Below are 72,089 nucleotides of genomic sequence, written 5' to 3'. Positions count from 1 at the left end.
CGGTGCCCCGGGGGACACCTAGGACAGTCGGGATGCGAGGACCCCGTCGAGTCACTCGAGTCATATCTATATCCATGCTAGACTGGTGTCCCGTCGGACCACACAGTCCTCAATAGGTGGTGATCCCGAAGGACACCCATGCAGGTACGACTCTAACAGATTAAGCTAACAGGTACCCTAATTGCAGTATACATACACATGGCATCAGCATATAACATGTCACATAAATCATCTCTACACTCTCCGTCCCGACATTCGTCGTAGCCATAACAGCTCTTGCCACACATAACAGGCTATAGCCTAACTATATCGTCATTTGCATCATACTAACATTTATCTCAGACAACGTACTGTCTAATCCTTAACATGAAAAGTCGGGGCATACATGGTCTCATACTTCTAAACATGAAGCTAGTAGTAGAATCTCTTACCTGGAGATTTACTTGTCGAGTCCTAACCACGAGGCAGTACGCTTTCCAAGCGACGAAGTCCTAACTGTTTAATATGCCAAAATTCGTAATTAGGTCGCCAACGACTATCGATTCAAGACTCATTTGAAATAACTTACCCTAGAGAGGTTGCAGTGCTCGAGCCCCCCTGCTGAAGAATTCCCGCGCTGCAGCAATTACTTGGTCCAAGACGTCCCTTAAGGAAATAACTTAATTTTAGTCCCAAATTAATTTAATTAATGTCCGAAGCATGTAGTCTTACTGGGAAATGCCACAATAATTAATTAAATTACCAAAATTTAGGTGGATGGAGCCAATTTAGTCTTGGTGGCTCGGCTGGAAGAAGACAGGACCGGCTCGGCTTGGCGCAGGCGCGGCTCGGCTCGGTACAGGAAGCTACGCGTGCGGCTCGGCTTGCAACAGGGAGGAGATGCGGCTCGGCTACGCGGAAACGAGCGGCGCGGCTTCCCACGCGGACGCAGCTCACACGCGGAGAGGGCTGGACGCGGCGCGGCTTCAGTTTCGGCTTCGGGCGCGCGGACGTGGAGCGGCTACGGGTTCGTTCGTCGGCTAGAGGCACGCGCGGTGGATCAGCTTCGAGTGGCGGCTGCGGGAGACGGCTGTGCGCGGATCGAAGCGGCTCCCTTCGGCTCGATCGGAGCGGCGCGGCTGGCTGAACTTCTCCGATCGACGCGGCGCGGCGAGCTTCGGCTGCACGGATCGGCTTGATCGAAGCGACGCGACGCGGCTCGGCTATCCTCCTGATCGGAGCGGCGCGGCGTCGGCTATCCTCCTTAGGTCGTAGCGGCGAGTTCCGGCTCGGCTGGCGGCTGCGGATTCGGCTGCAGACGCGCGGAGGATGGTTCGGCTTCCACTCGGCTTGCAGACACGCGGTGGATCGGCTTCGGCGCTTGCTTGAAGCTGGCGGCGTGCGGCGGTGGCGTGCGGCGGCGGGCGGCGGCGGCGCGGAGAGTGGCGGCGGCTAGGGTTTTCTCTTTTTTTTTTTCTTCTTTGGGGAGATGAGGAGTCTCACGTCTCCCAATGCCTCTTTTTAAAAGAATTTCCAAAAATAATAAAAGAATTTAATAGCCCCCTTTTTCTCTCTCCACCCTTGACCCTTTCCAAGGCAATTAATTAATTTGCCACTCCATTAATTGACTAATTTACCCCTAACTTCAATAATTAATATAAAAAGAAAAAAACAACTTTAGTTTAATAAGAATAATATTAACCACACTTAATATTAATATTAATGGTCAAAACAACAAAAGAAAACCGAAATTGTTGGGCGTTACATTCCAAGTCTACTAGTGATAGAAACCTATCACCAATAGACCCTAAGCAACAACACATAAAAAATACATATTAAACTAAAGTATCTACTAGCATCCCATTGCAAGCAAGCTAAACATCCTCTAAGTCTAAGTGATAGAAATCAATCACCGAAAGACCTTTAAGCAACATCACATAAAAAATGCACATTAAACAAAAGTATCTACTAAACATCCCTAAACATATTCCAAATCTATCAATGATAGTTTTTAAGAAACATCGCAAAAATAAATGCACATAAACTATAAAACATTTACTAACACACCTTAGCGCAAACAAACTAAACATCCTCAAAATCTATCAGAAGTCTATCAGTAATAGAAACATATCACTGATAGATTCTAAGTAATAACATATAGAAAAATGCACATTAAACTAAAGCATCTACTAACATCCTAATGTAAACATGTTAAACATCTTCCAAATCTATCGGTGATAGAAACATATGAAAACATATGATCAATAGAACCTAAGCAACCTCACATAAAAAATGCACATTAAACTAAAGCCTCTACTAACATCCAAAATCAACAAGTTAAGCATCCTTAAAGTCTATCAAGATAGAAACAAGTTAAACATTCTAGCACAAACAAGTTAAACATCCTCCAAATCTATCAATCAGTGATAGAAACATATCACTCATAGACTTTAAACAACATCACAAAAAAAAAAAAAAAAAAAACACATTAAACTAGACTTCTACTAACTTCCCAAGTCAAACAAGCTAAACATCTTCTAAGTCTATCAAGGATTGAAACATATCATTGATAAACCATATCATTGATAGACCATATCACTAATAGAACATATCATCGATAGACTATATTACTGATAGACCATAAGCAATAACGGATAATAAATGCAGATTAAGCTAAAACATCTAATACCAAACCAACACAAACAAGTTAAACATCATTTTCAAGTTGATAGAAACATATCACTGATAGAACCTAAACGACAACACATAAAAATTTACATTAAACTAAATTATCTAATAACATTCCAATGCAAACAAACTAAACATCCTTCAAGTTTATCAATGATATTATATATCACTGATAGACCCTAAACCCTAAGTAACAACACATAAACTAAAAAACAAAGCAGAACCAAACATAAAATGAAGAAATCGATTTCAAACAAATAGAAAAAGAAATTTTTTTTATTTCAAACAGGTTACGACTAAACGGAAAACAAAGATACCTTATGAAAACAACTTATGATTTCAAAAGAAAAACAAACAACTTACAATTGAAGTGGAGAATAACGAAAAGCAGAGAAGTCTGTAGATGATGAAGTCGAGAACGTGAAGCGAAGCGAAAAACGAAGGCACCGGCAAGAGAAAACAAAATCGGAATACGAAGAAAGGAGAAGAAAGTGGAAGATGGAAGGAAAACGTGAAGACCGAAGAAATCGAAATACGAAGTGTACGAAGCGGCAGAAGCGTGAAGTGTATCTACTTACAGGGGCATTTTCGTCTTTTACTTGGGATTGTATTTAAAATTTGTCATATTTGTATTTTTTTTTTTAATTTTTGCTATATCCTTAATTAATTTAAACTCAAATGTTATATCCCCAGTCGCCCCTAATTTAAATTGCTATGTTATATTAATATAATATGTAAAAGTCTTAAAAGAACAAACATTTTTCCCAAAAATAACGGGTGGATTTATCTTATTACCCAAATTCCATTAATTTTGAATAATATTTTTTCTAATTATCAACAATTATATTTATTATATCAATTGTAACTTCTTTAATTATTAAATATATATTTGAATTTATTAATGTAATAATTTATTACCTTTAGAATGATTTAAATATAATATAAATTATTATGTTATATGACAATAATAATTTTAATTATCCTACCAAATAAATATTTTTAATTTTATGTTCAACTAAATGTTATTTTCTCACGATCATAAATTTTTGCATTGACATTCTTCTCCGACTTCTATTACAAAAAGAATAAAAAAATTGTTCTTTCTTCTTCCCTTTCGATTTGCTTCTTGTGATACAGTTAGTCTTTTTTTTTTCCGTATATTATTTATTCTTCCGTTTTGTAACATTTTTTCTTTCCTTCAAAAATTTGTTCTTTATTCTTTCATTTTGTAGCATATATTTTTTTCTTATAAAATTCGTTTTTTCTTCCTCCATTTCGTAACATATATTCTGGTAATGTTCCGTCTATTTTGATTTTTTACATATGCTGTTGAATAATACATTTATGTTTTGTGATTTGTTATATATATACTATTGCATATATTCAATAATACATATATACAAATTTTTTCTCATGTTCTGTAATTTTTTCTTACTCAATTTATACACTACTACATATATTCAATAATTACCGCATATTCCGATCATCTTATTCATGTTTTTGTTTAGTAAAGTTTTCGTGAACAATATATACATTTATATACCACTATTTAATCTACTTCTATTATGTGTTATCATATATATACATCTTATTCATATTTATGTTTTATGATTTGTTACACATATATTACTGCATACATTCAATAATACATAAAATGTAGTTGAATTTCATTATATATCACTACATACACAGATGATGTTATCAGTATATACATATGTATATATATAATAACAATTATTTAGTAACACATATAGTTCAGTTCTTTTTCCTTCATGTTTACTATTGTTTTCTTTATTTTTTTTCTTGATTCGATTAGTATTTTCTTCGATTTCGTACATATATACTATTGCATAATATGTTTATGCTATGTGATTTGTTACAAATATACTACTGCATATATTCAGTAATACAAAAATTGAAATTGTCATCCTCTCATCAAATGTAAAACGTTCAGTTGGTCGGCTAAAGAAGATTAGAATTTCTTCTAAAATAGAGTTGAAGACACGCGTTAAATGTGGCCGTTGTGGACGTGTTGGCCATAACCGAAAGAGATACAAGTTTTTCCTTCTTATTATTATAATTTTAGTATGTTATTTCATAATTTTATTTAAACTATTCATATTCCAGTTTTTAGTTCAATTATTTTATTTCCAAATTTTTTAATAAATTTTCAGCGTACTAATTAAATTTCCTCAATTTATTATATTTAATATACTACCTTCCATACATAATCACTATTGTTTCAAACATGACTTATTATTTTTTACATATAATATGAATATTTGAAATAAAATATATAAATCAATTTAACAAATTGAAAACAAACCTTTCGTTCCTAAAATATACAATGTATTATTTCATATATACTATTCATAAATCAATTTAACATATCCTATTTTTCGGCAAATGTAAGTCAATTTATATGTATTATTGTATATATGAAGGGGTATATATACACTAAATAATAGAATCGATATATCTTTTTTTAAAAAAAAAAAAACTGTATGTCAACATATATTTATATAAATTGTATATATCAAGTGGTATATGTCTAAATGCAATATTACGGAATCAAAGTTTAAAACGTTATAGGAAATCTACGATGTTATATATGAATTGTTATATATATGAAGTGGTATATGTCTAAAACAGTTCTTTGGGAATAAAACGTTAAACGTTCTAGGAATACTATGATTTAATGGAGTACAAAAAATATAACGAATTGAGAAAAACAACTAACCGGATGTATGAGGCGAACGAAAGGACGAAAAAAATTGAGATAATGTGCAGGCGGATGGATTTGGTGAAGAAATTCAATTGATTTGCGGCGGATGGAATTGGTGAAAATGTTGAGATAATGTGTAGGCGAACGAACGAAATAACGAAACTGGATAGAATTGGTGAAGAAATTCAATATTGATTTCTAGCGGAGAATGTAATGGAATTGGTGGAGAAATTGGATAATGTGCGGGTGGCGCATGCAGACGGTGGATGATGGAGATGAGAAATTAAGTGGAGATGATTTGATTAAGAAATATATTTTTGAAAACTATTTCCATATTAAAAGATATATTATAAAATAATTAAATATATGATTTGATTATAATTTAAAATCAATTATATAAGGTAACATTTTTTTTGGTGGAATAATAAATATTTTACATTAATTAAAAACATAATTAAGGAAGTTATATTTTAGACAATAATAATAAATATAATGTAAATAAGGTAAAAAATTACATATTAATTACAAATTACCTATATAATTAATGTTAATCATAAGGATAAAATTGTCCTAAAATTATGTGAATCTTAATTAAGTAAAAGAATGTTATTTTAGGATATTTGTGAAATTTTATAGTCAAATTAAGTATTACGTAGATTCAACTTAATATAGTGATTGAACTAATTAACTTTTGTTTTATTTTATCTAGAAAAATTAATAGAAAATTTTAGTTATTTAATTTATAATTAATAGCAAAGTTTTTAAGTGGAAAACAAATAGAGGGAAGAGTACTTAGAAATAAACCTCATGTATATATGGGTGTGACATTCTTGATTAACAACAAATGTATGAATATGCAACAAATTATAAGTCAAAACTAGTTATCAATGTAGTTAACATCTCTACTCCAGAGCTCAATTAGTCTCCTATTTATTTCTAGAGTCTAATATCTAGTTCCTTTTTTCAATTTAATACACGTTAAGAAACTTCTTCCAGTGTCTCTAATATTTATGGGAAGCCAAAAAGTTAAGATCCACAACTTCACTCTTGTGCAAGTTATTCTCCACTAGTCATATAACTTATGGTTAATCCAAATTTATTCTCCGAGCTAAAGTTGAAATAAAGTTGATCATTAACATTTTGGACCAAAATATCAAAAGCATTCTGAACACCATGCATTTGCAACATAGAAAATGACTATAAAAAAAATTATCATCCATACATAAACGTGTAAATATCTAAGCTAGTAGAGTTTACAAACTCGAATCACTAATAAAAACAACTTTATGGTAAATTAAGTAAGACAACTACCAATTTCATAAAGGAATGGGAAAACTCTCAAAGGATGTGTTTCACATTCATTAGTCATTCTTGACTTAATTCCAGGATTCTAAGTCTTGAATTCCTTGATTAACTCCCAATAATGCTCCATTGACCTCCAGAATTGATGAGAAAATTGAACAAATTAAACTTTTCCTTCACAAAATGGTCTTTTCAACAAAAAAGAGAAGTATATATAGAAAAACTCTTGACATCATCATTTCATTGTCCATAAAAAAGGAAAAGGAATAATGCCCATCTCCAAAAGGGTTAATAACCAAAATATGGTTATTTTTAAAACTTATTACCAAAATAAGTTTGTTTGAAAACTTATTATCAAAAAGATGTTGTTTACGTTTTTTTATTTATATTTTTAATTTTTTAGTAGGGCGAGTTTTGAAAACTCGCCATTGTTGATTTTTTTTAAAAAAGTTAGAACTAGGGCGAGTCCAGACTCGCCCTCATATATTTTACAAGAAAAAAAAAAAAAAACGGCGAGTCAAGACTCGCCTTTGTTGATTTAAAAAAAAAATTGAATTATGGGGAGTCTTCCCTTCTATATTTAAAAAAAAAGTGAAAAATCTCGGATCATAATATAATTATGTTTGTATTTTAGGGTTTTAGGATTTGTAATTTGTTAGAAGAAAAGTGGAGATGTATAAAAAGAATAATACGTGAGAATTGATGTATGTTGGAATTAATATTTGGAATATTGTAATGAATAGTTAGATAGCACTTTTATTTTGTCATTCAACAAGTGGGTTGTGCCTATTATTTAGCTCATCCAATTAAGTCAAAATTATAAATCATTATTAATTGAACCCTATATATGCATATATTCAATAGAAAAATATATATTTGTCGTTCAACATATGAATGAAAACCTTGAAGAATTAGAAATTAATCAAAACCTTGGAAATTTCTAATTCTTTTTTGGCTCGTTTTGGATTTCGTATTATAAACTTAGATAATCTGGTATACTCTGCATGCGTCTCTTCACCATACAAAAAATCAAAATATATTTGTCTATTAATTGGAGGCCGTAAATTTGTAGTAAGTGATTTTGATTGTAAAATAATTAAATATGAATCAAAATGTTTAATACAATAATTTAACAATTTTCATTCAAAGAAAAAAAAATCAATGTGTTCCACAACCTAGACGTCGACGATTTCTAGCTGGTTGTCGTCGTCGACTCTGAACTCTTTGTTGTTATATTTCCTCTTGATTCTTTTGTTGCTGTTGCTCATCTGATTGCTCGAGTACCGCTGCAGGCACTTCGTAGTACAAATATTCATTATGTTCTCCACGACCACGCCCATGACCATGCATGTATGAAGACGATGGATCACTCCCTAAATCATAGTATTGTTGCCCAAAGTCCGTTGATGATCGACCTGCCTCTGAATTGTAATATCCTCTTCCAAAGTCTGACGATTGACCGACTCCTGAATCATAATATGTTGTTCCAAATGTTGGCATCATCATTACTGGACTAACGTAACTATGATCGGTTTGTGTCAGTGTCAGTGTCACGGGAGGCACTTCTTCCACGTGTTGATCATTTTCTTCCAATTGATCAGGCTCTTGCACTAGAGGACGTCTCCTCTGAACTAGAGCAGGTACAATAGGGACATCGTACATATAGTGGATGTTCTCCATGTACTGCTCATTATCGTTGCATATATTTAGAACCTGTTGTGGATCATCTGCAACATTCTGAAGTCTAATATTGTTCGATCTTTGTAAAATATTAAAATGAATTAGAAATCATTAAAAAAAAAATTCACTAAAAACAACTATACAATATTTAAATGTATACCAGATGACTCATAGCAGCTCCCAGTTGGGTGATATAGAGCTTGGTAATGTTTTTGTACCAATGGATGTATTCTTGAGTTACATACATATCAAACTGCTCAATTGGAGGTTCCGTAGTAGTAAACCTTCTGCGATTATGCCATTGCATCACTAAATAAGCAACTCTATCTGACCAATCAGAAGACCTCAGGTCAATGTTATGCAACAGTGGTTCAGTATTACAGTCACGTGGAACAACTTGTTGAATACTGAACTGTCTAAGTACTCTATCAGGATGATGCCACTCACCAATGTAGAAACATATGAGAGGACTAATCGTCCGCCATATGTCGTGACCGTTTGTACAAAAATGTGGCAAGCTATCTATGACAGTTTTGTACGGCTCCCAGACAATCTGAAAAAAATTGTATAAAACGAATAACGTACCTATACTGAGAACTTAAAAAAAATATGGAACTTGAAATTCAAGTTCAGGATGACGTATCTGACTAGGTTTAAGATCAAATATGTACCTATATTGAGAGACTACATGTGTAGCCGATCTTGTCACACAAAATTGATCTCTCCATCTGTATTGTTGAACTAATAATTTAGATTTTAATTGAACTACATATAAAAAGTTATTGTTAATCTAAATTAAATTGAAATAGCATACCTTGAACCATAAGCTCGACCGTATAATTGATTAGCATTGACATGTAGGAGTTGCGGAGCCACTATTGGAAATCGTTTCCAAGCCCATATTTGTAACAGTATTAGTGGTCCAACTATTTCACGAATACCTTGTTTGGATGTCTTTTATAATTGTCTATACAACCATGCCAAACAGGCTCCACCCCAAGAATATAGCCCCGTGTGGTGCAGATTAGCTAAGAATGGTAGGAACATTAGGTGTACATAACGAGTTGATTTATCTGCAAAAATACTCCCACCCATCAACTGTAAAATATATGCCCGTGCATAACGTGTGATAGTTTCCTCATCGGCATCGTTAGCCAATTCATGAAACTCTGCCCCTAACCATGTTAAAATCAATCTTTGCCCCCTAATTTGTTCAAGAGGTGGGATCACACCAAGTAACTTTTGGCAAATATGCAACCAAACATCATGCATCTGATCGGTAACGGGCTCGCCATCGGCCAGTAATCCCACCAAAACTTTCACATCCTGCAACGTAATTGTGCACTCTCCAACCGACATGTGAAATGTATGCATCTCCGGTCTCCATCTCTCAAGAAGTGCAATGATTAGATGCCAGTCTAACTGGATGAACCCCAATCTGGCAAGCCCATAAAATCCTGAAGCACGTAGCAGTGGAAGTATGTTGCGGTGTAGTAGGATAGTATGATGGACAACTGCCTCACGTCGTCTACAGTTTATCTCAGGCATATTACGATCATCCCACACAGTTTCTGATCGGTGAATATTCTGATCATATAAAACGTTCCGATCAATTGGTCCTCAGTTTAATGTCATTATCTACACAAAAAAAGTTGAAATCAATGGCATTAAAGAAAGATGTCTAACTATCAGGTGTCTGTCTCCTTAACAAAGTACACCTCCGTCGGTTATGATCAAGTTGACTACAGAATGAACATCGTTGTTGAGCACTTTGTTCTGTCCAATCCATCTCGTTGTGATAACGTGAACTCTTTGGTTTACCTGATTTTCTGAACAGCGATGGATCTGGTAGTAAGACAAGCATACTTGTAGGTGAGATCCAATAATTTTCATGCGGTACAGGTTGAAACTGAGGCGCATAGCATGCAACATAAGTTGATATTTTATAATAGTCCTCAACAAAGTCTTCATAGTTCATGTTAAACCATGAACAAACCGCCATAAAATGCGAGCATGGAATACCAAAGGCTTGCCACTTGTTACACGAACAGTACCGTTCTGAAGCATTTAGCTTCAACATTTGGATATTTCCTCCTCTAGAATTTAATTCGTGATGTCCAGTTTTTACATGAAACATGCCTTCAGATCGATCATATGATTGTACTTCATGCTTACTGGATCTTGCAGACCATTTTAATATTTTCTCAAGTGCGTACCTGAAAATTGATGCAATTAGTATAACATGCACACCATAAGATCTATTACCAATTGTGAAGTTGAAAAGTCCATACCCGGTATATTTATCTCAATGTTCCAATGCAACTTTTATCTCCTCTCTCCTTTTTTCAAAGTAACTCACACATTTGAAGAATGTAATTTGAGCTATAGCATTTATCGACAACATTCGAGCTTCTTTGAAAACTCCGTTCATGCACTCCGATAGATTTGTCGTCATCCACCCGTACCAAAATCCTCCGTCATGTGCTTGAGTCCACTTCTCTACAGGAATGTCATAAAAAAAAACTCATGCATCTACTGTTTATTCTCATTAGATCCTAAATGGCTTTATCAAACTTTCGGATATGAAATTGACACCCGACACGGTAAGCATAATTCTTCAATGGTGTGAATTTATATCTTTTGTAGAAATTACTGACAACATGGCGTAAACAGAATCTATGATGACAATTTGCTCCTGTCCATCCATTATCCAGATTTTTAACCGCCGATATAATGCCAGCATGTCGATCGAAAACTAAGCATACCTCGTCGTGGGTCACAATTTGTTTTAGATGTCGTAAAAATCATCCCCATGAATCTGCAAACTCTTCTTCAACAACAACAAATGCTAATGGTAGAAGATGACCATTTGAATCAATAGATATAGCAATTAATAACTTTCTTTGATATTTGCCACACAGGTGAGTGCCGTCGATTTGAATAAGTGGCCTACATCTACTAAAGGCTTTTATACAGGGACCAAATGCCCAAAATACCGATGATAAGATGACATGACCTTCGATAGGTGTGGCCTATACCCTCCATTCAACAAGTTTTCCAGGATTGATATGCTTCACCATATATAACCGCCTAGGTAATAATTTGTACGACTCATCCCAATCGCCAAACACTTTGGCTACTGCTTTTTTTTTTTACCATCCAAAGCCCTACGGTAAGAAACATGGTAGCCAAACTTTTCCTTGATCATGTCTTGTAGTGACACAACACTTATTGATGGTTTTTCTCTGACAGATTCAAAAAACTCTCGTGCAAGCATTGAAGAATCCAATTGCACATGACTTTGACTAAGTTCTGAGTAAAAGCAAGTATGTTGGTCAGATAACTTTGTGATCTCAAATAAACCATGAGATTTTTTCATTATTGCACGAAGTCTCCATTTGCAACCTTCGTTCGACTTCTTACATCGGATGACCCACTTTGTTGGTGTAGACTCTACCACTTCATATGGTGCGTGACTCTTAATAGCAAAGCACTTAACCATATGTTGCAGCATTTCTTTATTTTCACAAATCATTCCCGTGTACAATTTGGTGTTGTCGGTCACCATCGAAACTATAATTGGATCGTCTTCTTGAATGCCATCTACTGTATCCATGTCTAAATCAGTGAATGTATTGGATGGAACTTCATATTCACAGCCATTGAAATCTATCTCTTCAAATTCGTCATCAGTTTCTGTTCTAAACTCTGTGTATTCGTTGGTAGCTACCATTTCTTCTTCATGGCACACTGGTGGTGCATCTAACTCCAGGTCAACATCAACATATTCTTCAACATATTTTGGTTCTGCATTTAAGTTTATGGTCAAATCTACCATACTCATAGTCACATACAGATGCACCATGTTTGGAAACGGCAATGCAATTGAAAACATGGTGTTCATTTATTGTTCGTTTGAAATAGGGAATGGCATAAACCTTACTGTTCCGGATGCAGTTAAATTAGGGTGTCTATATATTATCTCTATCTGGCTTAAACTCATATCTACACAAAGTGATAATCCTACCATTTGGAGGAATTGTTCGAACACAATTCTACTATTCGAATTTATGCTAAAATTTCCACATGGAGGTTGATCGTAATCAACCCCATCAACACCGTCAATCATATGGCCATTTGTAAACAACAAAAATGACATATTTTTTTGTCGTTTTCTATATAGAAAAAAAGACAAACAATAAAAATAATTAATTATTATAAAAAAATACTAGAATCAATAATAGAAAAGGCAATTATATACAATATCATAATATAAATTAAACCTAAACATAATATACATATGATAATTAGAAAAAAAAAACAGTTATATACAATGTCATGATACAAATTAAACCTAAACATAATATACATATGATAATTAAAAAAAATAGTTATATACAATATCATAATATAAATTAAACCTAAACATTCATATTAAATAAATTCGACAATAACACAAAATCTGATAATATAATACAATAATATATGCAAATAAAAGTTACATTTACAAATAAATTTCATACCTAGATTTGTGGAAGAGGAAGATAATAAAGGATATGATGGAGAATGAAATATATTGATAAGATGAGTTTTTTGTAGAATACCCGAGAAGAGGTTGAGAGGAGAAGAAGAGAGGAGAAATTTTTTTTGAAGGAAGAATGGAGGCTACGTGAAGGAGAAGGAAGAAAAATCAGATATTTAAAAGGGTTCAAAAATGATCTCCACCGTTAGATCTTCTGGCGCACTATCCATATCCACCGTTGTTTTATCAGCGTGATGCTGCGCGCTATTTTTTTTCTTTTAAAATATATGAGGGCGAGGACTCGCCCTAGTAAAAAATAAAAAATAAAAAATAAAAAATAAAAAAAACGTAAACAACATCATTTTGGTAATAAGTTTTCAAACAAACTTATTTTGGTAATAAGTTTTAAAATAACCATATTTTGGTAATTACTCCCTCTCCGTATATGATTGAGATTCAATTTCCTTAGGTTTGATAGCTTGTTAGTGTATTGTCACGACACTATATTCTTGCTCTTTTTGGCTTATTTGTGTCTACATCGTTATAATAAGTGTTCCACTTATCTCGAAAACCAATAGCTCATGTTGTGTGCTATTCGGTTATCTCATGTATTGTATTGCATGAAGACATACTAAATTTAAAGTTATGCTCCACCGAATTACCACTCAAGCACCTTTCATTTTACATATTTCCATGCAATTTGTTTGCTCTTTATCTAACTCAAAGGGAGGCCAGGAAGAATACTATTTTTGTGGTTGTACTTAAACTCAACAATATGACTCTATCTTATTTGCATCTACTAAAACTAACGAAACTAAGTCGATTCCAACTGAATACAGAAAACAAAAAAAAAAAAAAAAATCTTTCTCTAAAGTCATTTTTATTTAAATGCTTGGATAAAAAATTGTTTAAAATATACATTAAAAGGGTTTCTAAAACTATTTTAAAAGATTATATAAAAAATACTTTCTTTTTTTTCTTCGAAATGGCTTAGTATCATCTATAAATTCTTGAAAATTTAAACCAAAAATTATGTTTTAGATTGAGATTTTTTTGGTTATGAATATTAAATTATAAATTAAGATGTTAATACAGAATAGAAACACTTCTAATCACTTTTGGAAGGTTGTATAGGGATATAACCTGCCATTAACTTATTTATTCTTCCACTTTGTCATTCCCAAAAGAAGGGTGAAATTGAAGTTATCAAAATATAGAACTATGCTTTACCATGCATTAATTCTTAGTGTTGTTTATCAACGAAAAGTAATTGAAATATATATATATATATATATATATTGTTTACCCTTATTAATCACTCCTTTGAAATTTTATTCATAAATTTCTAATAATGAACGCAATGAAAAGAATAAAACAAAAGTAGTGCGTGTAAAAGCTATATTATAGTTTACAATTATCAAATATGGTTTGCAAGATGCTATAAAAAGTTCAAAGTATTTCATAGTGTGTTAATAAATGCTTCACATTTTATAATATTTTAGATTCATCGTAAAGAAAACTCATAATTTTTAGTGTTCAAGTAAATCCATATCTTCCTTGTCAAATTACCTATAAATAGGGGTCTTTGGTAGGTTTTTTATTTCTTCTTTTATTCTATGACCATATTCTTTTTCTCCTTTTCTTTACTTTGAATTTCATAATTATATTATTGAGTATTATAATAATAATAATATTTTCATAATACATACCCATGGTGACCCTTTGTTCTCCAATTTTACGACATATTTATTAACATTTACATTGATAAATATAACTTCGTCCTTGCCTTTGTACCTTAGCTTTAAATATATATATATATATATATATATATATATATATATATATATATATATATTGATTGGATTGGGGGAGTCATAGGCTTATAGCCCATGTGTTAGTTATGCTTTGATTTCAAAAGACTTTTATACGTAAGCTTTTTGACATTTTGTACATACACTTCTTCTAGAAGAAATACACGTGGCCACACATAATTAAATGAATTTTATTAGAAAGGTTGAAGACCACCAAATTAAAGTTCTCATTTTGGTGTAATTTAAGCTAATCTCTCATCTTGTTGAACATACATAGCTTCCACATAACTATGGTAGAGGTTAGTTAAATAAATTGTCGATTATTTTAATTTTTAGGATGGGGTTGAAATACATCTTTAAAATGTTTAATTTTAAAAAATAAATCATTCTAGAAAAATTAGAATTTTTGGTAATCACTACAAATATTGATTTTGCATTGTATTTAAAATCATTTTTATCAAAAGAGTTTAAACAAAAATTTGTTACCCGAACAGACTATTAAGGATGAAACCATTGTGGAGAGCAATATATTGATAGAAGTAGTACAAAGTTAGGTGTTATTAAAAAGTGTTGGCATTGTACCATTTCTAAAACTTTTTTTCAAAAAAAAAATAAAATAAAAAAATATTTATAAGTTTGATCCCCACCAAACAAATTAGGGGGTGTTTGCAAAAATAGCAACAAAAAAATTATGATAATAGAACACATGTCGCTACATTTTCTAGATTGCAAAAGTAACAAATTTAAAAGTCCAACCCAAAATCGTCAATGAACTTGAAAGAAAAAGACGAAATTACCCTTGTTTCAAATTTATTATCATATGATATATCAAATTAGTCTCTTCTTCTCTGTTTCCAATCTCGAGCGAACTCAGTTCCGAGATGACCTGAGTTCTAGGCTTCTTAACTTCTCTACCTTCCATCTCAGCATTGAGATTAGCTTAACAACTCAATCTCTAAAGCTTTTTGTCCTTCATCTTGATCGGAAACACCGAGAAAGTCTCGAGATTTCACTTCTTTCTTCAATTTCACTCGAGATTGCTCGAGGGTGGCTAGGATATTTTTTTTGACTTAAAACCTAAAACCTAAATCATCTTCTTCAAAGAATCATCTAAACCCTAAACCTTTCTTTTTTTTTTTTCTTCTTGTACTCATTATTTTCATCGTTTTCTTTCAAATTTCCTCTACAAAATCATATTTTGTCATAGAAATCTTCCTTAGACCTAGTTTTGTTGTTCATCTTTGACAAAAAGATCTAAGCAAAACTAGTAGATATCAAATGGAAAGCTAGCTTGATTTGTGATTTTTTGAATCAAAATCAAAATAACAATCGTAAAATAGAGAAATTCGAAATCAACACAAAGGACATCGAATGGAAAGAAGAAAGTAGAAAGCTAGATTGCTAATGGGATTTTATGATTGATTTTCATGAAACTCCCCCTGATTTTAGGATTTTATTGCAGAAACGAAGGAAGAAGAAAAGGGTAAACACATTACACACGCATAATGTGTTTGCTTTGGAGGGTAATTTTGGAATTAAACAAAATTCATTAACGTTATTTGGGTGAAATTTCCCTAAAAATTAGGTGTTGTATGGAAAAAATATTCAATTTTCTAGTTTATTTAGGACTTTGATTGAGAGTTAGCTCTTAATTTTGATTTGATTTTGGTGAAAAATATTGATGAATAAATTCCCAGCTGATGTACTAAAAAATAACATAAAGGTAAGTTTACTTTATTCTACTTCTACAATTTTGTAGAATAGTGTGTTACGTCTCTCATCTTCAATGTATCTTTTTAATTCTACAAAAAATTTTAAAATAGATATATTTGGTCCGTTTCTAAGATGCAACTTTTTTGTTACGTTTTTTATAATAGAGCTAAAAAGTCTTTTTAAGAAAATTAGTATATGGATATTTTAAAGAGTTTTTTTTTTCAAAAAGGAACACGAAAATATTTATACCGTATAGAACAATTTTGAAAAAGAAAAAAATTCATTAGCCTACAGTGCAAAATACCAAAAATATTCTGGAGAAAAGCTTGGTACACGATCATTCAAATATTGGTACACGATCTTTTAGCTCTTGGTATACGATCGTGTACCAAATCTAAACGCTTTTGGTACACAATTGTGAACCAAGATTGTTTAGATATTGGTATATGATCGTTTACAAAGATTTAAACAATTGTGTATCGATATCTAAACGATCGTGTCTAAATGATCTTGGTACATGATCGTTTAGATCTGGAAGAGGAAATATATGAAAGATGACAAATATCATTTATCAAGTGGGAATGTAAAGAAGGAAGTGAGAAACGAAAGAAAACAAACATGAGAGATGACAAAGAAGGAAGAAATTAGAGGAATAAATGAAGAAATCACGAACAAGAACTCGTGGGAATATGAATAAGAAGTAAAAGAATTGTAAAACCATCGGCAATATTAATAGCAAATCTGAAATTTATGAAAATATTTTACCAGCTTCATGAGTTTTTTCATTTTGTTACACGGATCATAAATATTTTGGTGTTTTGTTATATTTGTGAAAATTAACCAATTTTAAATTGGGAAGAAAATAAAAAAGGTATGTTTTCTTAAAAGTTATTTTTTTTTAATTCTACATTAGTAGAAAAATGGCCTACGATGACAGTTAAATGTTTTCATTAAATGCTTTCGTGACAGTTTTTTGCAGTCATTGATGCGGCAGTCATGGAAAGTATTTTATGACAGTTCCCCAAAAACTGTCACGAAATGTGGTTTTTCATGACATAGAATAAATGTCACGAATTCAATATCTTATGACGAGTATATCTGTCATTATTTATTTTCGATGAAAGTTAATAACTATCATTGTTTATATTTTATGACATCGAAGAACTGTCATTGTTCACATTTTATGACTGCAAATAACTGTCATTGTTAATGTAGTATGACAGATATTAAATGTCATTATTTATGTTTTATGACACTTATTAACTGTCATCATTTCACTTTCCATGACATTAATTAACTGTCAATAAAACTTTTTCGATGACAATTTTTTTTTTACATTTAAATGTCTTAATTTTGTTTTTAATCACTATTTTTCTTGCACTATTTTTTATTGAATTCTGTTTTTCATGTTGCCCTGCCATTACACATACCATTACACAGACCAATACAATCACATATGGAAAAAAAAAAAAAAAAGGTGAACGCTTTAATATAAACCTACATACATTTTATAATATCGCTTTAAGTGTTGGTATATATATGGTTTGTTACGAACAAACTATTTAAATAACTAAATTTAAACCAGAAATTTTCCTACCAAACCTACAAAAATGCCTTTACATCAATGAATTGCTGTAAATATGGCTTCGCTGTTCCAATAGATTCTGGCAAAACCTAGTAAGAAAATAAAAGGAAACAAAATTGATTCAACAATACAGCACACAAACTCAGCTAAATGAATTATAAAACTTCACACAAAGTCCAGAACAAAACATATTAGAGGCAACACATAGATACAAAACTCCTATAGAAAACACACGCATGATCCATAAACACCTACTATATTATGATTTCTATATTATAATAGAAAACGCCTACCTTAACGCATAAATTTCTCCTACTTCAATACATCAACAAAACTCCATTTGTATGGTGTTTTTATCATTCAACACTTCAGTTCTAAAATGAAGCACTAGAAAAAACTCCAAATACTCCCATGAAACTTAATAAAAAGTTTTAAACTACCAGAAAAAGAAAAAATGTTGAAATAAAATTGATACCTCCGAAGATATAGCATGGTGAATGAGACGTGCATTGCTATGAAGAAAGTTTAAAGACTCTGCTAGTTGAAGCAAACCATGTTTTATTTCAAGTAATCCCATTTCCTGTAAAATGTCAATGAAGAACAAGCCGATGAGAATAGAGAAGATTTTATGAAAACTACAAGCATCACATGATTAGTGATCCAAACAAAAAAAAATCATAATAATGACACATATGAGAAGCATATATATGCCAGAATTCATTTTCTAAATTAACGAATGAAAAGGTCTATAAACAGAATTTTCCAACAAACTTATCAGAAATACTAAAAATGCTTTCATCTAAAACACTTCCACAAAACATTTACATTTACAAATGACAACCCTACAACCAAGCTAACAGTTATAGATGCAATGAATTTATCAAGGTAATTTGAAAAAAGCTATTCTATCCCTCAATGAAAAATGATGAGACGCTGACTATGCTTCTAATAGCCAGAACTAACTATAACGACTCCCAAGTCAATCTAACCAAACTATAACTCAAAACATATTTGAACAACTATAACTCTGAAGTCAATCTAACCAAACTAATCAATGTTATTATAAAAAGTTAATTAAACATCGATTGACTGTTTCTTCCATGAGCAAACAAGGATGAAAAGAGAAAGCACCTCTCATTAACGAATATTTGAAGACAAATTATGTAAATGAATCAAATTCTATACATAACTGTTTTAAGTTGTAGACCACCTCAAGAATTGCAGTGGGCCATTTCAGACTTAAAAAAATATGGAGCATACTAGAGTTTAATTTAAGTGTATCATATGCAAGGTTCAAGAGCATACTAGAGTTTCACCCATCGCTTTGTGAACCAGATCCTTCAATATGGCATGAACCTGAAATTAAAGAAAACAATATATATTTAGGAGGAATGATGAGCATCCTTTATATTTGGGAAATTTTGGTTGTTTGCAAGAAGACCACACCGCCGAAGGCCAAAGGTTGGGTTAATTTTCGAAACAATGTTCTGAAAAATAATTTCAAACCATGTACCCTAAGAGTATTCCCATGTGAACTTCTACAAAACCACTAGAAGAACCTATGCTTTCATTCAGAAATATATGAAAGAATGTAATATGACAAAAAAAAACAAAAAAACAAAAACAAAAACAACAACAACAACCCAACAAATGAAACTCCAAGAAGCCACAAAAAGTTTGATGAAAAGCACTTCAGATTGAGATAATACTACACAACACACCCAAATATCAGCATAAGACTTTGAGATAATTCTAACAAAAGCACTTCAGATTGAGGATAAAAATATCTTCCAGATTTGATGTCTATCAAATTTAGCTTGGTACAATTATATTAACCATGCTGGACCGCCTCTCAATAAAGGATGTTAAAGAAGGAAAAGAGAAAGGACACAACAGCCAAGATTCTATACTCTAAGCTCTTTGTAATACAAAGCAGTAAAATAAATGCTTCATTGATTTATTTTAATGCTATACACCATCATAGTTTAAAATCTTACTATTCATTTTTCATTCTCTTTTTCTCAAAGCTTCCTCCCATGGCCATGGAATTTTCCTCAAACAAAAATCAATTAAAAATCAACCAAATGCTTCACTGAGGAATTTCATCAAATACGTTGTATGCTGATACACGTCTATCATTAATAGCAATTGATAGGAATCTACTAGTGTTGTTTTTACTATTTTGATTGATAGTTTGACATTTTTTCTATATATAAAAGTTTCTCAAGATATAATCATAATTATGAGAGTATATATTTTGTTTGTACAGATCTTCGTTATAAAGATCAATAAAACTAAATAAACTACAAACAAACAAGCAAATCACCTCTAACTAATATTTTGTAAAGATCAATCTCTTGATAATCCTCAATTTTTCTCAATATCGTTTTCTTTTCTCCCATAATCTTTTTTTTCTTTATATAACCTATAAGCAAAGAAAGAAAATGTGAATTATCAATAAAAGGATATCAAGAGGATGAAAAATATATAGATTACAAGTACTGAATTTCGTGGTTGTTCATCTGTATCCATCTAACAAAATTCATCGTGGTGTGGATAATAATCCATCTCATCTTCACTAAAAACAGAGCTATAGAACACAAATGGGTTCTCAGTCATATCTTTCAAGGTCAGGAGTCCATCATCATCACTATCTGCCTGCAATTCACGACATCAATAATCTATTTAAGGCCCTCAAAACTATGGTATCATTCATCGTGTGACCCTGAAAATCTAGAACATGAAGATTAATACAAGAAATCCAGAAACCTTTTAGGTTCATAATAACTCAATATCAAGGTGAATTTCTCTCTATTTAGTACCTTAGTTAAAAGAAAGAGGGATATGGAAGGATCTCCGTTCAAGCTATGTATATAGCAACCCCGCGATGGAATCAATCGAAGATCTTGTGCTGCTCTATCTTTTCATACATGCTTCTTCCACAGAGGCTTTGAGTTCCTATCATATTCATAGAGATCTCCCACAGAGCTGCATTTTCACAATTTTTTTTACCTTAATCTGATCATCTATAAATTTAAAATGGAAAAGAAATAGTTTATCTTTCTAATTCGATAAACAACATTTTGAAAATGAACTATTAGCCCTTATTTTCTTTCCTTTCTTAGATTAGTTCAAGCTCTACATTAGTTGAGGTTTGTTTAACATAGATTATTGTCCAACAAATAGAACAATGTTGTTAAGGTTTGTTTACTAGAGCACCTCTTAGTCTAATATCATGTTCGAACTATGAGTAAATTCAAAAGCGTAAGTCACAATATTATAGTAAGTTTTGTCGTGTAACTTATCCACAACCATTGACAACTAGACAAAAATTGTGTTCATTATGAAGCTTTTATTTAGATGTTAGAAAATTAAAGAAACACACGTAAATAGACATAAAAATTAAGAACCTTATTGTATACACAATTTCTGTTCTGAAACAAGCAACATCTGCTATTGCTGCAACATTGGCGTCACGGGGCTGGCCGTGATCTACCCATCTGTTATTCATTTTTAATAGCAAAGGTAAAAAATATAAGATTTAATTTCTCTTCACTCAAATGCTAGTTGAAAGGGAAAATTATCTTTGAAAGCTAAGTCTTTGTTTTTTCGACTCATCCTCCTAACTTTTTACCTTGGAGGCTCAAGCTCAGATAGTTCAAGCAGATTTCCATTCTTTGTAGTGAAATAAACTCTCCTGATTTAGCAATAACAAATAATTAAGTCTTATTTCATCATGAAAATTTAGACACATAGACATGAAATAAGAAGAGAATGAAAATAGCACATTTATTTCAACAACTCTCTAAACTAAAAAACTTCACCTCTTGCCCTAATCCTTTGATCTATCATTTTCAACATGAAATCCATGTTTAACAGGGTATTAAAGGATTTGGAAGAAGGAACTAAAAAATCTGTGGCTCACCGTCCAAAGCCCGTCGACGTTGCCGTCTAAAGTGCATCGCGTCTGAAGATGTTGTCTGATGAAGCCCGCGCGTCTGAAGATGCCATCTGACGAAGCCCGTCGCATCTGGAGATGCCATCTGAAGCTCGTTGCGTCTATGGTAGCCGGCCGTAGAGTACTTGTGTGGGTTGTAGTGGGCGGCTGCTAAAGATAGAAAGACTAAAAGATGGAGATAGAGATGGAGAGATTGAAGGTTTTTTAAGAGGGATTTTTGAAGAGAGTTTTTGAAAATTGGTCAGCCGTCGTCTGAAGAAGGAAAGGGTTTTTGGAAGTCTTTTTTCTTTTCTATAAGAACTTCTCTAACAAAAACTTCTTTTTCTTTTAGTTTTTCCTATTCCTCTCATTTTCTTTTCTTCCAATTTTCAATTAAAATGTTACTACCTAGACCTTAAATTTATATTTTTCATCTATTACGATTTTGTTTAAAATATTATTTATTAAAAGAAATATACCCGATATATACATTTCATGAAATTAGAGAGAAAAAGAAAAACAATAATAATAGACCAACTTTTTAACTGGAGAGCTCTTGTAAAATTATTCAGCGGTTGGAAAGCAAGTGAGAGAAACACAATTCCTCAAGAAGATTATTCATGGATCAAGGCATGTTGTTCTTTAACTAAATTCAATTTGTAAAATTACCTAGTTCAAAGATCTTGGCAATTACTGTTATTACAATGTTAGGATTTTATTGTATAATCATAAAACTAAAGTTTACAAGCCTACCCTACAACTAATATCTGTTAATTGTGAGCCTAGTTATGTTTATCATTGAAGGAATGGAATTCCTAAAGCGAAAGCTTATGAACGCCCGTGCGAGTGAAATTCAATTTATGAAACCAATAAATTCAAAGAAAAATAATAAACATGCTTTTCATGGAAAAAGTGAAAATAAACTGACCTTTGTAGAACCAATTCAATTCTTCTTCCAAGCTTGGCACCACAAAATCTTCCTCGTTATTCTCCAAGTAAAGAATCACAGAGAGTTGTGGGCTTCTGTAATTTTGGTGAGGGAAGAAGCTTTTTGAGAGAATTTTCTTTTGTTGGGATACAGAGAGATCGTAAGATTGTTTTCGCTGTTTTAAAAAAAAACTTTCTTTTTATTTTCTTTTAAAACAAATCTCAACATTATTTAATTTAATTAATATATATTATATCTCATATAACATAAAATTAATATAAATTTAATTACAAATATATTATATCTCATATAATATAAACTTTATATTATATCATATATAATATAACCAATGATTTAGATCTCTCATATAATCTATAGTTCTAATATGAATCGAATTCAATTTTAACCTATAGTTTATTTATGAATCTCATTCATATTATTATTATTATTTGAATCATATTCAAATATTAACTTCTCTCATAAAAAACTTTACATTATAATGTATCAAATAAATTATATTAATTGTATCATATACAATTTATTCCCTTTAATCAATTTGAACAATTCAAATTAAACCAAAATAAATTTGATTCTCATTTATCCTTATTGAGCTAACAAGGGGACCTTATGGACCTACAGATTGAAGCTCTAATGAAATGAGATTAATTAATTAAACTCTTTAATTAAATTTAATCTCTATTCATTAACTATTAGTCATTCCACTAAAGACTAATAGTTGCACTCTTCTAACTGTAGATATATTTTTGTGTCCATTAGATATAACCAATCAACAGTGCAATGACCCTTCACAAATTGCTCGTAAGTACAGCTAGGCCAAAAATTACCGTTTTGCCCCTGTAGTTACATCTAACTCCTTAAGTACCATTGATTCCTCTAATGAACAATAATTATAGTCCTACTATAACTGAACTCCTCTCAGGCCAAGAGAGGGTGTGGCGCCACATTGTTCAAGCCCTGAAATCAACCCTTAAGAGAGCAAATTCTCTACTTACTCCATCTATAGAGAAGGAGTGAATTCCTTCTTGTGTAGCTGCGTTCCCAGCTCCCCATTCAGACGAATCCCCAAAATGGTAGGCATATTGAGTCGGCTACATAGGCCACTCTCACCCATACAAATCAAAGGATCACCTACATAGGCAGGAGTTCACAACTCACTCAAGATTCAGGTCAAGTCACCTATAGTCATCCTGGTGAAATGTAGTCTCAACTAGTAACGGTGTTAATAAGAGAGACTATTCATTTCATGGTCCGGTCTTATACAAACTCTTTGTATATAATACCCCCGCTCTAATGTCTCGACATAAATGATTAGGATCAAATCATTTGTAGCACTTTAGAACAATTGTAACAACTACAAAGCAGACCGTATTCGTAGTGTCACCAGGATAAGGTATCCAGCCTTATCCATTTACTACAGACCATTTAGGTTATCACTTAAACATGATCCACTTGTATGTCTCTACATACATGTTTAGGTTACAGAAGATAACCTTGGATGTTAGTTTATTGGTTTTGTGAGTTAATGCAACTAAATATCAAATAAAATAAAACACTTTATTTTATTAGATAAATAAAAAGTTTGTATTATATATACAATTACAAACTACAAGACCACGAGATTTAGGGCATCAACCCCAACAATCTCCCACTTGTCCTAAAGCTAGTGGGGTGTACAAAATAAAAAAAAAATAAAATACTATAATAGTACACAAAACAAGAAACTAGGGCATACAATATGCACCCAGTAAATCTCCCACTTGCCCTAGGTTAAATGTGGCATGTCACGTAGACCCAGACTCTCTAGGTGACCCTCAAACACCTTAGCCGTGAGGGGCTTTGTAAACGGATCAGCAACATTGTGTGTCGAAGCTATCTGTGTGACGATCACGTCCCCTCGATGCACTATCTCTCGAATCAAGTGATACTTGCGCTCAATATGCTTTCCACGCTTGTGGCTTCTGGGCTCCCTAGAATTAGCCACAGCCCCACTATTATCACAGTAAAGAGTAATTGGCTTTGACATGTTTGGAACTACTTCCAAATCAATCAAGAAATTTGTAAGCCAAACAGCCTCTTTGGCAGCTTCACAAGCTGCAACGTACTCTGCCTCCATAGTGGAGTCAGCAATACATCCTTGCTTGATACTTCTCCAAACTACAGCTCCTCCGTTAAGAGTGAACACTGAACCTAAAGTAGATTTCCTAGAATCTCTATCAGTCTGAAAGTCAGAGTCTGTGTATCCTGTAAGAATCAAATCCTTAGAACCATACACAAGCGTGTAGTCCCTCGTTCTCCTAAGATACTTGAGGATAGTTTTAACGGCAGTCCAATGAGCTAATCCTGGATTAGATTGATATCTACTGACTATCCCCACCGCATAACAAATGTCAGGTCTAGTACATAACATCGCATACATCAAGCTGCCAACAGCTGATGCATAGGGGATATGTCTCATTTCCTCAACGTCTTGAAGTGTCTTAGGACACTGTTCCTTAGACAAAGTAACTCCATGCCTGAAAGGTAGTAAGCCTCTCTTGGAGTTTTGCATTGAATATTTAACAACTATTTTGTCAATATACGATGCTTGAGACAAAGCTAGCATTTTGTTCTTACGATCTCTAAAGATCTGAATACCCAGAACAAATTGTGCCTCTCCCAAATCTTTCATTTGAAATTGGGTTGCTAGCCATTGTTTGATGTCAGTTAGTAAACCTATATCATTCCCAATGAGTAGGATATCATCTACGTACAAAACTAAGAAAGCTACTGATTTGTTGATGATTCTTTTGTAGACACAAGGTTCATCAACGATTTGATCAAATCCATAAGATTTTATTGCGGTATCAAATCTTATGTTCCAAGATCGAGAAGCTTGTTTTAATCCATAAATAGAACGATTAAGCTTGCAAATCTTTTGCTCTTGACCTGGAATTATGAATCCTTCTGGTTGTTGCATATAGATGGTCTCCTCAAGATTGCCATTCAAAAAGGCAGTCTTTACATCCATTTGCCAAATCTCATAGTCAAAATATGCAGCAATGGACAAAAGTATTCGAATAGACTTTAACATGGCAACAGGTGAGAAAGTCTCCTCATAGTCAACTCCCTCAACTTGGGTATAACCCTTTGCCACTAGTCTAGCTTTAAAAGTTTGTACCTTACCATCTGCACCTCTTTTTCTCTTGTAGATCCATTTACAACCTATAGGTTTTACCCCATCAGGTTGATCTACAAGATCCCAGACCGAATTGAAGTACATAGACTCCAATTCAAGATTCATAGCTTTGATCCATTCATCTTTATCCACATCCTCCATTGCCTTCTTAAAAGTCAATGGATCCTCAATGTCGCCATCAGATATGACAGTTAAGGTTTCAGTTAAACTCATATAACGAATAGGTAAGTTTGTAACCCTCCCACTTCGTCGAGGTTCCCTCAACGATTGAGGTTGATGTGTCCTAGTAGATGAACCGACATGAACAACTCTTGTTAATGCACTAGGCTCTTCAACAACTCTTGTTGAAGGTTCAGTAGTTTCTTTGGAAAGTTCATTTAATACTATCTTACTACGCGGTTTGTGCTCCCTTATGTGGTCCTCTTCTAAAAATGTAGCATTTGTCGATACAAACACTTTATTATCTTTAGGATCATAGAAGTAACCACCTCTAGTTCCTTTGGGGTAGCCTACAAATAAACATAATTTTGAACGAGGTTCCAATTTCTTAGGGTTATTCTCAAGCACGTGTGCTGGACAACCCCAAATTCTGAAATGACGTAAACTACCTTTACGACCATTCCATAATTTTAAAGGTGTTTCAGAAACACTTTTAGATGGAACACAATTCAAAATATAGACTGCAGTTTGCACTGCATAACCCCAAAACGAATTAGGTAAGTGAGCGTAACTCATCATAGACCGAACCATGTCCAACAAGGTTCGATTTCTCCTTTCTGATACACCATTCTGTTGAGGTGTACCAGGTGCTGAGAGTTGAGATACAATTCCACATTCCATCAAATAGTTTTGGAATTTCAAATCCATATACTCTCCACCTCGATCCGATCGAAATGTTTTAATAGTTTTACTTAATGCGTTTTCAACTTCAGCCTTGTATTCCTTGAACTTTTCAAGGGCTTCAGACTTATGTTGCATTAAATAAACATACCCATATCTTGAATAATCATCAGTAAAAGTGATGAAATATTCAAATCCTCCTCTTGCTTTAACATTCATAGGACCACATAGATCTGAATGTACAAGTTCTAGAGGTTCTTTGGCCCTATGACCTTTTCCAGTAAAAGGTCTTTTGGTCATCTTACCTTCAAGGCATGACTCACATACAGGTAAAGAATTTTCTTCTAACTCACTTAGAAGTCCATTCTTTACTAATCTCTCAATCCTATTGAGATTTATATGCCCTAATCTTAGGTGCCAAAGATGAGCATTTTCTTTTGGAGAAATTTTAAGTCTTTTATTTTGAGTTATTGCAGTTTTGAACATTTCAGTATTAAGAAGAGCTTTAGATGTTAATGATCTTAACACATAAAGATTATTTTCTAACTTTGCAGAACAAATCTCAACACCATTTTTGTAAATAAACACTTTATTTACATTAAAAGTTAACGAGTAAGATTGTTCTAGTAAGCACTTTACAGAAATCAAATTCCTTTTTAAATCAGGAACAACATATACATTTTCTAATAAAAGAAAAGATTTCTGTAAACAAAGTCGAAGCCCTCCCACTGCAATTGTTGAGACGACATGCCCAGTTCCAACTCGCATCGTCATCTCTCCAGTCTCCAACTGCCGCCAGGAACTAATTCCCTGAAATGAAGAACAAACATGATTAGTGGCACCTGAATCTATTATCCAGGCTGAATCATCATTTTCCACTAAACAAGTCTCTAGCACTAGTAAATCATATTTACCTTGTTTAGCCTTCTTCTTTTCTGCCAAGTACTTGGGACAGTTTCTCTTCCAATGTCCCTCTTGGTTGCAATGGAAACATATTCCCTTTGCAGCTTTGGCTTTCTTGGTCGTTTTAGCAGCAGCGAGGTTAGCTTTATTTCCTTGGCCACCCTTCTTCTTCTTCTTCCACTTCTTATTGCCAGATGAAGAAGGCATAGACTTAGTTCCTGAGGTCGAACCCCTATGGAACTTTCTTGTGGAAGTAGCAACATTTGCCTCTCCCTTCTGTCCCTTGATTTTCATCAGAGACTCAAAAGTCTGTAGCTCGTTGAGAAGGGTGGTAAGGGTATAAGCAATCTTATTCATAACAGCATTGCTTCTAAATTGCAGGAAACTCTCTGGCAGAGATTCCAAAATAAAGCTAACCTGACTGGCTTCATCGATGACAGCCCCATTCATTTCTGCCACGTTGAAATGAACCATCATATTGAGAACATGTTCTCGCACTGAGGCTCCCTCATTCATACGGGCATTATAAATGTATTTCAGAGCATCATGCTTGATCTGATAAGAGGCCTGACCAAACATCTCCTGCAAGGAGTCCATAATCTCACGAGCAGTGAGCATTGATTCATGTTTCTTGGCCAATACTTCAGATAAGCTTGCCAAGATGTATGCTCGGGCTTTTTCATTTGCCTTGGCCCAACGCTCATATGGTTCTCGAACAGTTCGAGTTGCATTAGCAGCTGGGACTTGAGGACACTCCTCAACTAGGACAAATCTAAGGTCATCGATGATTAGCACAGTGTTGATAGTATTTTTCCAAGATGCATAATTATTGCCATTAAGTTTATCAGCAGCCAGCATATTCAAAGTAGCACTCGTCATTATCAAATTACTGAAAACATACAATTTATTTATATTAGTTATACTAGCATTTTCCATATAAAACCAATCAATTTAGCAAAATTTTAATGTATCCTAAGTGATATCTATTTTGCAATGATGCTTCAGTGAGGTAGGATAAAAATCTCCGTAGGGTGATTAATTATCCCTTCACTAAATTGAGACAATCTCAACTAAATATTACACTAGAATAACTCTTATTCCTATAATAGTTAGTCATCATTGTTTAGTCAAGAAATGATTAACTTACTTAAAAATTTCTTGTAAGTGTAACCTTTCATTTTAGATTCTAGAGTTCCGCCCCAATAAGTAATCCGTAGGGAAAAAAAACCGATTGGAGCAAAAACTAAAGAAATCTTATCCATTTCTGGAGTTTGAGTAAAATCTAATGCAAACACCTTCCGTAGGGGAACACAAGCAAAGGTGCCTCAAGGCCAAGCATGAGAATTTACTTAAAACTAATGAAAGAGACCGCGGGATGTGTTGACACACATCCCTCTCCCACTTACTATAAACACTATCTCCATTCACCTTGTTATTGACTTACACAAACACCATCCGTAGGGGGACACAAGCAAAGGTGCCTCGAGGCCGAGCATAAGTCTCACGGTGTGAATGTTTAAGGAGAAACATGAAAAGAAAAATGAAGTATCATATACCTCATTTCCTCCCACTTAGTGTTTTACTTAAAAAAACAACTTAGAAAATACGGCTAATTATTTATCTAAGTCCATTGTTAAATTGGCCCAATATAACTCTTATATTGGATAGTTTAACAATATATGATTATTGTTCATCAAACACTTTGATAAATATAATCATGTATTGTATGCTTATAAAATGTTTGACTAATTCACCTTCCAGGTCAGTTCCCAGGTAGGGGTGTTCCGTTACCGTCAGCTTAAGTACCCCAGCCTAGACAGAACCTTCCTTAGACAAAGGTCCCTTATAGACAAATATTTTATAAATTTAATCTTTTATTGATATCATTTTAATCCTAATAAAACGAGAAAAGATTAACCCTATTTCTAATCTCATTAGAAATATTATTCATTAAGGTCTAGGTGAATTAATTTTAAACTATTTAAAACTAATTGTGACCTTATGTTAGCATGCAACTCTTTATTATAGATTTTAATTCTAAATTCATAAACTTATAACACTTATAAGGAAAGAAAATAATTAAAATCTATAAACATGCAATTCTAATGTCATTTAATATATATATTCTCTAAGTAATGACATGCTCAATGCATTTTCATTTTCATCACACAATACAACAATTATATTAATGCAATGAAAATAAAAACATCCATCAATCAAACTATATAATACAACATGTTAAATTATAGGATGATGCATGGATATATTAATTATACATGCTATCATATAATATAACAATTATATTAAATATGATGCATGAGCATGCTTAGAAAATCATGCAACTAAAATACAACACTTATATTTAAGTATGATGCATGATAATTATAATCCTAAGGTGGGATTTTAAACTATATGACATACATTATGTATATAATTAGTTTAATAAAACATCACATGCAATAAAAGATTAAAAGCAAAATAGACCGAATTTGGCACTCCTAAAAAAATAATCAAATTAATATAATCAAATTATATTAATTTAATTAATTAAAACCAAAAAAAATGAAAAAACTGCACAATCTGGAACTCGAAGCCACGACCTCTTGCAACAGAAATGGACAACCAGCCACTGCACCAGGAAGCAATCCTCAAAGTTTGAAAGACGCGCGTAAAGTATATATTTGTTTTGTTGTTTTTTTTTTTTTTTTAATAACAAAATCTGCTGCAACTCTGTACAGATTTGAATCTGTACGAACTGGAAAAAAACTCCGTAATGCCTCCGAAAATCGTTCATCAACCCAGCAACACTTGCCTCGAACGACATGGACTTACAGACTCGATTACAGAATTAAAATGGCCAAAACAACAGCCCCTTACATCAATCAAATTAATGAAAAATAAAAAAAATTGTAATCTAAGGTGCCAAAATCGAAAACATCTATTTTGCAAACCCACATACAACAATGCAGAGAAAAAATGCCCACCTTTTCTTTGAATTTTGTTTCAAAAAAAAATTGAAAAAAAACAATTGCACGATCTGGCTCTGATACCATTTGAAGGAATGGAATTCCTAAAGCGAAAGCTTATGAACGCCCGTGCGAGTGAAATTCAATTTATGAAACCAATAAATTCAAAGAAAAATAATAAACATGCTTTTCATGGAAAAAGTGAAAATAAACTGACCTTTGTAGAACCAATTCAATTCTTCTTCCAAGCTTGGCACCACAAAATCTTCCTCGTTATTCTCCAAGTAAAGAATCACAGAGAGTTGTGGGCTTCTGTAATTTTGGTGAGGGAAGAAGCTTTTTGAGAGAATTTTCTTTTGTTGGGATACAGAGAGATCGTAAGATTGTTTTCGCTGTTTTAAAAAAAAAAACTTTCTTTTTATTTTCTTTTAAAACAAATCTCAACAATGGAGGGGGAAGTTATCAAATAACTTCCCCATCCTTCCCACGTACAATAACTCCCAAGGAGTTATTCTATTCTATTTAAATATATTAATATATATATATATATATATATATATATATTAATTAAATTAAATAAAATCAATATAAATTTAATTAATATATATTATATCTCATATAACATAAAATTAATATAAATTTAATTACAAATATATTATATCTCATATAATATAAACTTTATATTATATCATATATAATATAACCAATGATTTAGATCTCTCATATAATCTATAGTTCTAATATGAATCGAATTCAATTTTAACCTATAGTTTATTTATGAATCTCATTCATATTATTATTATTATTTGAATCATATTCAAATATTAACTTCTCTCATAAAAAACTTTACATTATAATGTATCAAATAAATTATATTAATTGTATCATATACAATTTATTCCCTTTAATCAATTTGAACAATTCAAATTAAACCAAAATAAATTTGATTCTCATTTATCCTTATTGAGCTAACAAGGGGACCTTATGGACCTACAGATTGAAGCTCTAATGAAATGAGATTAATTAATTAAACTCTTTAATTAAATTTAATCTCTATTCATTAACTATTAGTCATTCCACTAAAGACTAATAGTTGCACTCTTCTAACTGTAGATATATTTTTGTGTCCATTAGATATAACCAATCAACAGTGCAATGACCCTTCACAAATTGCTCGTAAGTACAGCTAGGCCAAAAATTACCGTTTTGCCCCTGTAGTTACATCTAACTCCTTAAGTACCATTGATTCCTCTAATGAACAATAATTATAGTCCTACTATAACTGAACTCCTCTCAGGCCAAGAGAGGGTGTGGCGCCACATTGTTCAAGCCCTGAAATCAACCCTTAAGAGAGCAAATTCTCTACTTACTCCATCTATAGAGAAGGAGTGAATTCCTTCTTGTGTAGCTGCGTTCCCAGCTCCCCATTCAGACGAATCCCCAAAATGGTAGGCATATTGAGTCGGCTACATAGGCCACTCTCACCCATACAAATCAAAGGATCACCTACATAGGCAGGAGTTCACAACTCACTCAAGATTCAGGTCAAGTCACCTATAGTCATCCTGGTGAAATGTAGTCTCAACTAGTAACGGTGTTAATAAGAGAGACTATTCATTTCATGGTCCGGTCTTATACAAACTCTTTGTATATAATACCCCCGCTCTAATGTCTCGACATAAATGATTAGGATCAAATCATTTGTAGCACTTTAGAACAATTGTAACAACTACAAAGCAGACCGTATTCGTAGTGTCACCAGGATAAGGTATCCAGCCTTATCCATTTACTACAGACCATTTAGGTTATCACTTAAACATGATCCACTTGTATGTCTCTACATACATGTTTAGGTTACAGAAGATAACCTTGGATGTTAGTTTATTGGTTTTGTGAGTTAATGCAACTAAATATCAAATAAAATAAAACACTTTATTTTATTAGATAAATAAAAAGTTTGTATTATATATACAATTACAAACTACAAGACCACGAGATTTAAGGCATCAACCCCAACAATCATTTAATAGCATTTTTATGTTTTTGCATGAGTTACAAGTTGTGGGCCTAGTTAGTAAGTTGTTATTAAGTCTATGCTTCCACTGAGTTTCTATCCAAAGGTAGCAACTAGTAGTCCAAGTTGTTAGCAAAGCATTTAGCTTGTATTTATTTCTTTAAAGCATGCATCTGTATTGTGATAACTGGTTAAGCAAGATAGGTTAGATGGTTGGCGAGTATTATCAAAGTATGGCAATGCTTGCCGGCTATGCACCCTATTTAGGAGTCAAATTAGAAGTTAGGAAATGGACTCTAGGAGAGGGTGTGACACTACCTTCATGGGAAAGGGCATTTTCAGCCAAGCACCATACTAATCAGAAACCATAACTTCCTAAGCATCTTTCCCAAGAACAAAATGACAATTTTTAGCTCCATAACTTGGAAAGCCATAGTGAGAACACATTTCCAATAGGCATTAATACTTCATAGCTAACCAGCAACCACCCATCGAACCATCAACATTTAATTTAATACCCCGACGCAAAGGTTTAGTAATGTCAATCCCAATTCGAACATGGAGGTTTGGCTCTTCGACAAGATCCATGTACTCTTACTATTTGCACGTGTTCAAAAGTATCCACCATATTTCCCCATTTGTCTTGCTATAACCTGATTCATACAAACCAACGACAAATCTAAAATATGAAACTAAAAAGACACTTGATTAGAGGCCAAATTCGTCGGTTGAGACAAGAATTCTAACAATTGCAAGACCAACAAATACTTATCAAGAAATCATGATCTTGCTCGAAAAATCGGATTATTCTCTACAACCCTTTCGAAAGTGAAAAGAAAGATATTCCTCCCAATTTATCCACTTCCAGTGCTCCTTCAACCTTCCACGCAATTGATCACATTGTTTTTGGAACTATTTCTCCTGCAATCACCCTTGGCACCAGCAAATTTTCCATTATCCTTGCTTATAAGCTCATGAAACCAATCCATGTCTTTCCTGCACGCTTGATTAATAGTTTCTTTGTATTTTGATAAAGGTAATCTTGGGACATGTGTAAAAAGTAAATCATTAAATGCAAAAATTACTTTTTTTATCCTTTTTTTACTTTCACACCTTTTCATTTTTTTCTTACGAGTTTTCATTTCCTTTCACTTTACTTTTTTGATCTTACTTGCTCACCGAGAGTGAATAGGAAATAGGATTTCAATGGAAGATGAAGAGAAGAGAAGAAAAGAGTAGAAAAGTGAAGATTATAGGTTCAGAAAGTTGCTTACATCCATTCATGAAAGAAGGTAAAGAACTTTTATTCAACATTCTGTAAGAAAATGATTCAAGACAAAAGTAAATAGATTGAATTTTTTCTTTCTTCTTCTCCATGTATTTATTATGTGTTTCCTCCTTTAAGCTACAGGATTTAAATATGATTTGTTATTTTGTTGAAACAAAATAACTTCCTATTCTAACAAAAACTAGTTGTAACTAATTTCATTTTGTTTCTTGACCAAGTGTAGGGTTTGAAGCTTTTTGTAGAACATTGACAACTAGGTATTTAGCCATCCTTATTTAAATCCACCAATTTGAGTAAATTTAGGCATAGTTCAAATTTAAATCTCGGTAAGGCTTTGTTAGAAAATCAGAATCATTCTCATCAGTTTTGACTTTGAGGATTTGCACCACTCCTTTTTCAGTGATGTCTCGAACAAACTGTAGTTTCACATCAATATGTTTAGTTCTGCCATGGTATTGCAGGTTCTTTGTAAGGTGAATTGCACTTTGGTTGTCACACATAGATATATAGCTTCTTGATTGTAGCCTAGTTCTGAGATTATTCCCCTTAACCATATAGCTTCTTTCACAGCTTCAGAAATAACTTTGAACTCTGCTTCAGTAGTTGATAAGGCAACTACTGAATGTAAATTTGATTTTCAATTGATAAAAATTTTCTCCCAAAGTAAAGGTAAAGCCAGTTAGTGATATTCTTTTATCGGGATCTCCATCAAAATTATCAGCATCTACAAAGCCATTGACTAGTAGTTTAGAATCATTAGGAGGCTTATAAAGTAGCCCCCTATTTTAGTTGCAACTAGGTATCTGAAAACTCATTTAGTTGCCTCCCAATGGATCTTGCATGGGTTTCCCATATACCGGCTGACAAAAGACTTGAACTGTGAGCTAGATTTGGTCTAGTATAGATCATTAGATACATTAGACTGCCTGTAGCATTAGAGTATGGCACATGCCTCATTGCTTATTTGTCAATTGGATCTTTAGGTGAGTCTCTTGCTGATATTTTAATGTGTTGTGCTAGAGGTATAGAACTACATTTGAGCTAGCCATATTGAATCTACGTAATACCTTGGTGGTATAGGTATTCTAAGTTAAAGATAACTCATTGTAATTTATATCTCTCAATATTTCAATTCCTAGGATCTTCTTAGTTGCCTCTAGGTCTTTCATGTCAAAATCAACACCTAGTTGAGCTTTGATTCCTTTAACTTAATTGGATCTCTCTCTACTAGTAGCATATCGTCAACAAGCAAAAGATAGATGTAATTACCTTCAATGAGCTTCTTGTAGTAGACACATGGGTCATATAGACTTCTAATAAAGCCTATCTTACTGGTGTAGTCATCAAAACATTTGTACCAACACCTTGGAGACTTCTTTAGGCCATATAAAAACCTATTTAGCTTACACACCAGCTTTTTTTTGCCTTTAACTTCAAAACCCTTAGGTTGTTCCATGAAGATTTCTTCCTCTAAGCTTCCATGTGGGAAGGCAGTAGCAACATCTAGCTGCTTTAGCTCAAGATTCTCACATGCTACAATGGCCAGTTAGATTCTTATAGAAGTGTGTTTCACAACAGGGGAAAAAAATCTTATTATAGTCTATATCATCCTTTTGCTTGAAGGCTTTAACTGCTAGTCTTACCTTAAATTTTACTTTGTTATTCAAATCACCAATCATCTTCTTCTTGAAGATCCATTTACAAGGAATGGTATTTTTTCTATATGGCTTTTCTGCTAGTTCCCAAGTATCATTCTTGTAAAGTGAATTAAGTTCATCATCATTTATGGCTTTCTTCCACTGATTGCTGTGTTACTGTTTAGAGCATCTTCATAAATATCAAGCTCTTCTTAGTAGAGTCTGTTGAGGAGTTAGTTATGCAGTCAGCTCTTGCAAATCTGGAAAGAGGCCTAATGGTTCTTCTCCCTCTATCTCTTGTAATTGTAATTTGTCAAGTCTTCTGCATTTTCTTCTTCTTCTCCTTGAGGATGAAAGCTAGTTAGAGCTTCTGTTGGAAGTTGATAACTTATGCTAGGATTTGAGTTTTTCAAATTTGAGTGAATCTCTGCTTGATGATTGGTAGAAGGTTCATTCAAATTATGTTTTGCAGAAGTTGTTACTTTAATATACTCCATATAGATTTCATTCTTCTTGAAAACAACATCTCTGCTTATTAGACTTCTTTCGTTAAAAAAATCTCGGAGCTTGTAACCTTTGATACCATCAAGGTAGCTAATAAACATACACATAAAGGTTATAGGTTCGATCTTTCTTTCTTTCAGAGTCTTCATGTCTACAGAAACAAATGGACTTCTATTCACTGTATATGTGGCAGTAATTAATGCTTCAACCTAGAAATTTTCTGAGATTTTTGCCTATGAAATCATGCATCTTACTCTCTCCATCAATGTTCTATTCATCCTCTCAACAACTCCATTCTGTTAAGGAGTGTAAGAAACTGTTATGTGCTTTTATATACCAAACTCATCTGTAATGACCCAACTTTTTAAACTAAGTTGAGGTCATTACTTTAACACAAAGACACTTCGTTTAAACATAAAAGATCATAAAATTTGTTCAAAAAATAAATGGACATCAAAGAAAGTTTATTCGAGCCTTATTTCAAATAAAAATAAAAGTTCAAAAGTATTGTAATCTCAAGAAAAAAATTGTTGTTCTAAACATGAAACTCATTTCAATCATTAAAACTTAAAAATAGTAAAAATGTTAAGCGAAAGTATTTGAAAGAGTGTTCCCATATGGCAATCACGAGTCCTTCTTGCCCCCCGCTGGTCTACCTCTCGGATTACCTTTACCTGAAAAAAGTTAAACATGAAATGATGAGTATAAAATATATCCAATAAGAGACCTCAATCTAGTGATCTCGTAAGATGCACATATCAATCTAATAATCCCAAAGGATGCATATATCAGTCTAGTGATCTCGTAGGATGCACATATCAGTCTAGTGATCTCGTAAGATGCAAATATCAGTCTAGTGATTCCGAATAATGCACAACAGTGGTGATCCCGTAGGACACATGCCTGCAAGGTATACTACTCAATAGATAAAGCTAACAGTTTCCTTTCAGTTCATTCTAAATAGTCGAAGACAATCACATCAAACTACAATTAGAACTATTAACAATACTCATCGCCTACACATAGCCAGTAAAAAACAAACACACTAATGTGTATCACAGTTCAATCAACAATAGCCATAAATAGGTTTTAAACTACGCATAACAGTCAAACCATCTCTGTTCAGTGTAAACTATCAATGCATTCTAATCTACATATAACAGTTAAGCCCTTTCAGTCAATACATTCCAACTTTCATTCCAACTTAAATATAAGGTCCAGTAGTAGAAATCTCTTACCTTGAGAGTAGCTAAATTTCTTGGTGAGAAAATTCCACTGTTTGCTTCAAAAATTTGTCAACAACCTTTAATTAAAATAATTCAGCTTTAATCTAAAAATTAAATTATTTAGAACCAAAATTAATATTTGATGGGTATTCCGAAAACCCAATAATCAAATACTCACCAAAAATAGTAAAGTGGCTCAAATGATGGCTTGACTAACAAAAGAGGAAGCAGAGCAGCTCAACTCAGCTAGGATAGAGAAAAGACGGCTCAGAAGAGGGTAGGGGTAAGCAGCTTAGGGTCAGGTTGTATGGATAGAGAATCTGGCTCACAACTAAAGGAGATGGCTTATGACTCCCGAATGTGGCTCAGACAACAAATAAGCTTCACGACGGTTGACGACTTGGCTAAACGGAAGAGATTTGAAGAATGATGGCTTTAGGAGGCCACGACGCTACGTGGCTTGCCGAAATGGAGAAAAGAGAAACAGAAACACGACATGGTAGATGAAAAGTTACGTCGCTTAAAATGGAGGAGGAACGTCACCGATAGAGAGAAGAGGATGGCTTGGGTGGACTTGTTAAATGGAAATAGAGACTAACGGGGATGGAAACGTTGTCGGCGACAGCGACAAACTCAAAAAAGACATGGCGAAGAAGAACAGTGAAGGAAGATGAGCGGCGCGGTGGCTAGGGTTTAAGGAAGAAGAATGGAGAAGAAGAAAGGTTGCACTCATCTCGAAGTTACCCTTAAATAATAATAATAATAATAATAATAATAATAATAAAACTTTATTATTATATTAATTATTATTCTTCCTTCCCTTTTTCGAACATAATAAATTCCTTTCTCTTTCCTCAATAATTATTTTTCATCACCTAAAACCCTTCTCTTTTCCCAAAATATAATTATATTTTCCTCAATAACTATATTTTCCAACAAAATCAATATTAAGCACTCCCAAAAATAATTAACCAAAATTTCTTAAAATCCACTAATTTAAATAAACCAATAACACAACTTTTAAATCAATTTTTAACAACACCAAATTTTCAAATTATTCAAATAATTAAATATTCATCCAAAAAAAAATTAGTTAACTCTTTCACAAAATCAATTAATTCTCAATCAAACGAATTCAAAATAACGCCCAATAAATTAAACATGATCACCATCAATTCTTGAGTATTTAATCTTCTTTTCAGTTTAAGTTTCAACTTTAACTTTCTAGTTTTTAAAACATTTAAAAGTCCATACTTTTCTTGAAAAATCATCTATATGAGATAGAGAGTACCTTTATTATCCCCAAGAAAGAGTTCTAGCTGGCCCCCAAGGATCACCATGTACATAGTCAAGGGTGCCTTTTAAATGATGTTCTCCTTTAGAAAATTTCAACCTTTTAGACTTGCCAAAAATGCAGTGTTTCTAGAAGCCAAATCTTTTTATTCCTTCAGCTTGAATTAGCCCTTTTTTTGTAGTTCGGTGAGTCCTCTTTTACTGATATGTGAAAGTCTTTGATGTCATTGTTCTAGTTCATTCCTTTCTCAATTTCTGAAATTAAAGCATACTTGGGTTTGTTCAAATTTTTCACAGTATATAAGTCTTCCACCTTTATATCTTCTGTTGAAGTTTTCTCTACAGTAAGGTTTATATCTTCTGTTTTCATCTCTTCTGAAGTTCTTTCCCCTTTTAGGACAATTTCTTTTAAAATGTCGTTCTTTGTGGCATATGAAACATTTCATCGCTAGTTTATCTCTACTTGATCTTTGATTTTCTTATTGCTATTTTTTCTAAGACAACTCTTTTTTCCATTGAGAATAAAGATTCTGCTCCATTTAAAGTCTTTTTTCTGTCTTCAATTCAAGTTCCTTGCTTTTTAAAGCTGTAATAACTCAGTTCACAATGATTGTCTTTCTACTATACTTTAGAGTTGTCTTCACTTCTTTGTAGGTGTCATGAAACGAATTAATAAGAATGGCAGCTTCACTTTCTGCACCCAACTTCTCCCCAGTTTGATTAAGAGCATTGATAAGTTTCTTGAACTCATCTAAATCTTCATCAAGATTCTTATTCTAATTCATTTTAAATGAAAATAACTTTTCCCTTATGAAAATCTTGTTTGGTAAATCTTTCTTTTCATGCAATACCTTCAATTTCTCCCAAGTAGCAAAAGCAGTAGTTTTATCAGTTACTTGTCTCAACACATTATTAGTAATATTCATAACAAGTGTACCTTAAGCTACCTCTTCCATTGTTTCTCTTTCTGATTTCACCAAAGTTGAATGGAGTTCTTTGGGGTCTTTTGAAGCTTTCAAGGCCTTTTGTGAACCTAAGATTGAAGTAATTCTTTTTGTCGACAAGGGTAAAGTCTCAATTCCCATCAAATGTCTCAATTTCGTACTTTGTAGTAGTCAAAGTACAACTAAAGTAATTTCTTTCCTTTTGATGGCCCTGATACCAATTCTTAAGAAAAAAAATAGTTTCTTTGTATTTTGAAAAAGGTCATCTTAGGACACGTGTTAAAAGTAGATCATTAAATATAGAGATTACCTTTTTATCCTCTGCTTAATTTCTCTCACCTTTTCATCATTTCTTACAAGCTGTCATTTCCTTTCACTTTACTTTTCTTATTTTACTTTGCATGTTCACTGAGAGAGAATAGGAAATAAACTTCAATGGAAGATGAAGAGAAGTGAAGAGTAGACAAGTGAAGATTATAGTGGTTCAGCAAGTTGCTTACATCCACTTTTGAAAGGAGGTAGAGAACTTTTTATTCAACATTCTTTAAGAAAATGATTAAAGACAAAAATGAACGGATTGAATTTTTTCTTTCTTCTTCTCCATGAATTTATTTTGGGTTTCTTCTTTTAAACTAATAGGATTTAAATCTATTGTTTTTTACTTTTTTGAAACAAAATAGCTTTTTTCGAATAAAAATTAGGTGTAACTAATTTCATTTCGTTTCTTTACCAAGTGCAGAAAGGAAAGCTGAGAGAGGGATTTTTGTTGAGATAATATTTCTCTCTTTTCTTGTATATTAGTAAATGAAGATAAGGACAATTTATATGGTGGTAAACCCTAAAATGATGGAATAGAAAAAGAATAAAATAATTGTAACAACCCAATACAATTGATAAATGAGTAAGCAAGAGATTGGTTGAGGAAATATTCCTCCAACCAATTTCTAACGATTTGAATGTTTAGGAATTTTATGACAATTCTGTGAGGATTAATGATTGGATGCTGAGGTGGCATTTGTAAGAGATCCATGTGTATTGCTTGTGTGGCTTCCTTCTTTAATATTCCCCCTCAAAAGAGAGGGTAATTCAATTACATCGAGTTTGGACCTTAAACATTGTAAATGAGAATGAGTGATAGGCTTTGTAAGAAAATCTACCAATTGATTCAACAACGGTATATACCGAACTTCAAGTGCACCATGAAGAACTTGATCACGAACAAAATGCACATCTACTTCAATGTGCTTAGTTTTGGCATGAAAGACATGATTGGTTGCATTCGCCCTTGCACTAGTGTTATCACACCACAATATAGGTTTAGTATGGATAGGAAGAGCAGCTTTAGAAAGTAGTTGTTTTAGCCAAATAATTTTCAATGCAACATGTGTTAATACACGATATTCAGATTCAGTGCTTGAACGAGCTACAATACTTTGTTTCTTTGAGGACCAAGAAACCAAATTATTGTCTATAAATACAAAGTATGCATAAAATGACTTGCGATCATCAATATACGAAGCCTAATCGACATCAGAGAAAGAAGTTACAAACAAGTCAGTATTTAGTTGAAATGAAAGGCCATGACGCTTAGTACCACTAATATATCGAAGTACCCATTTAACAGCCTGCCAATGAAGATCAGTAGGTTTCTGCAAAAATTGACTAAGATGATTTACTATATAGGATATGTTAGGACAAGTATAAGTGAGATACTTAAGAACCCCAAGAGTACTTTGATATATAAGTGGGTCCTCTAAAGGTGTGCCATCAGTAACGGATAGATGCTTGCCTAGGACACTCGAGGACGGAGCTGGTTTTAAGTCAGTGAGTTGAAGCTTATGTAATAAGTCGTCAACATATTTTACTTGATTCATAATAAACTTAGACTCAAGATAATGAATCTAAAACCCAAGAAACTAATGTAAAGGCCCAAGGTCTTTTAAAGCAAATTTAGCCTCAAGCATAGTTATCAATCTACCAATCTCACCAAAATTATTGCTCTTAACTATCATATTATCCACATAAACCAGAAACATAAAGAAAGAATTATGATTTCTGAAGATAAAAAGAGAGGAATCAGATTTTGAGTTAAAGAAACCAAACCTCAAAAGTTCATTGGTGAGGGCAGTATTTCAAGCACGAGGTGCTTGTTTTAGACCATATATCGCTTTATCCAATTTTCAAACATAGTTGGGAAAAGTAGAGTTAACAAACCTGAAAAGCTGAACTATGTAAACATCCTCTATTAAACTGCCATTAAGAAAAGTATTATGAAAGAATAGTTGTCTTAAATACCAACCTTTCAAAACTGCTAGGCTGAGAACTATTCAAATTGTTGAAGTTTTAACCACCAGACTGAATGTTTCAAAGAAATCAACACCCAGATTTTGATAAAATCCCTTGGCAACAAGACGTGCCTTATACCATTAGATCATCCCATCAAAATTCTTCTTAATTCGAAATACCCACTTACTACCAATCACATTCAAATCAAGAGATGGTGGAACTAGGTACCATATTTGATTTTTTACTAGAGCATTATACTCCTCATCCATTGCTTGTTTCCATGAGGGAGTAACCAAAGCATCCTTAACCCCTCGTCGGTTCCATTAATGACCAGTCAATTAGAGACGTGAAGAGAAGGGTTTTTGGTTTGAATATACTTGTTTTAGCTCGAGTTGTCATAGGATGAGAGGGTAAAGGGATGGTATTTTTGTGGGAATTTATGACTAGGGTGTTAGAATAGGAGATTAATAAAGAACTCGTCGAAGAAAAAGAGAAGAATGGGAGGTATCAGCTACATTTAGATTAGGTGGGTTAAGTGAGGAAAGGGCAATCGGTGAAGAGATAGGGCAAGATGAAAGATGGACTGATGGTGAAGTAGGAGAATGGGCCAGTTGGGATGTGGGATAGTGAGTCGGTGGACTTAGGTTGGAGTGTGCATGCTGAGAAGAAAAAATTGGATCTTTATTAGCCGATTGAAAAGGGTTAGTTTTATTTAGAGTATTACATAGAGGAGATAATGGGTTGGGAGTTGAGGAAATTGGGTTGGACTAATTGGGTATATGGGCCAAGGTAATGTTAGGTTGATTACATAATGCTTTTGATTGGGAAAATTAGAAAACAATGTTGAGGAAGGAAAATCTTGTTCATTAAATTGAACATGTTGGGAAATTATTATTTTTCCTAAAGAGGTGAGGCATTTGAAACCTTTATGTAAAGAGCTCGAGTTGAGGTAGATGCAATTTTAGGTGTGAAAGTCAAACTTATGTGGTATGTATGGTCTTAGATAAGGACAACAAGCACAACCAAATACTTTTAAGTTTGTGAGGTTTGGTTTAAGTTTAAAGAGGGTTTGGGGATTTGTCATTTAGCACCTTTGTTGGCATTGTGTTTATTATCATGGTAGCAGTTAAGAAGGAGTCCCACAAAAAATATAGAGGTAACGTTGCTTGAGCCAATAATATAAGTCCAATTTCTATCACACGACGGTGTTTCCTTTCGACACGCCCATTTTGAGTGGAAGTATAGGGACACGACTATCTAGATATATGCCCATTTCATTGCATAACTTGTGAATTTTAATAAACTCGCCACCATTGTTTGATTGAAATACTTTGATTGTCTTGGAGATTTGAGTTTTCACATAAGTAATAAAGTGTTTGAACACTTCACAGGCTTCACTCTTTTGTTTAAGAGAATAGATCCAATTGTACCTGCTAAAATCATCAACAAAAAGTATGTAATATATGAATCCATCAGTGGAGGTGATTGGAGCGAGTCTCCATAAATCACAGTAAATTAGATCAAATATATCAGCTATCCGACTTTGAGAAATATTAAATGGAAGCTTATATACCTTACCAAGCTAACAAGATTCACAAAATTTAGGCTTTTCATTGTCATTAACAGGCAGGATTATAATCGTATGATGTGTTTTTCTATTGTAGTACTTGCTATATGGTAGAGAAAAGAAATGATGATGTTCTGAAGTGTATGATTTTGTGATGATCTGTTGATGATTGTGTTGATCTGCTGTGTTGTTATGTGGTTGAATATTGACGTTTGCTGACTGTTGCTTTATTGGAAGTCTTTGAGAAGCATTGACTTGAACTTGAAAAGAAATCTCCTCTTTTTGACAAAACGGGGAGTTTGTTTTGATTTTGTCAAAAAGATTTTGTGAGATTATATTTTATTAATGAGTTATTTACTTCCAAAAAGATAAAAGATCCTCTTTTATTTTAAAAATCTTATATGATTATCTTTTTTAGATTGTTCTTGAGGAAATATATATATATATATATAGACTACGAAACTTGTGGGTTCTGGTACGACTGACGAACATAGAAAACTTTTGGAGCTGTTATTCGAATTTGCATTGCAGTAACTATGAGCGGAAGAAGGTAGTGTAATTATCTATCTATGGTCTCAACGTGTTGACCTGTGTTGAACTTCATGATGAGTACTAATGTGAAAGAAGAAGTAGTGATCAAGAGATCACCTTAAACTCTTGGGAGTATGAAGACATCTTCAAGAAAATTCACTCATATGTTCAAGGGAGCCTGAATTCTTAAGTTATTAAGTACTTTAAGATAGTCATATATTTGAGGAGAATACCAGTTGCTGAATTGATGTATATTGACTATTATGAATCTTAATAATATTATTCATATGAGCTGTGCGCAACTCCTCAAACGAATGTAGTATTTGCCGAACTGGGTTACCAAAGTTTTATGTATTATTTATTTCTACTATCCCTCTAGCTAATACATCAGTTAATTATTTTAGAATTAACTAGAGGATATTCTGATTATCTCATAACTTTTTCAAAGTTTCTTCCCATCGATATTGATTTTTTAAAATAATCTGCTTTGAGCCCATATTCCAACTTTTCGAAACCAATAACTGTGTTTAAAATTTCTTAGAATTAAAATATGGATACGAAGATTTCAATTTTACAAAATGTATTAGTTGATTTTGTTATTAATACTTTTGTTTATATTGGATTAAACCCATCATATTTTTAAGTTTTACAAGTATTTAGAAAGAATGTTGAAAGAAATCTTCCTGACTGATTTAAATATTGACAAGCATATTTTCATTTGACTGTGGTTTTGGTATCTCTATATAAAATGAAAGTGGCAGCCACCAAGCAAAAGACAATTCTCAATTATACTTTATTATAAAAATTAAATAAATAAATAAAGTCACGTTATGTATAACATAATATAATAAACGCAACCACTAGTCGGTTCTTGCACCAAATCTCATGCATGCATGGATTTTTTTTTTTTCTTTTTAATCTTTTAGATTTGTTACTGACTCCCTTTTAGATTTGTTACTACTCCAACGGAATTTTAGAATTCTTTTTCTTTTAAATTACAAATTTAACACTTAATGTTTGTGTTTTCTAGTAGGCCTTTTTTAAAAAAATATAAAAAAAACGGCAAATACAAAAAATGTTCCGTCAACAATGCGCGTAATATATTTAATATATTTGATAACGCGTGATCATTTAAATTTGATTATTGTTTGGTACACGATCGTTTATATTTGTTTTTTTTTTTCAGTTTTATCATTTAATTTGGTTTCATTATCGTTTAATTAACTGGGTTACACGATCATTTAAATTTGGCTACCCCAAATCTAAACCATTTTTATTCAAAATTTGGTAAACAATGGTTTAGATCTACACGATCGTGTTTAGATTTGGGGTTAACGATTTTTTTTTCAAGATTTGATATACAATCGTTTAGATTTCGCTACAATCATTTAGATTTGGGGTTCCAAATCCAAACGATTTTTTTTTTCAAGATTTTGGCCACACGATCATTTAGATTTGGCTATACGATCGTTTAGATTTGGTTACACGATCGTTTAGATTTGACTACATGATCGTTTAGATTTGGGATTCCAAATCTAAATGATTTTTTTTTTCTATAAACGATTTTTTTCAATATCCTTTATACACAATCTTTTAGTTTTTGTTACCATAATTTAAATGTCAAACCAATTTTTTCAAGATTCTTTATACACCATCATTTATATTTGGTTACCTAATCTAAACAACATAAAAAAAAAAAAGACGATACGATGCATGCATGCATGAATGAAAAGAAAAATGAAAAAGAAGAAAAAAGAAGAAAGACATGCACACACCTAAAAAAAGAGAAAGACAATAAAAAGAAATATGATGGAAGATGGAAGAAATCTAAAAACCAAAGAAAAAAAAAGAAAGATGGAAGAAATCGTAGCTAAAAAAGGAGTAGATAGGAAGACAATAAAAAAATTGGAGGGAGGAGAAAAAGATAAAAAGGGCAAACTTGAAATATTTAAAAACTGACTAATTTTGTGGTCTTTGTTACACGGACGGTAAATATTTGAGTAGTTTGTTATAGAAAATTTTACTTTTGACAAAATATTTACACTTCATGGAAAAATGATAGTGTGACGAATTTTGTTCTATGAAAGGTAAATAGGTTGTTTTTTTATTTCTTCTATTTTTAAAAAAAAACTCCTATTTTTATTTACAATTATTTTTCTCCATACACTATATTAAATTAGAAAAAATATTGAAAAAGTATTGGACACAAAGATTAAAAAGTGAAAGCAACAATTTATTCATGGAACATCGCATTACATCTTTGAAGATTTTTTAATTATACCTCAATAAATTATTATTGTCAAATTGAGGCTACATATGATGATGCTTTTATTCTAATGCCTTTTTCTACGAGAGACATAATATTTAAAATTAAATTTATAATAGATTCGAGAGTGACTCAAAATCACTTTTTGTATTTTTAAGTCATTCCAAAATTTATTCAACAATAAAAACAAACTAAAAATTAAAGAAAGAAACTTAGTACAACTCGGGTCTCTCTTATTTTTATGCCTTTTATTAAGGGTTTCTTGAAAATTTAGTAAAATTAGTTTGATATATTAGGTCTATAGCACACCACTTTTTAATTTGTAAAAATGGCAAAATTTAATCCCAATCCACATCTGAAAAATAAAAAATTACAAATTTACGCACTAGAATTATCAACATTTTCACGCATACACTCGATGTGTTGTTGATACACTTGTTATGCTTTTCTGATACACTCGATGAATTAAATAACACTTGATACACATCATTGGTTTGATACATTTGATATGTTGTTGATACATTTGTTAAACTTTGAAAATACACTTAATCAATTAAGGACAATTGATGCACTATGCATGATACATTACATTATCGATACACTTGATTAGGTTTAATACACTTAATAAGTTTGATACACTTAATACACTACTGATAAACATTTTATACTTTCACCGATACACTCAACAGATTTAATGCACTTGATGCAGTTTATATGTTTGATAACCTTGATGTATTGTTAGTATATTTTCTATATCTACCGATATGCTCGATTGATTAAAATACACTTGATACACTTGAGATTTTGATGATACACTTAATATACTTCACTAGTACATTTTGATATATATTATATGTTTGCTACACTAAGTTATATCATTCATATATTTAATAATACTACATTGAATTGCATAAAATTTGAAAAAAATGGAAATTACAAAGTAAGTATATCAACCAATTAATACATATAAAATAAATACATCACAACACTACTATACAAAACTGATACAAAGTGGGAGAAAAAATAATGATTGGAGTCTTAAAAAGTGGGAGAAGAAATATTAGATGATTAGGACAATAACAACGGGAGAAGAAATAAGTCATTGAATGGTAGTTAGAGAATAATAAACTATTTAAGATGGAATGTATTTTGAAAAGAGAGAATATTGTCGTGTTTGAAAACAACCATTTGAAAGAAGTTTAAAGGAACGATAGCTTTTTTATTGTTTTTTTTTTTTAATTTTTTAGACAACCTACAAAAACCAATCCAAGAATAATGTTCGAGAGAAACAAACATTTTTTATTATTATATTAAATTGTTTATTATGAATACAAATATGATATAGAGATTTAAAAAAAGAAAAAGAGAAAGTAGAAGATGAAGCATCAATAAGAGTTCATCAATAACGGAGGCAGAGCAGTTTGAAAATAATAAAAATTTGAAAGTAGAAAATTTTTCGAAAATATTTTAGAGATTAAAATTTATCATATTTATAAAATTTAAAAAATATGTGTCAGCTAAAACCTACCCCATATAATTTCCAATTTATTAAACTATATAATTACAATTTAGAAGGCGACAAATTTTACTGATTTTTACTTATATAGAATATTTAGTATATATTTTTTAATGTAAAAGATGAGAATCCAGAAAAAAAAAATAATATATTCCTAATGTACCTAAATATTACCCACAATTAAATTTCACAAATGTTTTTTATATAAAAAGTTACTAAAATTTAGAAAGGAGCATTTCAACCTAAACTTTAATGAAAAACTAGAGAAGTTTTCAAATATAGGAAACTATTTACCAATTATACCAAAACTATTAAATTCTTCCCAGATCATTTATTATATTTTTTGGTGATATATTTTGTAATTTTTCTTTTTTATTCTATTAAAGGAGAATTCCTCGAATACAAACGTTTTTTAAAAGAAAAAAAGGGTTGAATTTAATGCTCCTCGATTGTTGTAACAGCCTTTCACGTTCTTTGGAAACAACTGCAGCACCGTGGTTTTGCTTTATCGTCTTCAATGGCAGACGCCACCTCATCCACCTTCTTCTCCGTCACTTCCTTGAAGAATTTCGTCAGAAACGGCTCGTACTCCGGCAGAACTGCAAATCCTGGTAAGTAATTTATATCAATCACATAATACGTTCCATTTCCATCTCTTATCATGTCAAAATTGAACAGCCTAATCCCCATCGCTTCCTTCAACCCTCTCGATACCTCCCTCACTATCTTCTCCGGCGGCATTTCAATCTCTTTCTCCTCCTTTTTCGCCTCGCCGTTGCATTTCTCACTCTTCTCCTCTGCCCTAGATATCTGCGAAAACTTCATCGCGCCCTCCGTTTTCTTCTCTAGTTCTTCCTCCGTCCCCTCCACATCCGGCAGCGATTTCCGCTTAACACACACCGATTGATCTCCAGCAACGTAGATTTTGAACATTACTCCGCCGTGGTTCACAAATTCCTGTAGAAGTACGGGCGTGTTCAACTCCTTTAATCCGCGTCGGTTAAAGACTAGAGACATTTCGTGCGATTTTGCACTTCCATCTGACTCCATCGGCTTAGCAATCACTGGAAATTTCAACTCTAAATTCATAATCGAATCGATTGCTTCTTCCTCCTTTTTGACAAGTATCTGTTTCGGCACCTCGATTCTTACGCCAGAGTCGGAAACCTTCACCTGGCTCACTACATCGAGCATGGAGACTCTGTTGTAGAGTTTAGAGATCAGGTCTGGGCGATCTACGACGACGACGTCAGGATTCTTGGAGGCGAAGTCTTGGAGATTCTCTGCCCAAGCATCGTCGTAGAGTTTGTGAATGATGCAGTGGAATGGACCTTGGTGGAGGAGCGGCGTTTGGAGGTCGATACGAACAAGGTCGACGCCATGGAACTTGGCGTAGTCGATTAGAGATGGCCGAATTACATTGCGCTCTTTGTTTGGGGGAAAAGCGTAGCCTACACGAAGGCGATTTGAAGAAGGAGAATTAGAAGCCATGGTTGGCGAAGCAGAGGTGGTGTTTGGAAGCCGAGAAAGTGAAAAACTTCGGCGAGAAAATGCTCAAAAAACTCCGGTGAGCAAAATGATCTCAGTTTGTGTGTAATTTATACCGTGGAGCGCGGCTATGAGAAGGTACGTGCGGATGCAATTATTTATTTATTTATTTAATTAATTAATTAATTGAGGAAGTAAAATATTTTAAATGGGGTGATTAGATTCTTTTAATAATTTATTTATTATTCTTATTATTATTAACATTTGATAAGTTTCTAATGGATTAAAATTTCGGGATCCAGTGATAAATTGCGAATAGACGTCAAAAACAACCATAAACCATTCACATTTTAATATATTTATAAATATTTTCAATATTTTTATTAAACTCTATACGATTTAAGGTGTGTTTATTTATTAGAATAATTAGTATTATTAATTTTATAGTAAAAAAGGAAGAAAAAAGTCAATGAATTTGAAATGGAAATCAAGAGTGGGGGCTTAGTTAGGAGGGCTGCTTCATGCGGGTGAAATTTCCGTGTTCCTTCAAACACAATTAATTTGAAGGGTTCATCAAATTGGAATAACATAACATATTCCTTATGCTATTCCCATTTTTTAAGGAAAAAAACACTTCCCAAGTAAAATATTATATTCATAGATTTGTAGTTTGAACTTTGAAACTTTGTTGGGTGCATATTTTAAATACAGTTTGCTTATTTCGAGTCACAACTTAATAAATTTTTAACTAAAAATTGGCTAAACTATAATATATAACCTTTCAACTTTCTACCTTGTTTAAAAAATATTTATTTTTTTCATAAGTGTAATATTATCTCTACATATTCATACAAGTAACGAAATTACTTGAAGCATAAATTCTTTAGGGACCTTTAACTCACAAGCATGCTAGATTCTCTTTAGTATTTAGATTAAGTATTTATTTTGCAGTATTTTACGATGTCCCGACATCTAGGGATTTTCACATATCCTAAATGTACCGACGAAGAGGATTTTGAATAGTTTTTTATACCCTTATGAAAGATTGGCTTTCAGATTTTCGACATTTCCATTTTACATTTTTATCCTTTTTATTTTTATTTTATGCATGTATATTGATCTCAATTTGCATTATAGAATTAGAATAGATAAATTATTATAAATGACAAAACCACTAGAATGTTTACAAAATATAGCAAAGTTTCAAAATCTATCAATGTATGAAATTTTACTATATTCTGTAAATATTTTGGTCTATTTTAGTATATTTGAAAATGTCTCATAATAAGTAGACAAAAGCCTATATATGAACTTTTTATATTGTAATTCTTATTATTTTTAATAATATATTTGAATTTAAATTTAAATGAATATTTATCTTATAAAAAATTCTTAAATTACAATATCTTATTTTGTTGAGAAAAAATAACCTAACTTGTATTAACTTTTAAAAAACTTAAATTGATAAAACAAATATTTTATATAAGTTCTAATTATATTAAATTAAATGTAAATTAATAAATAGTTATTTTATTTTATTTATATGATTTTCGTAAATTCTTTAAAATTGAATTATTTTATTTATATGATTTTCATAAATTTTTTAACTCTATCTCAAATATATACAATAACATTGTTTCAAATAAAAAAAGAAAAAACAGAAGAAGAATCGACATAGACATTTATGTTCGTTACTTTCATAAGTAGATGAAGAACAGTATTATTATTGAAGAATAATTCAAAAAGAATATTAATGTTAGAAAATAGACTAATCAATAGCATATTAATTTCAGAAAAATTACATTAGATAGCAAAATACATTTATATGTTTGCAACCACAACTTCAATGTCTAATTTTTCATTTATATCAAAATTCACCCAATTGACCAAGATTCTCTTTAACAAGCTAGTACCAAAAAAAAAAAAAAAAAATAGAAAAAAGAAAAACTCAACTACCCTTCTATATTAAAATTGCATCGTTATTTTTTTTTATATATAATTTTGTTCATTCTTTTTGGAAAAATAAGGATGAAACTTCTACTTATCCAATTCTTTTAATTTTTTTAACTACTCCATTACATACATACACATATATAATTATAATTATAATAATAAAAACAACTTAAATCTAGATTTGTATTTTTTTCATTTTTCTTTCTTTAATTCCATTTAACTTGAACCAAAAAAAATTTCCTTCCATATTTAATCAAACAACAATTAGATAATTATTCAACAACAATTCATTAATAATCTATATCAATCAAATAACTATTAATATCAAATAGGAATTAGAAAAATATCAATCATGATCAAGTTGTATTTAATAACATTAAGAATCAATATGATATAGTAATTAGATAACAACCATCATTATTGGCTAATTATCATATAGCAACCATATCATCAAGAAATCACAAAAATGACATAACACTCAAATTCTTGACCAAAGTTACTTAATCATTAAGGTCTCCATTACTTTTTTGCTTCAATGGTTAATTTAAACTAGTAACTGTGTGACAAAATAAATGGCAATTGAAAGGCAACCAAAGCTACTAACTGACAAAAAAAAAATAATCGTATGACAATATTAGAAACTACTAATTATGTTAAAAGATTAAAAGGTAATCAAATGATTCTCAAAAGGTAATCTAATGGCTATCTTAGAAGACTAACTAAAATTGAAGAAAAGAAAATGGGTAGAAAGTAATCAAATGACTATCTTAGAAGACTAACTAAAATTGAGAAAAGATTACAAAAATGGATAGTAATAAAAAACTATATAGTAATTGACAAAAAATATATGGTAATCAAATGGTAATCATAATGTAATAACAAAAATCCTTAGCAATTGACAAAAAATAGAAGATAATCATATAACAATATGATGGCAATTAGAAACTACTTAATATGATAGATGATGAAAGGTAATGAGTTGATTATAAAAAACTACTTAGTAATTATAAAAAAGTGTATGTCCATTAGATGTAGCAACCGGTATCGTTTGCAATTAAATAATAATCAATATTAGATTAGATAACAATGAGATGACAAATCGGTACCATTAGCAATTAGTAAAAGATAGCAATCACACGACACTAAAACAACGATCAAATAACAATCAATATCATTGATAGTTAGTGGTAATCAGATGACGATCCGATAACAATTAGACGATAATCCAAAGTAATTTCGAATTTTTAACTATGAAGGCATTTTGATCATTCGAAAATTTTAATTAGGTTGGGATTGTTAATTTGTCATTTATGCAAATTTTAAAACATTGGGTCATTGAATTAATTTTCATTTTATATTTTGCCAGACCCTTAATTTTAAGCATCAACAAGATCTTGTTTCAATAAGCATTTCGTCATATTGGTTATCGAGAGCCCCTATATCCTCTATGTCAAGAGTTTGATACATCATCTTGTTATTTTCACATAAAGAAAAAGAGACATGCGCAACAGAAATATGGAGCAATTCTACTCTAATTGCATCCTAAACTATTTAGAAATTAACATGCTACAAACTATCCTAATTAAATGAAATTAGGATTAATAAAAAACATTCTTTCGTAGTTTTTCGATTCCTTGATATCTCCTCACGAACACGAACCCAGGACCATTGCTGAAGTTTATTCGTTATTTTTCGGACTTAGAACCGGATTGTGGGACCCGTTAAGTGAAAGAAATTTGGAGAAAACGATGAAAATTGGAAGGTGAGATTTAGGTTTAAGATTTGGAAGAGAAATAATTTGGGGAGAATTTCGTAATTCAAAATTACAAATTTTGACAAAAGTTTTTTTCAATTCAAAAAGTAGTCAATAAATAGCTTTTTTCATGTAATTAGTTCACAAAATCTCAACATTTCACATTTCACATTCCACTAACCATTAGTGGAATTTAGTGGGCTAGGTGTCTTCATCTTATGTTGCCATTTTTTTCACTAAGTGTTAGTGAAATTATCCAACAAAATATTGGATTTTTCCACTAACATTAGACCAAGGACAATATGGTCATTTGAACATTCAAGCTAAAGTCAAACTTCGACTTTTTCAAGTAAAAAGTAAAAATCAAAATTTTGACTTTTTACCATTTTGTTCGTCATGACTAATTCCGACCTCCCGAGAAAGAATTCGCATTCATTTTTCTAAAATTTAAATCACATTTGAATATAAAGTCAGTCAAAGTTTGACTTTTCAAAATAAAAAAGTCAACATTTTGACTTTTTACACCTTTGACCATTTCCATCAATTATGAGCTTTCAAATATGAATTTGTATTCATGTTTTTTATAGTTAAATCATATTTAAACATAAAGCTCTATCTAAAACTTATAACTGACGGTAATATCACATATATTTGTCGGTTTTTCTCTCTTTACCTAATTCGAACAATTCGAATTATTCCAACATATTCTTCTAAGTTAATTCCATATGAGCTAGTAGAGGAATCTAATGAACCTATAGATTATGAGCTCCAACAATTCGAGATTGACTGGCTGAACTCTTTTAGACCGAGCTAATCAACATTTGTTAATTAATGAGTTATTCCATTAAAGTCTCATAGTTTTGCACTCTCTTCACTATAGATATATTTGTGTCCATCAGATATAACCATGATCAGTAAGTTTATCCTTCATAGGTTGTCCATAATCTTAGTTTGGTCAAAATACTGTTTAAGTCTCACTAATTCACTATTAAACAATTGGTTTAAGGTCTAACCTGTTATAAATCAAATTCCTCTTGGGCCTATGAGAGGGTGGGGCTCGTTGTTCAAGACTTGGATTTAGTTCTTAAAAGAACAAGCTATCTACTAACCCTAAAATGAGTATGAGTGAATTTTGTCTTGCACCCTATGTCGCTAGTCATCAACCCAGTCTTACCCTTGAATTGGGATGCTTATTGTGCTAGCGTTGTTGAGCTATCCTTACCTATGCAGGTCTAAGGATAATTTCGTGTGAATAGAAATTTATAGTTAACTCAGGATTAAGATTAAGTTACTTAAGTCATCAATAATCAAAATAGTCAGTTTTATACAGTTAACAGTGTTTTAACTCAAAAGTGACAAATTCATCATTCCAGTCTTATGTAAACTCCTTTACATAGGATGTCCTCACTTCTATGTCTCTACGTGAACAATTTAGGATCACATCGTTTGTACAAACTACAAAGCGGGCTTAGTATCCCCAGAATAAGGTATCCAACCTCTTATTCATATACTATCGACCATTTGGGTTATATACTCGAACTTGATTCATGCTTATGTTTCTATATAAAGTTCAAGGTTACACTAGATAGCCTCACACTAGTACAAATTTGGGTTTTAACGACACTACAAATCAAAACATTTTGTCGTTAAAAATAAAAAAGGGGTAAGGTAGGAGTAAAATGTGTCGTTGAAAATAGAAGTGACACACTATTTCTTGACACAATTCTATTGTCACAATTTAATTTTTCTTGACACATTTCAAGTATCATTAATTAACGACAAATTTTTTGTGTCATTAAATAAACTTTGAAATAAAAAAACCAAAAATTCAAAAATTTTCAATTCCCTCTTCGCGCGACATTCAAAAAGAGTTTTACAATTTGCTCAACATTTTCTCTCTCTCCCTACCAAAAAACAGAAAACAACATAACTCATTTTCAAATCTAAGAGACTGTCGTCAAACCCACTAATCTCTCACCGTGGAACAAGCAAACACCGTGGAACAAGCAAACATTGTCTAAAGGACTACCGTCGAACCCACCAATCTAAGAGACTGCTGTTGAAGAATCTTGGCCCCTCCGATTTCTCTTCTCCCTCGACTACTAGAAAAATGAGTTTTGATGACACTACTAATCAAGATATTGTGTCGTTGAAAATAAAAAAGATGGGGTGAGGTACAATTGTGTCGTTGAAAATTATTTATTGACACAATTCTATTGACACAATTTAATTTTTCTTAACACATTTAAAGCGTCGTTAATTATCAACAAATTTTTTGTGTCATTTAAAAAATTTCGAAATAAGAAAACCTCAAATTTCAAAGTTTGTTAATTCCCTCTCTCACGCAATTAAAATTATATGACAATAGCATATTTTCTCTCTACATTTTCTCTCTCTACCAAAAACGTAAAGGCCTAGGCTCTCACTACCTATATCATGCATATATTCATTATTCTTATAATTTTATACATAATTAGAATCTAGACTCCATTACGAACCCAATGCAATGAAAAACACTTAAAACGAAGTCCGAACAAACAAAAACGGGTAAATTGAAAAACATAGACCAATTGGTAAATAACCAAAAAGATTCAATACTTCCATGTGCGTAAACACCTCAAGGTCGCGAGTTCGAATCCCAACCGATCGTATTCCTTTATTTCACATTTTCGAAAGACTTCACGTGCGCACCTTCTCCACTCTTCAGCCAATCTACGCATGCCACGTGTCGTCTTCTCCTCACGCACACGTCTTTGATGTCCTGTGTTCGAATCACATAGCCTACAAATCATTTTTTCTCACATATTTTCAATGGCAATCTTGTAAATGCATAACAACTTTCCGAAAATCCTCTCCTTTCTGTCAAATTAAGCGCACGGCTGGCCCTTAAGGTATGAAGTTATGAGTTCGAAACCCATGAAGCGGTTATTTTCATTTCTTTTCTATATATAACTCATTTTTCCGTAAATCTTAATCAATTTTCAGTTATATTTGATTGACTCATAAATCCAACTCTAATTTTCACCCAAATTCTCTTTAAATATCATTTTTTCACAAATCTCCCATCTAATTCTGTCATTTTATTTTCCTAAAAAATATTCCGACAATCTTTTATTTCAATGGAGAAAAACTTCCAGCAAGATATTTCATCAATCTTTTATTCCAAGAGGGATAATCTTCTAAGAGGTAAGAGGATCATGGATATTCAATTTATTTGAGAGTTTCTTCCATTTTTCTTCTAATTTAGCATGTTGATTCTTTAATTTTTGTTTAAGAACGAATTCAATTCCATGTGATCTTTATGAAACAATCTTTTAATTTGCTCTTGATTGTTTAATTAGTATGCAAGATACATTTTGTTTAGAAAATTAAAGTGCAAAATTCAATTGATTATCTTTGTCTACAAGAAATATTTTTTGATTCAATGGAGGGGTAATCTTCTAAGAAGTTGGAGATACAACACTTTGTTCTTTTGTTTATTATTTTATTTTATTTATTTACTTTATTTTACTTTATTTTTATTTTATTTTGAAAGTTAGATTTGAATTTGAATTTAACTTTTTCTTTTTTTTTTTTTTAAAAAAGAATATCAGTTTCTTCCCTATTTTCCTTCAACTCACCCAATTTTCTCTCCCACTCCCACCTTCTCCACTCTATTTTCCCTCAACTAACCCAATTTTCTCTCCACTCCCATCTTCTCTGCTCTCCTCCCTGTTTTCCCACCACAAACTCAATTTTCTCTCTCACTCCCACCTTCTCCGAGTGTTTTTTGAAGAGTACGTTTGAGAGATCAATTGGATTGGAGGGGTCGAAAAAAAGGTCGAAAAAAAGCTAAAGAAACTATTATGTCAAAGGTATTTTTTTTAATTTCCTCTCCTTCCCTTCCCTTTTGAGGGTTGAAAAAAAAGCTAAGTAAAACTATTATATCAAAGAGATTTTTTTTTTTTAATTTCCTCTCCTTCCCTTCCTATTTGAGGGTTGAAAAAAAAAGCAAAGTAAAACTATTCTGTCAAATTGGCTCCCACGTTCTCCACTCTCCTCCCTATTTTCCCACGTTCTCCACTCTCCTCCCTATTTTCCCTCAACTAACCCAATTTTTTCTCACTCCCACCTTCTTCGGAAACTATTATGTCAAAGGTAATTTTTTTTTTAATTTCCTCTCTTTCCCTTCCTTTTGAGGGTTGAAAAAAGCTAAGTAAAATTATTCTGTTAAATTAGTCTTCAAATATAATTTTTTTTAATTTCCTCCCTTTCCCTTCCCTTTTGAGTGTGTGATCAATTATAATTTTCAATTTTGTTTTTGTTGTAATTTTGTTAATTAATTTTAAAGTGGCTTTTATTGTTAATTCAAATTTACGTCAATTGAATTTATTGTTGTTTAGGTCAATTAAATTTATTGTTGCATCAAATTTAGTAGGCCAATTAATTTCAATGTGTTTTTAATTTGTTGAATTTAGATCAATTGAATTTATGATTGCTTCAAGTAGATTTAGGCCATTTTATTCTATATTCCCAATTGATTTAATTTGACTGTTGTTAATTTGTTGGTTTATTGTTGATTAGACTTGTAAAAGAAAAAATAGTCTGTTAGGTTTGATATTTATTTCACAAACATGTATTATTTATCAACTTGTATATTATATTAGATATATTATTTTATATTATATTAGATATATTATTTTATATTATATTAGATATATTATTTTATATTATATTAGATATATTATTTTATATTATATTAGATATATTATTTTATATTATTTCCAATATATTATTTTATATTATTTCCAATATATTATTTTATATTATTTCCAATATATTATTTTATATTATTTCAAATATATTATTCCCAATATATATATTCTCAATCTGTATATTATTTTCAATATAGTATTGCTCAACCTGTATTTTATATTATTTCTCAACCATTATTATTTGTCAACTATATTGTTTGCTGTATTATTTCCAAATCATTTGTCCATCTGAATTATTTCCCAACCTATATTTGTCATATTTCACATTGTTTTGCTATTATTATTATTATTATTTATTTATTTTTCAATTTCTATAATTGCAAAATGTATGAAAAATTTATTTGTTTTTTGCCATATAGATATAAAAATTTGAGACGGAAAAGAATAATGTTATTGGCTTGCAACTAGTATATTATATTTTTCAATTAGTAAAAAGATTTCATTTTTCTCACTTAGATGACTTTTTTTGCCTTTTCGAACTTCTGCCAAAATATCTATGTAAGTTTCATTATCATCTAATTTTAACATTTACAAATAGTGATAGACTAAATTAAAAAACTATAAAAGGATAAGATACAAAACTAGGACTTCTCAATTTAAGCCATTAAAGATTTGCTCATGTGTTGTATATCAATGATGATGTTTTCTTGTGCTATGGTTCCCAGGAAAAAACAAGAATTATTTAAATCAATATATTGTCTACTCGATTTTATGGGTTGAATTTGATAGAAGAGGAACTACAAGAGATCTTTGATAGCAACATTTTCCAGTCCTCATGGTAAGAAAATTTTGAAACTTACTTATTTTGCAACTGGATTTTATATATTATTTATTATATTGTTTGTTGTTTTCTCGTAACATTAGTTGCAACTTTTGTTCTTGGATCAACTTTGAGAATGATGTTAACTTAATTTATCATGAACTCTGTTAGGGATCAAATAATGAGTTAATATATTGCATATGAAACAATAATTGATAATTTACGTAGTTTACTATTCATTATTAGAGCTTCTGAACTTGCAAGAAAGAAGAAGCCTCTATGGAGGGTAATCAAGATATGGGGGGTGGAGATTTAGTAAAAGAAAGAGGTAAGCGTGCTTTATGTTATGTAACGTAACTTAACTATTTTATTTTAGGAATTATGTTAACATGTACTTTGGAATGTTGCTTTGACTATCCTGCAGTGGTAGCCATTGAAAATTTATTTTGTGCAATCCGCTTCGACATATGTTTTAGGAATCATGTTGACACATACTTAGGAACTTGACACTTTGTTCTGTTGACTATTCTGCAGTTATGGTAGTCATTGAAAAGCTATTTTGTTCAATTCGCTTAGACATATGTTGTAACGACCCAACTTTCCGGACTAAGCTGAGGTCATTACTCAATACTACGACTCGACCACACAACACAAAATTTATAATGAACCAGCTACGATTTCTTAAAACGTTAGGAATATAACAACAAAACGGTATCGTGCCCTGTTTCAAATCACAGTTGCAAAAGTTTTGAATAAAATCTCAAGTCATCAAATCCAAAATTCACAAAGGTTTCAAATAAAATTTGTAAGTTATCAACAGAAAATCCCCAAAACAGATATTCTAACAAAATGCATCAGCGGAAGCGAAAATAAAACCAGACACGTCCATATGGCCTTCACGCATCCTTTCTGCCCCTCGTCGGTCTGCCCCTAGCCGTGCCCTTACCTGAAAAGTTAAGAAGAGAAAGGGTGAGTATAAACATACCCAGTAAGGGACCCACTACTGGGCCCGTTAGGGGACAACAGTTAACTTCCTATTCGGGGGTGCCCTACATACAGTCTAGTGGTTCCGTAGAACGCACATATCAGTCTAGTGCTCCCGAAGGATGCACATATCAGTCTAGTGCTCCCGAAGGATGCACCTATCAGTCTAGTGCTCCCGAAGGATGCACACATCAGTCTAGTGCTCCCGAAGGATGCACACATCAGTCTAGTGCTCCCGAAGGATGCACACATCAGTCTAGTGCTCCCGAAGGATGCACACATCAGTCTAGTGCTCCCGAAGGATGCACATATCAGTCTAGTGCTCCCGAAGGATGCACATATCAGTCTAGTACTCCCGAAGGATGCACATATCCGTAAGGCACACTACCCCATAAATGAAGCTAACCGTTACCCCTCAGTCCATACTAAACCGTCCACAACAGTCACACCCCAACGGCATTCATATTACAGTTCCGCCATAGGCTTTGTCAGTCAGATAGTATAGGTTTAAACAACTACACCCTCAGTTGCTATACGCGTCACCAATTCGCACACCATTAGGGAAAACCCTAGACCCAATCAACTAACCAACCAAAACCGGACTCACTGTCCTTCCCCGTCCAAACTCCATGATCAACATCCAGACCAATGATTACTACATACTGAACCGTAACTTCAAGGTCCATCAATATAGAATCCCAATCTACAATTAGCAGTCACAGTACCTTTACATCAGACAAAATATAATAACAGTGCTTAACAGTCAACACACATACAGTTATTCAGTACAGTCACTAACGTGTAATCCCCTGTGGATTACTACGTTTCCAGCCTCGATATGAGGTCCAGTAGTAGGAAAACCCTTACCTGATACTCGGTTATGCCCCTCGATCGAATCCACGCTCAACAGATCAACCTAAACAAAAACACGATGGTTTTAGTTGATGACTCTAGTAGAAGTCGTTTTAGAAGGTCCGAAGCACATCCATTGACTTACCCGAGGAAAGGAAAACTACCTCCAAACAAGCCTACCGCGAGACCCGAGAACTCAAGCGTCAACTCTGTACTACCTTCAAGGGAGAAAAGTAGGGCCATATCTTATTCCAATATTCAAACTCTAATCGGATGTAGCAACATTAGGGAATTCATCGAAAACAATCCTTACCGAAGACTCACCGTGACCCGGAGCGGAGGAAGGAAGGCTTAGGTGGCTTGGTGAAACAAGGAGCTCGACTCGGCTTGAAGGCGTTCGGCTCGGCTCGGCTCGGCTTGGCCTCGGCTCACAGCTCAGCTTGTGGCTCGGCTCAACTCGGCTCGCGGCTCGGCTCAGTGCGGCTCGCGGCTCGGCTCACTCGGCTCGCGGCTCGGCTCACTCGGCTCGCGGCTCGGCTCACTCGGCTCGGCTCACTCGGCTCACTCGGCTCGGCTCACCCGGATTCGTGTGTGGCTCGGACTGGAAGCAGGTTTTGGGTCGGGTCAGCTTGGAACCGGGTCGGGTTTTGCAGCGCGAAACGGGCAACACGAACGACGGCTCTCCGGCGTCCGACGACCGTGACGAACGGCAGCTGGGAGGCGTTCGACGACCGGCCTTGCTCCCACGCGGCGAACGACTGACGGAGGGCGCACGCCGGTGGCTGGCGTTGTGAACCCGAGAGGAGATCGAAACGGATGGGTCGCGGCGGCTGTTCGATTTCGGAGACGGAGACGACGACGGCAACACCAGAGATGGAGACGGAGATGAAGTCAGAGACGGAAATGGATTGAGACAGAGGCCAGGCGGCTACGCGAACGGACGAGAAAGAAAAAGAAGAGCTGGCGGCGGACGAAGTTGCGAACGAAGAAGAAGAAGAAGAAGAAGGAAAATCGGGGGGGTGGGGGGGAGACGGCGCGCGGGAGGGCTAGGGTTTCTCCTTTTTTTTTTTTGAAAATATATATATATATATATAAATAATAATAATAATAATAATATATGTAATAAAAATAAATAATAATAATAATAATAATAATAATATTAAATATAATAAAAATAAATAATGATATATATATATATATATATATTGAATAAAATTAATATAAATTTATAATAGAATATTAATATTAATTAATTATAATAATATTAAATAAAAATATTAATATTTATTTTAAATAAATAAAAAGAAAATATTAACATTAAAAATTGTAATAATAATTCCCGATAATAATAATCTAATCAATATTATATTATTATTTTATCGTTTTACCAAAACTCAAATTTCCGAACAATTCACTTAAAATGCTAAAATTTTACCTCGAACTTCGGGGCGTTACATATGTTATAGGAATCATGTTGTTTTGTATTTACTTTGGAGGAGGGGGGCTAAGGATAAGTTTATGCTAAGTTTCAATTTGATGCAAACTAGAACATTGCTTGGTCTGTAAAGATTGAATCGAAACTTACATTTGCAACATTTATATACTATGTTTATGCCTATGCTTATGTAGTTGGTGTTTTGTTTTTAATCTTTTTCATTCCTTATGGGTCTTTTATTAAAAATCTTGGTTGTATAAATTTTAGACGCTTATTTTGAAAAATTTATTAGTCTGCTTATTAAGAAGGTGATTTTTGTTTGGCATGTAATTAATGTTTATGCTTATGCTTATGCATTTTTCGTAATGAATGTTGACTAAGGTTCATTTTCTTCAAATTTGCAGGTAGTTGAATAATCTATGGACCATGGTATCGATCAAGTTCTCATTTATGCGTCAGTTTGATTAGATTAGGTCACACATACATGTAATATTACAGTAAATTTATCTTTTGGATTATTGTAAAATCATTATCGATAATGTAAGTTATATTTTTTATTATCAATATAAATATCTTTCCAAACATATGTGGGTAATGCTAAAATTTAGTATTTAATTTTTTTGAAAGAAGAAATATATGGTAGAAAAATATGTGTTGCGAAAATGAAGAATAACGGCATCAAACATGTATCGACATATAAGCCTTTATTAAAAAGAAACAGTGTCGTTAAAGCACGTTTCTTGACAACAATTTTGTGTAACAAAATATTTACAACGACAATATATTAGTGTCAAGTTATATTGAAAGGTGACACACTTAACGCGTCGTTATAAGAGTATTAATGACAATATATTGGTGTCGAGTGATAGATAGCGGTGACACATTTAAATTGTCAATGTAATAGTATTAATGACAATATATTTTTGTCAAGGTATAGATAACGTTGACATATTTAAAATGTCAATATAAGGTTATTAATGACAATAAATTCGTGTCGAGTAATACATAATGGTGACACATTTAAAACGTCAATCTAAGAGTATTAATGACAATATATTAGTGTCAAGGTATAAATAACGGTGACACATAATTTGCATAAATATAAGGGTATTGATGACAATAAATTGGTGTCGAGTTATAGATAACGATGACATATTTATTGCGTCAGGGTAAAGGTATTAATGACACAATTTGTTGTCATCTAAGCATATTTAATGACACGTTTTTCAAAATGTCGTTAAATAACCTTTCTTGACAGTGGATTCAATGACGCAAAAATTGTGTCGTTGAAAATCTTTATGACGCAAAACTTGCGTCATTAAAACCCATATTTGTAGTAGTGTCAAAACCTTAAATTTATTAGATTCAAGATTATAGTATTCAATTTTTACTAATAAATCCTTAATAACCACTTTATTGACTAGAATATAATTTAAACTACAAAATACGAGTTCTAGAACATAAGTTCTAACACCACATACACGTGCCACACACATTTATTTAGAAAATTGAGCACACCAAGCAGTTTGGTCTAGACAATTTCTCACTATGGTCGATTCATAATCGAAGCCAAATTGGGGAACATAAAATGGATTTCTAGTTGAGGAAGAGGAGGTTCCTAAATCGTACCCCACATATATTGTATTATTATTATCCAATATATATGTTTGTTCATATATATTGTTGGTTCAAGTACTGCAAGATGCGGTGAAGCAGCCACTAGAAGCAACAATTTGGCATATGGAAATTTGGACGCCTAAGTGAGATGACACTTGAAACTTAGTTGCCTAGACAGAGATATTTTTTGAAGAGAAGAGTTTTTTTTTTTTTTTTTATCATTAAGATTAAAAGAGTGAGAGAACTATATATAGTGATAGGATGTTACAACGCTTCAATGATCATAAGGACAGTAATGGCCTCAACGGTAAAGTTAGAACGTAACGACTCAATATTCCTTATCTCATATGTGCGACAGGACAGATGGTTACGTGTACGTGTGGAGATATCAACAAATCTACATTTGTTTATCTCCTCGCCCCTCCAACATCAAAACCTTGTTAGAAAAATAATTTCCAATTATACTTGAACACACGATTAATTAACATGCCTTTGTCAATGGATAACTACTCAACGTGTGTGAAATTGAAAATGATTAGACATTTGTTTTTGGAGGGCTTAAAAGTAATTGCCAAATAGACATTCATGAAAATCTCTAAATCAGTTGGTAATTATTTGTGGAAGAAAATTTCGTAAGTACTGACATTAATGACAAAAGATAGATGACAAAAGATTAGTCTATTCTATAGGCTATCTTTTGTACTCATCTCAAATTGTCATTCTATAAAAATTAATAAAGGTCACATACTTTGAATTATATTTTACGAAGAAGAGGTTAACGTGTGTAGAAAGATAAAAAGAAAATTAAATTAAGAATATATGCTTTTAAGGGTTAAACTATATTTAGATTCTCATCAACTTTTATATGATATATGTATACTACAACATCACAACATCACTTTAAGAATAATGTTAACGATAACGACAACGACCCAACGACATAATTATAGAAAGATAATTCTAACTATGTATACAAGAGTTAGTAAATAGTGACTATACTCAAATTATTGAAACAATTGGAATCATAATTTATTCCATGAGAGATGGCTTTTTAATTTTAAAATAAAAGAAGATTTATTCTTTGTATAAAATGAGGAGTGTAAGAATGGGTTTGCTTGGAAATAGAAACGATCAATTTTTAAACTTTTTAATAATTTAATAATTATTTTATTATTATTTTATAAAATTTAAATTTGTTCGCCTTTTCTTTTTTGCCTTTATTACATGTTATCCATACTTCTTTCCACCACTTGCCCAACACATAATACCTTTGCATGATTCAACAACTCAAACGTAATCTACCAATAATGAAGTAAAAATGGGTTTCAATTGATTATAATGAATTATATGTTTCACCTCTAAATCTATAATCAAATCATCCAGTTTAATTAATAAGTTGATGAGTGTTTGTATCAGCTGGTTGTTCTTTCAAATTATGTGAGACAAATATCTTTATTTTAAAATTATGTGGGCTAAATATCTTTATTATTATCGTTATTGTTAAATATGAAAATCATGAATTTATCACACTTTTTCATTGTTATTGTGCTACCGTTAGAGTCGAACAATACCATAATGATAATGATAATAATTACGATAAAATTAATAGATATATTTATAATTCTAAATAAACAAGGATTAAAAACAAATAAATTACGTTTGAGATTAAAATACATTGTAATTGATCCACAGTTAGAATTTTATATTTAAGATTACACCCAATACTCAGTTTTAAGGTTTAATACCTAATTTTAGTTTTGTAGAAAAACTTAAGTTTTAAATAATTTGTTGATTTTTAAATAGTCATTGTGTATTATGTTTTTTTCTTTAATTTTATTTTTCAGGTTTCGCTTATAACCTTTTGGTAAAATATTAAAAATGCACTTGCTTATAATATAAAAGTTCAAGAAACTCATCGACTTCAAACACGATAAAAGAAAGAGTCAGTCCTTAATTTCAAATTATATCAATTGCATAAAAACTTTAAGACGCTTGAGTATGTTAAGACTAATCAAATTCCTTTTCTTATGCTCTAATTCCAGGGTGTACGTAGAATTACATTATGATTTGAATAATACAAAATGCTTCCGAGTATATTTTTGTAATTAGAATCGGGAGAGAAAATTTATTCACGTTATCATAACAAGTTTTTACGTAATTAAATTTATATATGCATGTTACAACCACAAATTTTTGCATGATAGATCGTCTATTTATTTATTTTGTTCATTTCGAAGCTTTTCACGTTAATTATTTTTTGTGTTTTTTGTCACGTTAATTATTTTTTTGATTTTTATGTTTTTCTTTTGTGCATATATTTACTTTTTTTTTAACCCCTTTCCAACTTTTAAATATTCTATTTTAGTTATCAAATCTTAAACAATCATTTTAATTATTAATTTATATCTAATAATATTTGTGTTTCTAAATTGCTTGTACCGACAAATTTAGTATAGGACGCTTAAAGTGCTCGAGTCCTCTCAACTTATATACTTGTTATAATATATATAACTAAAATAATATCAATGATAGTAGTTAACTCAATGGTAAAATTGTTTTTTAGTTCCTTTAAACTCAGGTTCAAGCCAAACGAAATCTCTAGATCGACATATATTCGAATTCACATTTATCGGATAATTAACCTTTTTTTTAACAATGTTTATATAAGTTGGGAGATTCAAAAAATTTAATAACATATGATGCTCGAGTTGAACACTACTTTATGTTATGTTTATAAGTCTCTAAGTTATTTAGAATTTTAGTAGATAAATTTTAAAATGTTTAGAAATAGGTTAATTTTTATAAATATATCAAAATACTAAAATATTTACGGCTCGTGTAACTAAATCAAAAAACCTAAGAAGCCGGTAAACTAATTTCATAAATTTCAGATTTGCAATTGATATTGTGAACAATTCGTCACTTCTCTTTTTTCTTCTTTTTGCAACTTTTTCATCTTATTTTCTAGATTTTTTTCAGCTCCTCTTTCAGATTTTCTTTCTTCTAATTTTATTTAATATGATTGTTTAGATTTGAAACATTTTTTCCATCGTGAAAAATAACTACAAGATCATGTGGATATGATCTAAATGATCGCACTTACCTTGTCAACACAATCATTTAACATGGTCAACACGACGTTTAGATTTGAAGCCCTTTTTCTATCGTTTTAAAAAAAAAACTACACGATCGTGTGGATATGATGCAAAAAATCACGTTCCATATAGTCAACACGATCGTTTAGATTTGAAGCATTTTTCTATCGTTAAAAAGAACTGCACGAATGTGTTGATACTACCTATAGTATCGTGTAACATTTCCTACATGAGTGCGTATCATGATTATTTAAAAGAAGAATTATACACATGTGTGGCCGATTAATTGCTTATTGACTGGGACATTTTTTGTATTTTCATCGTGAATCTATAGACTTTTTTTTTCATTTTCAAAATTGTTCTACATGATTTATTATATTTTTTAAAAAACACCTTAGAAATATGTATTTTTAAAGATATAGTTAACGAATAATAATATATCTTATTCATAACAAGTTGATTATTGTATACTTACTTAAATTACAAATTCAGCCTCCAAAATTTTAATGCATGCATGTTTAATTTGTACATATCAATTAAGTTCTTGAAATTAAATTTTTTTGTTTGTATAAGGGAAGACCGTTGAAATTTAAGATATATATTAATTTAATTGAATGTTAAAATATCTATTTAATATTGATTTATGGGAGTGGGAGATTGAATCAATAGTTCAACTTCAGCCTCATAATTAGTATGGGTGCGTATTACTCTCTTTCATATGATCATATCCTTTATTTATGTAATTCATTACTATTTAGTATTTACATCTAAATTTAATTACATACAATTAAATTATTTTCAAAATAAATTTAACTTTATGATATTACAACTCTTAATTATTGTCTGCAAAATATAACTCAATTTTTCTATAAAATAAAAGATTTGAATTTCATCCAATAGTTATACTCTATGGTGTTGTATAATCAACAAATTTATATTATAATATATAACGGTTAATTTTAATAAATATAACAAACTGGCAATTTATTTACGACTCGAGTAACAAAATAAAAAAATCTATGAAACTTGGTCATTTTTTAAAAATATTCCAGATTTGTCTTTTCTTTTCATCGTTTTCTTTTCATCGTTTTCTTTTTCCTTTCTCTTCTGCGGATTTTTTTTTCTTTCCATCATCTACCAAATATAAAAGATTTTGAAAAAAATATTGGAAATAAATCGTTGGAGCTCAAAACACGACCATTTAGATTTGGTATATATATATACCATTTAAGCCAAATCTAAACGATCGTGTACCAAATAATCTTAAAAGAAAAACGTTTAAATTTAGCTGCCAAATCTAAAAGATCAAATCTAAACGATCACGTAGCAAAAAAGTAATTTTTGTAAAAGAACATTTAGCCTAAAATTACGTGCGTGAGTGTAGACGTATTATGTGCGAGTGCCAAATTAATCAAGAAATTGCAAATATATATAAAATTCATAACTAAACCACATATTAATGACTACAAATTAACATCTAATTTATATTACACATATTCTGCTTTTCGCTAAGTTTATAATTGTTTTTCCATAACAGCTATTATTTTCTTTATGAAATCTATAATCGCTTCTAAATTATTAATTTACTCTTCAAAAGAAAAGAAAAGTTAAAGTGAAACGATATTCTGGGGATAAATAATTAAGATGGTAGCCAGCAATTAAAGGCATTTATTTATTCAGCAACTATTTCCTTTATATATATATATATATATATATATATATATATATATATATATACTTTTTAACATTTTTTCCTTTTGCTTTGGAATAAAATTTATTAATTAACATTTGCTCTATATTATACATATTTTTCCAAAGTAATCTTTCACATGGCATACACCACAAAAGAAGAAGAGGAATTCAGTACATTGAAGGAAAGAAAGAACACTAAGAAATAAAATATATGATAGGCTTTAATTAGTTGAGTGGCTAGTAAAAGAAAGATCATTTGGTGGATTTGAATCAAAGCAAGGGATCATTTGGTAAAATATTCAATACAACTATGTTTAAATGGTTACATAATTTTTAATTTAAAGTAGAAAAAAAAAAGATATTTAGGACATTAATGTGCAAATGAACAAAATGATATTTGGTTCACAACTATGAATATAAGACCTCTCTTTCAAGAATAGGTTAAACTTAAATAAATATGTCTTGTTATATGATTGTCTAAACTTTTTCTTTCTATGTATATAAAATACTAAAATAAGCATGCAACAAATTAGTGTTCGTGGTTAATGCACTTTCCAAAACGATTTTTTTTTCTTTTCAAAATCTATACTAGGAAAGTTTCTCTAACAAATTGAAAATTGTTGAATGAAAAGCACAAAACTTCGGAGGAAAAAACATGATATACTTGATATATACAAATATAATATATATTTGAATTTTTTTAGAAATAATAAACCAATTAAATATATTTGGTTAAGTGGTTTTTTCAAAAATATAAAAAGACGGCAAAATATTTATACTATGTAGAACAATTCAAAAAATTGAAAAAGCCCAGAGGTCCACAGTGTAAAATACCAAAAATGCCCCGTCAACCACGCCGTCAGTAACGCGCGCGTAATATATTTGCAATTTATACGCAATCGTTTAGATATGGTTCAATATATACGCGGTCGTTTAGATATGGTTTAATATATATGCGATCGTTTAGATATGACTATAATTTATACGTGATCGTTTAGATATAGCTACAAGACGATCGTTTAGATATGGTTCAATATATATGCGATCATTTAGATATGACTATAATTTATACGCGATTGTTTAGATATGGCTACAAGGCGATCGTTTAGATATGATTATGATTTATACGCGATCGTTTAGATATGACTACAATGCGATCGTTTAGATATGACTACAATTTATCTTTTCAATTCCATCGTTTAATTTTGTTATACGATCACCCAAATCTAAATGAGATTTCTTTTTAAAATTTGGTACACGATCGTTTAGATTTATTCACACGATCGTTTACTTTTTTTTACACGATTGTTACTTTTTTAAACAATTGTTTACATCTGGCTACTCCAATCTAAATGATTTTTTTCAAGATTATTTGTACACAATCTTTTATTTTTTTACACGACCGTTTATATTTGGCTGCTCCAATCTAAATGATTTTTTTTCAAGATTCTTTATAGACGATCTTTTAGATTTTGCTATTTTGTTGTACACAGTCTTATACACAGTCGTTTAGATTTGGTTACCAAATGTAAACGCGTAAAAAGAAAAAAGAAAAGAAGAAAGACAATGGAAAGAAATTGCAGCAAAGTAGAAAGACGATGGAAAGAAATTGAATCGAAAAAAAACGAAAAGAGGAAAGGAAGAAAAACAATGGAAAGATTAAACGACATAAATAAATAATTGAAAAATAAGAAAAATGATGGAAAGAAATCGCAGAAAAGAAAAAGAGAAAAGAAGAAAGACGAAATCGCAGGGGAAGACGAAGTAACACGAGGAAGACGAATCGCGAGAAAGAATAGAAAGATAGAAAGACAAACCAGGAATATTTAAAAAATGGCTAACCTTATGGGTTTTGTTACAAATACCGTAAATAGTTTACAGTTTTGTTATATTTATGTAATTTAACCTTTGATTAATGTATGAACCAGATAATTTGTGTAACATATCATCCTTTTATATAATAAACAATATATGTTTACATTCTTTTTAGTATTTTTTAGTATTATATAAACATATATATTACATAGGAAAGAAAATAAATCAAAATAATCACTTTTCAAGGAGGAATATGAAATAAAATAAACAAAATCTAAAAAAAAAATGGATGAACAATTAAATTAAAATATTTTACATTAATCCAAGTCAACCGAAATCAATGAATAACAAAAATTAAGTCTACATTTGAAAATGATCGTGATAAAAAGTTAATTAGATATTTCAAAAATTTATTGACGAAATATAATATAATTAAAAGAAATTATTGTAAATGAGAAAGATATTAAAAAGATTGTAAAATTTAGGTATCTATTAATGATATTGTCTATCAATATCACTAATAAAATCTATTTTCAGTGTCTATCATCAATAGAATATGAAAATTTGCTATATTTGGTAAATATTTGGTTCATTTTGCTATATTTGAAAAGTGCTCTATAATTAATAATATTTTAAACAATAAAATCCTCATATAATTATTATTAAATCATGCTTACCCTAGAGGGTACTCAGCCACTCTCTGGCGACGAGATATGCAAGACAATGTTAAGTAGATGATCGGGCTACTTAAAAGGCCTTGGTTGGGGATCCAAGCCAAAGGCCTACAAGATGGCCAATGCGAGCAGTTTTACGACCTCATGTTCGCAGTCCATGGTAGAGCTCCAATTATACGAGTTGCGTTTGATGAAACTATGCAACAGATTGAAGAACCGACAATAAATCACGATGCGTTAGCTTCAAAAGTGGAACGAATGCGGAAACTCATAGAAAACATGAGTCAGACACATTAAGGACTACCATATGATCCCTAGCTGTGCGGTACGTATATATGTTTCCATTATTCTTAAGTTCTTGAAATGACAGTATTTAGTGATGATATGCATATATATATGTACTAAACTTAGCTACTTTTGTATCATTCTAAGACCTGCGGTGTAGAATTGCATACGAGGCTCGTTAGAAGATGTACGACTTTATTTGTGCTTTTCTTTTAACGAGGAATATATTTTTTTGTATTATGAACTTTATTACATTTTTTGAATTTCTTTGTATTATGAACATTTAATTTTCTGTTGAATTTGTGTTTGTATTCCGTAATTTACTAATTTATTTTGAAATTTCTTTAATTGAATCGAAAACGAATGCGAATATTTCAGGAAATAAATCTTACAGGAAAATATTTCAGGAAAAAAATAAAAAATTACATATTTAAAATATTTTCCTACGTAGTACATACATCAGAAATATGGTACAAACGTCACGTAGGGGATGGTTATTGTCGATGCATGGATGACATTAGATATACAAATGTCGGGAATAGTTATTCCTGACGCATAGCTGACATCAAAATTGTAGACGCCAAGGGTGCCTTGTCGCCGACGCATCGAAGATGTCGGTAATGATAACGTCAGCAGAAGTGTATTCCCGATGCCTTGTTGGTGACGTGTCGGGAATCAGTCACTTGACACGTTTCTTTCAACAATCTTTCCAGACGTCTCTTTCTGCATCGAAAATTCAGTTCTCAACGTTATTAACACTCACGTCGGTGTTTTTATGCGTCGGGAGTCGCCACACTTCTTGTAGTGTTATTAACTTAATTCACTAATTAATTTAATATAATTATTGTTATTTAATTTATTAAATTAATAGGAAACGTGGTGGTTTTGTCACGTTCCCACATTCTCTCAAACTTCCTTCTTCTTCAATCGAAGAGGGAGTAAACAGTACGACAAAGTTTGAAAGAGGGTTTCTGTGACTTCACGTAAGTATTCTCTCATAGAAGAAAACTTACAATAAATTCTAATTTTACTTTCCACAAACCTAAAATCCATTATTGTTTGAGCATAGGAAGGTTTTCAAGTGG

At 31.8% G+C, this 72,089-nt stretch overlaps 1 protein-coding gene and 2 long non-coding RNA genes across 4 annotated transcripts; all 3 read right to left on the bottom strand.

Moving 5' to 3' along the window:
• Positions 1-18,412: 18,412 nt before the first annotated feature.
• On the bottom strand, positions 18,413-22,223 carry LOC107991663 (uncharacterized). 2 transcript variants are annotated; one of them, XR_007815623.1, is made up of 7 exons: positions 21,931-22,223; positions 21,640-21,702; positions 21,416-21,505; positions 20,828-20,993; positions 20,332-20,738; positions 19,311-19,361; positions 18,413-18,585 (listed from the first exon to the last, which is right to left on the bottom strand). It is a non-coding gene; the product is annotated as an uncharacterized LOC107991663 (long non-coding RNA). The 2 variants fall into 2 exon arrangements; XR_007815622.1 differs by lacking the exons at positions 21,416-21,505; positions 21,640-21,702.
• A 14,454-nt stretch (positions 22,224-36,677) lies between these two features.
• LOC103498371 (uncharacterized) lies at positions 36,678-38,167 on the bottom strand. The gene is made up of 3 exons (XR_539603.3): positions 37,623-38,167; positions 37,457-37,521; positions 36,678-36,892 (listed from the first exon to the last, which is right to left on the bottom strand). It is a non-coding gene; the product is annotated as an uncharacterized LOC103498371 (long non-coding RNA).
• Positions 38,168-48,312: 10,145 nt separating this feature from the next.
• On the bottom strand, positions 48,313-49,338 carry LOC103498455 (inositol-tetrakisphosphate 1-kinase 1-like). Its single transcript, XM_008461057.2, has one exon. It carries the CDS (start codon positions 49,336-49,338, stop codon positions 48,313-48,315), a length of 1,026 nt encoding a protein of 341 aa, XP_008459279.1.
• Between the last annotated feature and the right edge of the window lie 22,751 nt (positions 49,339-72,089).

Source organism: Cucumis melo, chromosome 11 (assembly GCF_025177605.1).
Source record: "Cucumis melo cultivar AY chromosome 11, USDA_Cmelo_AY_1.0, whole genome shotgun sequence".
NCBI classification, from domain to species: domain Eukaryota; kingdom Viridiplantae; phylum Streptophyta; class Magnoliopsida; order Cucurbitales; family Cucurbitaceae; genus Cucumis; species Cucumis melo.
This window is presented reverse-complemented; position numbering and strand designations above follow the sequence as displayed.

Bases quoted from the DNA above. Each gene is read 5' to 3' on its own strand.
- LOC103498455 (XM_008461057.2), bottom strand. From the start codon at position 49,338: ATGGCTTCTAATTCTCCTTCTTCAAATCGCCTTCGTGTAGGCTACGCT.